Source organism: Budorcas taxicolor, chromosome 4 (assembly GCF_023091745.1).
Source record: "Budorcas taxicolor isolate Tak-1 chromosome 4, Takin1.1, whole genome shotgun sequence".
Lineage (NCBI taxonomy): Eukaryota > Metazoa > Chordata > Mammalia > Artiodactyla > Bovidae > Budorcas > Budorcas taxicolor.
The window spans coordinates 4,051,801-4,123,889 of NC_068913.1; positions in this window are offsets into that span (position 1 = coordinate 4,051,801).

Consider the following 72,089-nt stretch of genomic DNA (forward strand, 5'->3'; position numbering starts at 1 on the left):
AGCATCACTCCTTTTATTTCTCAACATGACTCTTTAGTGAACATGTTGCTGTATATAGCACAGAGATGAGATCATTGTAATTCAGATAGCACTAACTTGCAGTATGATTCTGCAAACTGTCATTTGTATTTTTATTAATTTTAGAACTCATACATTGTCCTTCTTAAAGTTATATTTGGCAAATGGGAGCATATTTGGTACAGAGGTAAGTCTTAAGTTCAGGTAAAAGTAAGATTCCTCTTACTGAGGAATCTGTGGTGAGAACTCCATTAGGTTCTGGTCTCAAATCTTATTTTCCACTGTTTCCTGGATAACGGATGATGCACCTACATGAGAGTGGATACACCAAGGTGGCAGTAGTTATGTCCATGGGATCTCTGAGCCAAGAATACTGAAGTAAATAGCCATTCCCTTCTCCAGGAGATCTTCCTGACCAAGAGATCAAACCTGGGTCTCCCTCCCTGCTGGCAGACTCCTCACTGTCTGAGCCACCAGAGAAGCCCACTTACTCATCCTTATCTTAAACACAGTGAGTCCATTTTTTTCTTCCCTCTTCTTCTGTATGTTTCCAGCTCCCCTTTCTTAATTTTAGGTTTTTAAAAAGAAAAATTATAAACATGGTTTCCCCACATAGTCTAGGTCTGGTGTGTTGAATATAAAGAAAAATTCCAACCCATAATTTATTTTAATTGTTTAGCCATTGCCAACTTCCAATAAAATTCTCTTTTCTCCGATTGTATAGCATTTTAAAAATTATGGAAAACTATGTTCTCATATTTCCAGAAAATTAGTCAATGTGTGTTTTCTGATACAATAATATTAATTTTTGATGTAAGTCTCATTTAAGAGCTATTTTAGATATAGAATAAACTTATTTCAACCCCAGACCTCCCAAGCACTACTTGCCTGAAATTAATTGATCTTTCTCTCTCTCTTGGGCTGCTAAATCTGTCCCTGTTTTCTTCTCTTCCCTGATTAATGATCACAAGTTATATACATACACTCTCACAGTGGCAATAAAATTCATAAGTATTTATAAATAGCTTACAATTCATTATAGCTCAATGTTGTGCTAACTCCATTTAGAGGCTTCTGAGTATCTAAGGTAAGAGTCCAGAGAATTGTGAGATGAAGAAAGAGCACCACACCCCTGTTTTGTCTGTTGATTATATGTTCAAATATAAGTCACAATGTCCAAAGCATCTTTTCTAAAACTCATCTCTCTCAGGCTCTAAATTGAATCCAAAACTACAGTATTTTCCTCAATGTATTTCCTCAACTCTTTCTTTTTTTAATATAAATTTATTTATTTTAATTGAAGGTTACTTACAGACAATATTTTTTTTTATTCTGAAGCCATGGATGAAAACCACTGCGTTTGCTAATTTATATTTAATTGAACTCAGATACTAGAGATCCAGAGTCCATTTGCACAGTGGCTCTTCCTTTCACTGTGCCTCTTCCACCTTGGCATGGATCTTTCACACAGTTGACCAAGAAGGAACCATCCTCATTCGATGTAGCAAATTTAAATTGTATTAACACAATGTCTACAGATACCGCACAGAAGTGTCCAACCCAAAGTATCCCTCTTACAGACATCAGCATGTGTACATGTGTGTGTGTTGAGGGGGAGGGGGGATGTGTTGTAAGAGAATTCACACTTTCCAGGACCTGGAAACTCATATATATATATATCAGTTTGAGGTATATGTAGCCAAGTAACATAAAATTATGTATTTTCTCTGACAATAGGCTTAATTTTTCTTCATGGCTTTCAATAACTCTAGCACCTCCAGGTTCCACTTAGAACAGAAAAAAAGTGGAAGAAACATCGTTTCCATCCTTATACAAACTCTAAATAAATGGTAGATAATCTAAAAAAGTACATCATTTTTCAACTTGCTAGAGGGTAACTTAGGAAAGACAGCAGCTCCAAGGAAACCCAAAAGCAAGCACGTGCTTCCCTGGAGCAAACATGAAACAATATGGGAGCTGGTGAAAAGATTTCTGCTAAAATTTATAGATACTAAAATAACAGAGAAATTCATATCTTCTTACAGTCTTTTTACACAGACCTCATCACTACTTCATGAAAGAGAGTGGAAGAAGAGTTATATATATAAGGAAAATTTCTCTGTGTTAAAGCATCAAGAAAGTGAACAACAGCACCCACGGGGAAAAAAAATCCACCTGAGGTCCTTCACTCCTGACTCTCTCATGACACAAAAGTCCAAAACTTGTTCAGGGAAGGTTTCAAACTTATTTTTTCCCAGTGAAAATCTATTATCCTATGACAAGGGGAAAGAGATGGGGAGAGGAGAGAAGGAGAGTTGAGAGAAATGAGGGAAGAAGGGAAAGAAGGAAGAAAAGAAGAAGGAAGAGAAGAAAAGAGGGAAGGGTAACTCTACCCTTGGTGAAGAACAGGAAAATATCCGGATTCTTAAGACACCCCGTGTGGCTAGAATCTCTGTGAAATCCTCTCCACTGAGAACAGAGGCACTGTATCTGCCAGAGATTATGGTTGAACTAAAATATTTATTGGATAAAAAACATATCTGATTTTATTAACAACAACAACAAAAAGTATAGGAAAGCATCCTCTGAAAAGTTGTCTGTGGTACAATTGTCATTATATAATCTCTATACGTGGTGGTTTAGTCGCTAAGTTGTGTCCAACTCTTGAAACACCACAGACTGGGACCTGCTAGGCTCCTCTGTCCATGGGTTTTCCCAGACAAGAATACAGGAGTGGAATGCCATTTCATTCTCCAGATCTTCCCAATCCAGGGATTGAATCCAGGTCTCCTGCACTGAAGGAAGTCTTCTGCATTATAGGCTGTCTGCTGTATTGCAGGCAGATTCTTTACTGACTAAGCCACCAGGGAACCACCATATGCACAATATATGATTAAATATAGGTAAATAAAATGTATTTGAAGGAATAACATCTATATTTTATAAACTGGAAAGTGTTTCTGAGAGAAAAAATATTTGCCATAAGACTCTAACAAAAGGAAGAATTATTAGTGGCAGATACAAGGGCAAGGTTTCAAGGAGAAAATAAAGGCAGTACTAACAATATGTGAAAATAACAGTTTCACTAATATATTAGGATGCCATATACTTTACTGAGAGGAAGTGCTGTTGAACATAGTTTAGTTGCACATCTGGTAGAGTCTCAGAACAGTTCAAGGATGCATACAATGAGGACACTATCTGGACCAAAGTAATTTCTCCAAACAGTCTATTTTTTTTTTTTCAGTCTTTTAATGTAATGTCGTATGTGCTCTAGACACTGAAAATAAAATAGGTGAATAAAGGTGAATGATTCTGTTTATTGCTACCACTGGATTTTAATGTATTGGGAGAGAAATATAAAAATAACAATAATGACTGAAATAATTTGATCAGTTCAGTTTAGTCGCTCAGTTGTGTCCGACTCTTTGTGACCCCATGAATCACAGCACGCCAGGCGTCCCTGTCCATCACCAACTCCTGGAGTTTACTCAACTCATGACCATAGAGTCAGCGATGCCATCCAGCCATCTCATCCTCTGTCGTTCCCTTTTCCATCTGCCCCCAATCCCTCCCAGCATCAGGGTCTTTTCCAATGAGTCAGCTCTTCACATGAGGTGGCCAAAGTACTGGAGTTTCAGATTCAGCATCAGTTCTTCCAATGAACACTCAGGACTAATCTCCATTAGGATGGACTGGTTGGATCTCCTTGCAGACCAAGGACTCTCAAGAGTCTTCTCCAAAAAAAAAAAAAAAAAAAAGAGTTTTCTCCAACAACACAGTTCAAAAGCATCAATTCTGTGGTACTCAACTTTCTTCACAGTCCAAATCTCACATCCATACATGACCACTGGAAAAATCATATCCTTGACTAGATGGACATTTATTGGCAAAGTAATGTCTCTGCATTTGAATATGCTGTCTAGGTTGGTCATAACTTTTCTTACAAGGAGTAAGCATCTTTTAATTTAATGGTTGTAATCACCATCTGCAGTGACTTTGGACCCCCCAAAAATAAAGCCTGCCACTGTTTCCACTGTTTCCCCATCTATTTCCCGTGAAATGATGGGAACAGATGCCATGATCTTCATTTTCTGAATGTTGAGCTTTAAGCCAACTTTTTCACTCTTCTCTTTCACTTTCATCAAGAGGCTTTTTAGTTCCTCTTCACTTTCTGCCATAAGGGTGGGCTCATCTGCATATCTGAGATTATTGATATTTCTCCCGGCAATCTTGATTCCAGCTTGTGCTTCTTCCAACCCAGAGTTTTTCATGATGTACTCTGCATGCCAGTTAAATAACTTGTAATACATGCTAAAGGAAAACAAAATAGCAAGAAAGTAGTGTCAGGGTTAAAAATAATGTTATGCTTAGTCTTCATGAGACAATCAGACGCTCTACCTACATTTGAAATTGACATTATGGTTCTATAGGTTACTATTGGGTTGGTTGTGATGTCTCACATACCAGTATCCGCAACATTACTTTTCAAACCTTTTTTCTTTTCAAGTTTTAGAATACGTGTCTTTCTAAGAATATTTCCTTCTGCTAAATAGGGAAACTATTGGTAAAATATGTTTAAAATGTTTTGTCTCAGTTTTAATCTATTGGACCTGTAGTGGTCTCACTGCTTTTGTTTCTCATAGTGGTAATTTGTGCTGTTACTAGTGTTTTCTCTAGTGTCTTCAAGATATGTATCAGTTCAGTTCAGTTCAGTTCAGTAGGTCAGTTCTGTCTGACTCTTTTCAACTCTATGGACTGAGGCATGCCAAGCTTCCCTGTCTATCACCAACTCCCAGAGCTTACTCAAACTCATGTCCATCAAGTAGGTGATGCCATCCAAACATCTCATTCTCTGCAGTCCCCTTCTCCTATTGCCTTCCATCTTTCCTAGCATCAGGGACTTTTCCAATGAGTCAGCTCTTCACATCAAGTGGCCAAAGTATTGGAGTTTCCACTTCATCATTAGTCCTACCAATGTATATTCAGGACTGATTTCCTTTGGGATATACTGGTTGGATGTCCTTGCTGTCCATGGGACTCGCCAGAGTCTTCTCCAACACCACAGTTCAAAAGCATCAATACTTTGGCACTCAGCTTTCTTTATAGTCCAACTCTCACATCCATAGATGACTACTGGAAAAACCATAGCTTTGGCTAGATGGACCTTTGTTAGCAAAGTAACGTCTCTGCTTTTAAATATGCTCTCCAGGTTGGTCATAGCTTTTCTTCCAAGGAGCAAGTGTCTTTTAATTTCATGGCTACAGTCACCATCTGCAGTGATTTTGAAGCCTCCCCAAAATAATGTCTGTCACTGTTTTCATTGTTTCCCCATCTATTTGCTATGAAGTGGTGGGACCAGATGCCATGATGTTAGTTTTCTCAGTGTTGAGGAAGCCAGCTTTTTCATTCTCCTCCTTCACTTTCATCAAGAGGCTCTTTAGTTCTTTTTTGCTTTCTGTCATATGTATGGTGTCATCTGAATATCTGAAGTTATTGATATTTCTCCTGGCAATTGTGAGTCCAGCTTTTGACTCATCCAGTTGAGCATTTCTCATGATGTACTCTGCATATAAATTAAATAAGCAAGGTGACAATATACAGCCTTGACATACTCCTTTCCTGATTTGGAACCAGTCTGTTGTCCCATGCCCAGTTCTCACTGTTGCTTCCTGACCTGCATACAGATTTCTCAGGAGGCAGGTCAGGTGGTCTGATATTCCTATCTCCTTCAGAATTTTCCACAATTTTTTGTGATCCACACAGTCAAAGGCTTTGACATAGTCAATAAAGCATAAGTGATATTATTCTAGAATTCTCTTGCTTTTTTGATTATCCAAAAGGTGTTGGCAATTTGATTTCTTGTTCCTCTGCATTTACTAAAACCAGATAGAAGATCTGGAAGTTCATGGTTCACATACTGTTGAAGACCAGCTTGGAGAATTTTGAGAATTACTTTGCTAACATGTAAGATGAGCACTATTCTATGGTAATTTGAGCATCCTTTGGCAATGCCTTTCCTTGGGATTGAAATGAAAACTGACCTTTTCCAGTCCTGTGGCCACTGCTGAGTTTTCCAAATTTGCTGGCATAGTGACTGCAGCACTTTCACAGCATCATCTTTTAGGATTTTAAGTAGCTCAACTGTAATTCCATCGCTGCCACTAGCTTTGTTCATAATGATGCTTCCAAAGGGTTACTTGACTTCACATTCCTGGATGTCTGGTTCTAAGTGAGTGATCACACCATCGTGGTTATCTAGGTCATGAAGATCGTTTTTGTTTAGTTCTTCTGTATACTCCTACCACCTCTTCTTAATATCTTCTGCTTCCGTTAGGTCTGTACAATTTCTGTACTTTACTGTGCCCATCTTTACATGAAATGTTCCCTTGGTATCTCCAATTTTCTTGATGAGATCTCTAGTCTTTCCCATTCTGTTGTTTTCCTCTATTCTTTTCACTGATCACTGAGGAAGACTTTCTTATCTCTCCTTGCTCTTCTTTGGAACTCTTCATTCAAATGGGTATACCTATCCTTTTCTCCTTTGCTTTTACTTCCCTTCTTTTCACAGCTATTTGTAAGTACTCCTCAGACAAGCGTTTTGCCTTTTTGCACTTCTTTTTCTTGGAGATGGTCTTGATTCCTGTCTCCTGTAAATGTCATGAACCTCCATCTATAATTTTTCAGGCATTATGTCTATCATATCTAATCACTAGCAAGAGGTAAAATTTTAATAATTTTAAAGAACGAGACTTTTCTTTCCTTAATTTTTAAGTTGTTTATCTATTTTCTATTTTGTTGTTTTCTGCTATTGTATTGTTAACTCAGTCTTTAGCTTTGATGACACTCAGACTTTTATTTTGATACATTGTAATTTGCATTGCTAATATTCTTTGGCTTTCTTTTTCTAAATAAATGTTTATGTAATAAAACTCCTGAACTCCTTGAATTGCATCTTATGAGTTTTTACACACTCTGTTTTATTTTTGTTTAGTAATGCAAATGTCTAACCTGCTTTGAAGCACAAGTTATTTAGAAGCTTGTGATTTAATTTGATAATTCTTGTACATTTAATAACAAATATTTATGTTATTGATTTATAATTTAGTTTTGTTTTCATAAGAAATCATAGTCTGCTGATTTCCGTTCTTTAATTATATTGAAGAATGTTTTATAAGAATATTATATATTGATTTGAAAAGATATATATTGTACTACTGCTGTAAGAAGCATTTTATAAATATAATTTAGTTAAGAATTTCATGCAAGATTAAGAGGGAAATGGTTCCTCCCCTGATTAGAGTTATTTCCAAGTTCCTATTTATCCTTGATACAAGCACATCATGTTCCATTTTCAGAGAATCTCTCATGCATAGAACACTATTGCCCCATGTCGTAAAACTGAGCATTATAAAACCTAACTCTTTTGATAGGAGAGTTGAATTCTTCCCCATCTCTTTTTCTTTGGGGACTATTTCATACATTTAATTATGATTCTCCCTCTTTGTTCAAGCTGGTGTTAGCAAAGGCAGAGGAACCAGAGATCAAAGTGCCCACATCCACTGGATCATCAAAAATGCAAGAGAGTTTCAGAAAAAAAAAAAAAAAAAACACAAACATCTATTTATGCTTTGTTGACTATGCCAAAGCCTTTGATTGTGTGGATCACAATAAACTGTGGAAAATTCTTCAAGAGATGGGAATACCAGACCACCTGACCTGCCTCTTGAGAAACCTATATACAGGTCAGGAAGCAACCGTTAAAACTGGACATGGAAAAACAGACTGGTTCCAAATAGGAAAAAAGAGTACGTCAAGGCTGTATATTGTCACCCTGCTTATTTAACTTATATGTGGAGTACATCATGAAAAATTCTGGAGTAGAAGAAGCACAAGCTAGAATCAGGATTGCCAGGAGAAATATCAGTAACCACAGATATGCAGATGACACCACCCTTATGGCAGAAAGTGAAGAGGAACTAAAATGCATCTTGATGAAAGTGAAAGAGGACAGTGAAAAAGTTGGCTTAAAGTTCAACATTCAGAAAACGAATATCATGGCATCTGGTCTCATCACTTCATGGTAAATAGATGGGGTAACAGTGTCAGACTTTATTTTTGGGGGCTCCAAAATCACTGCAGATGGTGACTGCAGCCATGAAATTAAAAGCCAGTTACTCCTATGGCCAACCTAGATAACATATTGAAAAACAGAGACATTGCTTTGCCAAAAAAGGTACATCTTCTCAAGGCTATGATTTTTCCAGCGGTCACGTATGGATGTGAGAGTTGGACTGTGAAGAAAGCTGAGCGCCACAGAATTGATGCCAAAAGCATCAGTTCAAAAACTGCGGTGTTGGAGAAGACTCTTGAGAGTCCCTTGGATTGCAAGGAGTTCCAACCAGTCCATTCTAAAGGAGATCAGTCCTGGGTGTTCCTTGGAAGGAATGATGCTGAAGCTGAAACTCCAGTACTTTGGCCACCTCTTGCGAAGAGTTGACTCATTGGAAGAGATTGGGGGCAGGAGCAGAAGGGGATGACAGAGGATGAAATGGCTAGATGGCATCACCGACTCTATGGACATGAATTTGGGTAAACTCCGGGTGTTGGTGATGGACAGGGACGCCTTGCGTGCTATGAAACATGGGGTCGCAAAGAGTTGGACATGACTGAGCGACTGAACTGAAGTGAATTCCCTCTTTAATTGAGATGGTTTGCCCACTCTTCCACTCAAATTCTGAGAGTTTACCTCTACAGTAATCCATATGCAAGCATTTTTTCATTTGCTGACATCTAAGAAAACAAAAGAGAGGTTTATTCTTGTGTTTGTGCATTTCCCATCCACCAATACCTAGATGCCTGAGAATCAAACCAATGCAAACAGCCTAAGAACCAACGCATTCCCCCTCATTTGACTTCCTTAGCCTTTCATCCAGAGCAAACACATGTGTTCTGTCCTTACAAATAATCCATTTGCCAGGGGTAGTTTACTAATATCTGCCACCTGGCATGTACCCAGAACATAAAGACTGGCAGACCTAATGAAATAAGATAATTTAGTTACTATAGATGAATGTAGTAACTGTGTTGTTACTATAGTCCAATATAGTCCATGGTGTGGTTACTATAGAGACCTCATACTGACGCACAAGTGATAGACGGAAAGGATTTTCACCTTGATGATATCAATGAGTGGTTGAATTTACCAAAACTACAACCGCTCTACATTCAGAGTTCTTATAGAGTGAGCGTGAAACTGCACTCCTTCTAGGATGGGACTGCAGCCCACAATTCCTGACAGGAGAGAGCTGGAATCCACTGTACTTTAAATGAAAGCCCGAGGGCTTACTAAAGAACAGGTTCTTTTGTCTGAATGCGGAAAGGATTCAGAATGAGGCCAAGGTGCAGGCTTAGGACTTGTGTGAGATTTAAATGGGCAGGCAAGTGTGTGCAATCTCCTGAGAACAAAGAGGGCTATCTTTTTATAATCAAAGAAAAAGTCTGTATGTTGGGGGGAGAAGACCGTCTTATTCCTCATTTTTAGGTGAGCATCAAGGCTTACATCATTAGATCATTTTGAACCCTACATGGTCTAACCAGGACTGTCATGGTGCTACTTAAATCATATGTATATTAGCAGAAGGGTGGCAACATATGCTATGAATCTCAAGTTTTGTTACAATGTCCCCTATCACTTAGTTTCTTTCCCTTTTCACCTATAATTCTTCTTGGCTACATGCAGAAAGACTGTTCTTCAGGGATCATTACCTCTCTGATTTCATGGAACAATAATCAGACTCCAAAACTATTGTTCTGTGTTTTATTATTAACTAGAAAGACATTTAGCTTGAATGTGCCTGGCACTGGAATGCACTGGGTCTTCTTTCAAGGTACTGTAATGTAAATTGTTGCTAGGTTACACGATTAATTTTCTTGAGTGGTCATTAGCTTACAATAGTCACCCAAACTCCATTAAAATTCCTTCTCTGCCTTTAATCCCCTATTGGGATTTCTAATGTGTGAAAGTGAAAGTTGCTCAGTCCCATCCAATTCTTTTTGACCCCATGGACTTCAGCCTGCCAGGTTCCTCTGTCCATAGAATTCTCCAGGCCAGAATACTGGAGTAGGTAGCCATTCCTTCTCCAGCGGATCTTCTCAACCCAGGAATCAAACCCAGGTCTCTCACATTACAGGTGGATTCTTTACCATCTAAGTCACCAGGGAAGACCACTGGAATTTCTAAATTAACTGTTTAATTGTCATACTCTATCCCTATCATCTTAATTCATAGTCTTACCGTTTATCAAATAATATAATTTTAGTTGGAAACTCTCTTGAGTTCAAAATATCCTATGTGACACAGAGTGGTTTTAATTCCATGCTTACAGTCTTTTTTTTTTTTTTTCTTTCTTTTTTTCCCCGACCTTGGGAACCATATAATATCCCTTAGCCAAAGGAAAGCTCTATCTTTATACCAGCCTGAATAATGATGACACAAAAATTACCACTCACTAGTGTACACACATGAATCCCCTCTCCCTTAATGGGAGCAGAAAATCTGAATAGTCAGATAGACACTCCCTTTCATAGACCATGCTATATAAGACTTTGTTGTGGTAGAATCCAAGGGTACTTTTCCTTCTTGTCTTTCAAGAAGTAAGTTTTCATACAGCAAATAGTCCAAGTGACTATGATGGGCCCATTTTTAAATAATAATTTTACAAAAATTCATGTAAAAATGCACTTATGGGATTTGTATAAATCTCAAACATTTAGACAATGAGAACTAAGTATAATCAGGAGTATTTTGGTACTAAAAACTACAACCTCATTAACATTTATTTTCTAACTTGATATTTTATTTCCTTAGCAGTTATCTCTACAGCTTTAGCTATTTTACATATGATAAGGGGTTTCTACTACTTTAAAATTCAACTCATAATGTCCTAAGACAAGCATAGAATAACAAAATCAGCACAACCTATTCTTTTGAAATTCCTGAGCAAATTTAGATGACAGGTGTAGAAATTGCATGACTAATTCAGAGGATAAGGGATTGAAAAGCTGTATACTAGTTGGCCCATAAGATATTTCCATCCCATTCAATTCAGATAGCATAGACCATAGGATCACCTTTTATTAGCAAAACATTTGAGGAGTGATACAAACTTGAATAAATGGCAAAGCAAGTTTGTCACATATCAAAATGGCTTTTCTTTTTTTCCTACATAGGCATTTAAAATCTTCTTGAATGTTTATATTTATTAACTTCACTCCATGGGCATAATATGATATGGCATTGGGGAAACAAAATAAAAATTTCAATAAATATTTTACTATGTCTATAAACTGTAAGTTTAATTGTTTGAATAAGTTTCTCAGATTAAGAATGAAAAGAAATACCACTTTTAGTTAATGCCAAAAAAACAGATAAAATAAAGTCATAGCAATATTTCTAGAACTCAGATTTTAACGTTATTAATTACTTAGACTATGTCTGTAACACATTTGAAAATAAACAATGGGTAGGTTAAAAATAAAATCATTTTGTGTGTGTGTGTGTGTGTGTTTTTTTTCTTTCTTTCTTTTTTTTTTTTAATTTTTATTTTTACTTTATTTTACTTTACAATACTGTATTGGTTTTGCCATACATCGACATGAATCCACCATGGGTGTACATGCGATCCCAAACATGAACCCCCCTCCCACCTCCCTCCCCACAACATCCCTCTGGGTCATCCCCTTGCACCAGCCCCAAGCATCCTGTATCCTGCATCAGACATAGACTGGTGATTCGATTCTTACATGATAGTGTACATGTTTCAATGTTATTCTCCCAAATCATCCCACCCTCTCCCTCTCCCTCTGAGTCCAAAAGTCCGCTATTCACATCTGTGTCTTTTTTACTGTCTTGCATACAGGGTCATCATTGCCATCTTTCTAAATTCCATATATATGTGTTAATATACTGTATTGGTGTTTTTCTTTCTTTCTTACTTCACTTTGTATAATTGGCTCCAGTTTCATCCATCTCATCAGAACTGATTCAAATGTATTCTTTTTATTGGCTGAGTAATAATCCATTGTGTATATGTACCACAGCTTTCTTATCCATTCATCTGCTGATGGACATCTAGGTTGTTTCCATGTCCTGGATATTATAAACAGTGCTGCAATGAACATTGGGGTACATGTGTCTCTTTCAATTCTGGTTTCCTTGGTGTGTATTGAGTGTTTTTGATTAATAATTAAACTGAACTTTTTATATAACATGAACATTATTCATTTTACCCTACTGCATTCGTTGCAGGAAGGGGGACCCCTTCAAGGGCCCAAAACTGGGCTTTTGCTTAACACTTGGAAATTAATTGTCTGAGGAGACACATGTGCTGACAAAGCAAAAGATTTATGGGGAAACTGTGTCCAGCAGAGAACAGTAGGGTCAGGGAATCCAGGAGAGCTGCTCTGCCATGTGGCTGGCAGTTTCCAGTTTTATGGTGATGGAATTAGTTTCTGGGCTGTCTTTAGCCAATTATTTTGACTCAAACTCTTTTCTGGTGGTACACACCTTGTTCAGCCAAGGTGGTTGCCAGTAAGAAGGATTCTGGGAAGTAGTCGGACATGTGATGTCTCCTTTTGACCTTTCCCAAACTCTTCTGGTTGGTGGTGGCTTATTAGTTCCATGCTCCTTACCAGGACCTCCTGTTGTAAAACAACTTACGCAGATGGTTACTGTAGTGCCTGGCCATGGTGGGTAGTTTCAATCAATGAGGTTCCCCTGGCACACTTATCGGCAAAAAATGTTGATACATTTTATTTCTTCTATTGCAGTATTCATTATAAAATATTTGAGTATATTTTCTATTTGTTTTGTTGTCGTTGTTGTTGTTGTTGTTGTTTTGCTTTTCATTTCTGTGTGTTTGAGATTTGACACTTAGAAGTTTAAAATATTCAAGTAAAAAGCAAATGATGCAGCATTTTTGGTTTTTATCTTTGGTTTCAGGCTTAGAAAAACCTTCTCCATCACAAAAGTATATACAACATTCTAGCAATCCTAGAAGAAAAATCAGAACTTACACATCCTTTGAAAAGCACTCAATGATCATTTAACAAGAAAATTTCATCAAAATAATTTCAAGAGGTTTCACTGAGGTCAAATGCCACAGGGTCACTAAGAAGTGGCTTGAAAACCCACATTTAATTCTTAATTAACCTCCAATTAAAATAAATAAATTTATATCTTTTAAAAATAACTTTTTAACCTTTAACTCTTTGATGAATCTGGAATTGAATGTGTTGATTTTTAAAGTAGTAAATTAAGATTTTTCCTCACAATTAAAAAAAAAAAGTCTGATTACTTCAAGAAAGATTGAATTCTAAATACCTTTTCCAGTTCAAATTTTCTAGTATCCTTGAAGGCCTAATGTGCTTATTTTCTATTTATGTTTAATGTACACTGTCGTAGGGGAACAAAATTTGTCACCCCAAAAAAGTCTCTTTGGCTTGTGGATTATTCTCAACAACCAAAGTCCAAAGGACTCAAAAATAAATGTTCACCTTCTTCCATCTGTTTGAAGAATGTAGGTAAAGAACCTGGTCCAAGAAGAGAGTTGTCACCATAGATAATTGTTAGTATAAACTGGGTGTGTGGACAAGTAGGAACTCAGCAAAGTCTCCTTTTTAAATATTCTTATCTGGTCTTATGTTTAGATCTTTAATCCATTTTGAGTCTAGAGGAGAACATAGGCAAAACACTCTCCGACATAAATCACAGCAGGATCCTCTATGATCCACCTCCCAGAATTCTGAAAATAAAACCAAAAATATACAAATGGGATCAAATTAAAATTAAAAGCTTCTGCACAACAAAGGAAAATATAAGCAAGGTGAAAAGACAGCCTTCTGAATGAGAGAAAATAATAGCAAATGAAGTAACTGACAAGTAACTAATCTCAAAAATATACAAGCAACATATGGAGCTCAATTCCAGAAAAATAAACCACCCAATCAACAAATGGGCCAAAGAACTAAATAGACATTTCTCCAAAGAAGACATATGGCTGACAAACACATGAAAAGATGCTCAACATCACTCATTATCAGAGAAATGCAAATCAAGACCACAATGAGGTACCATTTCACACCAGTCAGAATGGCTGTGATCCAAAAGTTTACAAGCAATAAATGTTGGAGAGGGTGTGGAGAAAAGGGAACCCTCTTACACTGTTGGTGGGAATGCAAACTAGTACAGCCACTATGGAGAAGAGTGTGGAGATTCCTTAAAAAATTGCAAATAGAACTGCCTTATGATCCAGCAATCCCACTGCTGGGCATACACACCGAGGAAACCAGAATAGAGAGAGACACATGTACCCCAATGTTCATTACAGCACTGTTTATAATAGCCAGGACTTGGAAACAACCTAGATGTCCATCAGCAGATGAATGGATAAGAAAGCTGTGGTACATATACACAATGGAGTATTACTCAGCCATTAAAAAGAATACATTTGAATCAGTTCTAATGAGATGGATGAAACTGGAGCTGATTATACAGAGTGAAGAAAGGCAGAAAGAAAAACACCAGTAGAGTATACTAACACATATATATGAAATTTAGAAAGATGATAAGGATGACCCTGTATGCGAGACAGCAAAAGAGACACAGATGTGTAGAGCAGACTTTGGGACTCTGAGGGAGAGGGAGAGGGTGGGATGATTTGGAAGAATGGCATTGAAACATGTATACTATCATGTAAGAAACGAATCGCCAGTCTATGTTTGATGCAGGATACAGGATGCTTGAGGCTGGTGCAGGAGGATGACCCAGAGAGATGGTATGGGGAGGGAGGTGGGAGGGGGGTTCGTGTTTTGGAACTCATGTACAGCCTTGGTGGGTTCATATCACAATGTATGGCAAAACCAATACAGTATTGTAAAGTAAAATAAAGCAAAAATAAAAATTAAAAAAAAATATATTCTTATCTATGTTCAATTGTTTCTGCCTAGTTCTGCAAATATTTGCTTACCAACTCTTCCTTTTCCATCTCCAGGTAAATAAAATTTCCCACTTTGAAGTTACAAATGACTAGCCCAATATCCTCCTTTGATTTTAGCTGAAGATCACATTTAAGGTGAGGAATTCACACTTTTGATGGGATACTCAGTTTCACCGGGGCTCTCCCATGTTATTAAATTTTTGTTTGATGTTTTCCTGTTAATCTATATAATGTCAAGTGAATTCTTAGACTAGCCATAAGAACCTGGAAACATAGAGGAAATTTTCCTCTTCCTAACACTTTCTAAATATTTTGCTTGAATTGACAATAAGTATTTGAGGGATTATTAAAACAATGTCCCAAGAAATAATTTTGTTTTAAATTAAAAGGCTGTTAGGAGGACATGTACCATCAACCACTGCCCCTACATTCTGCAGACAGGGAAGAATCTCACAGAATTGTGTTGGAATGATGCTCAGGAAAAAGGCACAGGCATTCTGAGTAATCCAGAGGTTTGCTGATGATTGCTCCATTTAAAGCAAAATTGTTCATTTTAATGTTCTTATTATAAAAAGAAAAGTGTAAGCAAATGATATAAGGAATTAAAACTCTGACAAATAGAATAAAGAAGAAACTACCATAAGTCTGAAGATAACATTGCTGAACATTGGTAGTTTTGGCAAGGCAGATAAATCAATCTCACATTATAATTTTGGAGAGTTCCAAAATATTAAGAACTATTTTTATTGTGGTCATTGTCTTTATTATTGCTCTTATTTAAAGTGTTTTTCTTTTTCTGCAACCAGATGATGAAAAAGAAAATATGTTCTTTAGTGTTCTAAAGGTTGTTTTGTTGTTTAAATTAAATGTTATAAAAAATCATGCTTGCCTTTTCTTAATTAATCCCTAACTGCTTATCTTTTTAAAAATTAATTAATATACTTATTTTGGAAGTTAATTACTTTATAATATTGTATTGGTTTTGCCATACGTTGACATGAATCTACCATGGATGTACATGTGTTCCCCATCCTGAACCCTGCTCCCACCTCCCTCACCAAGCACTGCTTTTTAAGTTATAAATTGCTTTAGAAATACTTTTAAATGAAAATATCAGATTTCAAAAATTTATGAAAGCTTCTTAATTTTACAGAATAGCCATTTGGTAAGAGACATTGAGCTGAAGGAATGGAAGGATATTCAATTTTTTAGTAAAAATGAAGCAGCACCCTTTTGAAAATATTGTAACATAAACTCACATTTTAACAGTGGTCAAACATCCATTAAACCAACTCTATAAAGATTCCTAAGCTCTGGTAGTAATATGGAAAATAAATGGAAATTCCAATTGTTCCAATTGGTCTTATACTTCATACATGCATTAGGGACAGGAAAAAAAACAGACTGGTTCCAAATAGGAAAAGGAGTACGTCAAGGCTGTATATTGTCACCCTGCTTATGTAACTTATATGCAGAATACATCATGAGAAACGCTGGGTTGGAAGAAGCACAAGCTGGAATCAAGATTGCTGGGAGAAATATCAATAACCTCAGATACGCTGATGACACCACCCTTATGGCAGAAAGTGAAGAGGAACTAAAAAGCCTTTTGAAGAAAGTGAAAGAGGAGAGTAAAAAAGTTGGCTTAAAGCTCAACATTCAGAAAATGAAGATCATGGCATCGAGTCCCATCACTTCATGGGGAATAGATGGGGGAACAGTGGAAACAGTGTCAGACTTTATTTTTTGGCGCTCCAAAATCACTGCAGATGGTGATTGAAGCCATGAAATCAAAAGACAGTTACTCCTTGGAAGGAAAGTTATATTCTAAAACAGAGACATTACTTTACCAGCAAAGGTCCACCTAGTCAAGGCTATGGTTTTTCCAGTAGTCATGTATGGATATGACATGTGTACCCCAATGTTCATTGCAGCACTGTTTATAATAGCCAGGACATGGAAACAACCTAGATGTCCATCAGTAGATGAATGGATAAGAAAGCTATGGCACATATACACAATGGAGTATTACTCAGCCAATAAAAAGAATACATTTGAATCAATTCTAATGAGGTGGATGAAACTGGAGCCGATTATACAGAGTGAAGTAAGCCAGAAAGAAAAACACCAATACAGTATACTAACACATATATATGGAATTTAGAAAGATGGTAATGATAACCCTCTATGTGAGACAGCAAAAGAGACACAGATGTATAGAATGGACTTTTAGACTCTGTGGGAGAGGGAGAGGGTGGGATGATTTGGGAGAATGGCATTGAAACATGTATACTATCAGGTCAAAAACGAATCGCCAGTCTATGTTCGATACAGGATACAGGATGCTTGGGGCTGGTGCAGGAGGATGATACAGAGAGATGATATGGGCTGGGAGGTGGGAGGGGGGTTCATGATTGGGAACTCATGTACACCCGTGACTGATTTATGCCAATGTATGGCAAAACCAATACAGTATTGTAAAGCAAAATAAAGTAAAAATTAAAAAAAAAAAATAAAAAAAACCCTATTGAATAAATGAAAAAAAAAAAGAAAGAAAGAAAGGAAAGCTGAGCAATGAAGAATTGATGCTTTTGAACTGTGTTGTTGGAGGAGACTCTTGAGAGTCCCTTGGACTTCAAGGAGATCCAACTAGTCCATTCTAAAGGAGATCAGCCCTGGGTGTTCTTTGGAAGCTATGATGCTAAAGCTGAAACTCTAGTATTTTGGCTACCTCATGCAAAGATTTTATCCATTGGAAAAGACCCTGATTCTGGGAGGGATTGGGGGCAGGAGGAGAAGGGAACAACAGAGGATGTGATGGCTGGATGGCATCACTGACTCAGTGGATGTGAGTTTCGGTGAACTCTGGGAGTTGGTGATGGACAGGGAGGCCTGGCGTGCTGTGATTCATGGGGTGAGAGTCAGACATGACTGAGTGACTTGACTGACTGACTTACCTACCTACCTATCTATCTGAAGAGAGAGAAATAGAGAAGCTGAGTGGAACCAGATTTGTGTTGGATACTGTAGCAGGGTCTGGAGACAGAACAATAAACAGAACATCTAAGAACACTCACGCCTACTGAATAAGCCAGATGAAGACAACTGGGATCCATGCTGAAATATGAAGTTTGGGAAGGACTAGAAATAACTGTGAAGGTTGGGTGTCAGAACTTTAAGAAGAGCTGTCAGGGAATGAGGTTGAAACAGCCCAGGAGGAGGAAGCATACATCCAGGTACTGGAAGTGCAGATGTCTGAGCAATCATAGAAAAGGCCATGTGACCAGAGTGGTGAGCACAGAGTAGAGAGATGGAACTGAGAGGTTCAGGGCTCTAGGTTTTGTTGGGCCTGTATAATAGACAAGATAATGTGACGAAGCTTGTTTTTTTTTTTTCCCCTCTGAATTTTTTTTTTCTGTCTTAGAAATATTACTTTTATAGTACATATGTAACCAACCAGTGGGTATTTTTCTTTACTTATATCAATATGTCCCTAATTCTTGCCCTTTGTGATATTTACCAGCTACCTGCCTCTAACTGATGATTATCTGAATAGAAAATACCTGTGTAATGTTTCAGGCATTAATTCAAAAGAGTAATATTTGAGGTAGCAGCAAGTCTGATCTGGGATTTACCGAAGTTAAAGTTTCCTTTGACAGATAAAGAAGTCTTTCCTAGGGAATGTGAAAGTGAAAGTCAAAGTTTCTCAGTCATGTCTGACTTTTTGAAACCCCATAGATTATACAGCTCATGGAATTCTCCAGGCCAGAATACTGGAGTCGGTAGCTTCTCCCTTCTCCAGAGGATCTTCCCAACCCAGGGATCAAACCCAGGTCTTCTGCATTATATGTGGATTCTTTACCAGTGAAACCACCAGGGAAGGGTGATATTGAATAACACCACCTAAATTGTTAGTATCTCAAAAGACCTATCATAATAACTTCTCATGTTAATCATTTAAAATAGGAAAATAAAAATAAAAAATAGTTTTTGGACGTCTATGGAGTACAGGGCATATTGTGTCTTGAGTATTACATACCCAGGAAAATCTTGTCATTGGCCTCTTTGTGATCTAATTCAGGGAGGCTTGAGACATAGAAAGCTAATTATCCAGGAAAGTAGATGCAATTAGTGTGATGCTATAGGTACAACGTTCCGTAGCAAGTGGAAGAATCATTGCATTGTGGGAAAATGAAGGATGTATAGGAGATAACTGAAGAATGATTTGGAATCAGAGTGAAAGCAATCAAGTAGGACAAAACAATTCAGCCTAAAGAAAATATATAAACAAAGAAAATGCTGGCTTTACATCATTATAATCTTCCCTGTAGTCAAATCGATTTTTTTTTTCCTTTTCACTGAAAGTTCCAGTTTCATCAATGTGATATCTTATAGACAGCATTATACTGATGGGCCAGGCATCCTTGTCACATATTTCACCAAATATATACCAGAGGAGTAATCCCTCTGGTGTTCAGGGATATTCTTTTCTGTCTGACCTCCAACATATCCCAAGCCACTCAGATTCTGTGTTATGAAATTCAGGAGAATGATTCCGTGCTGGGGCTTTCAATATGCTTTTTATGCTGGTTCAGAATAAAGAATATACTTGCATATGTTCTTCCTATTTTTCTAATTTGTAAAAGTGTCCTTATGCAGGCATTTTTTCATCTTGCTACCATCTAGTTTTCTATTTGTTTCTACCAGATCTAGGAGGAAGCTTGCCTGCTCATAGCCTCTTTTTTCTGGAAGCAGTCTTATCATGTTGATCTGCTTGTATTGCTTCTTGCTACACCATCTAACCTCATACCTTTCAATTACAAGGATTTTATTAGGATTTGCTCCAGTTACTACCTAGATTTTCCATAGGAAAAAAAAAATCAAGGCTTCCTATTATGCCTCATTAAATCTATTCCAATCTGTGATGTATTTACAAAAAAGTTTCTGTCTGTGGAAATTGTATCAACTGTAATAATCTGAAAATGTATTTTTTTGTAGAATCAAGAAGAGAAAATTAAAATTACTAACATACACTGGCTTTAAGAATTTTTCCTCTCTTTTATCACCTACAGTGGCGATCTCATTCCACTATCTGATGAATTTCATTACTGAGAGTAGTTAATAAAAAGAAATGCTAGTGAGGATTTGGGATTGTGGTCTTAATGGTCTTGGAAAAGGGTTTCTATCTAGTATTATGATCACTGATTGTGGTATATTAACTGGTAGGGAATGAGCTTCTGTGAAATATTAAAAGAAGTAGAAATATACAATGAAGCTTTACTGAGATTTATCCACCAGACTAAATATGCATTATTCTTACTTTAGTTTCCCCATGATGTTATATATGAGAAGTTCCTGGAAGTGTAAAATGACAGAGAGGTTGGAGGAGTTCAAGAAATCTCACTGAAGCATCTCTTGTAAGTAAAGGAATTTTGAAATGTTACAGGCTGTCTCTATTAGAAATATAAGTGCAGAGGCAAGATGTTGAAATTCCCTGAAGCTCTACATGGTAGTGGGCAGAAAAGCTGGGTACTTACTGCTGGTACCACCCACACTGCAGCTGCCAGAAGCTGTCAGGCATCTGGAGAAAAAAGAGTAAGAGCCTTGGAAACTATCATCCCAGGTGACATAACATCCTGTCTCTGGTCATTTATAGTAGAAACATAGTCTTGTGCCTCAAAGATTTTACTAGAGTGGGGGATACAGAAGAGTAAGCAAGTAGGCCAAACAGTATAGGAGGAATTTTCTGATAGGGCACATCAGGATGAATGGACTATATAATGAAGTAAGCAGATTCTTTACTACTGATGCTACCTGGGAAGCCTTCATGAAGTAAGTATCATCATGAGAAAGAGTAAAGAATTTGTAAACGTTGTTCAGACAGATGAGACTGAAGAGCATAGCATTTTGTAGGGACAAGGAAGTGAAAGAGCCACCGTGTCCTATAGCGAGTCAACATCATTAGCATTAAGAACTTCAGGCAGAGCTGATAAGTGAAGAGGGGAAGCTGAAAAGTAACCAGTGCCTTGTGAGTCAAGGTAAGATATTTGGCCATTATCCAGAAAATAAAAAAAAGAAAGTATTACCATATATTAGCAAATATTCTTCTGTGGTGCTCTAACAACAACAACAAAAAAAAAAGTGGAGGGGTATTGGATGTTATTAGATTTTCAATATCTAAACCTCACCAAATATTTACATAAAAGGATACTCATCAGCAGAAATATGCATATCCCTTCCTCCTGACCAAGTCAGAATTTTTATAAGATTTACTTCAAATCTTAGGGCTTCCAGGAGCTTTACCTTATTTCATCAAATAGCTATTACCTATTTTTGTAAATCCTTTAAAACTAATTTTTATTGTACCTTGTGTTACAATACTTTATATTCTTATCCACTGAGAACTTTATCTTTTAGCATTTCACTGTTTATCCCAATAACATGCCTTACAATATTTTGTAAATAATAGCCTTCCAAATAATATTGAACTAATAGAGAAAATGTGGAAAGGAATAAGGGGGTCCAAGGGTGGGGACAGATGAGAAAGTAAAAGGACTAAGGGGGAAAGCAACACATTTACCAGATAACCTGAATTGTACAACACATGAACAGAATTTCACTCAGTTACTGAAATTGAATAGATATTATTTGGGACAAAATGTATAATTCATTATATTAATATTAAAAAAAACTACATTGTCCTTGTTGCTTCATGGGTGCAACAATTCTTACAATTATTTCTATGTCTGACTTTTAAGCATATGCATTTTCTATCTTAAAAGCCATCATTAATTTAACTTTCATCGTGCATTAGAGTTAATTATCTATTTTCTCTATACTCAATTTATTATTATAGCAAATATCTTGTTTTGTTTACAAATTTGGTGTATTTCTGTCATTTTTTTTTCAGGGCTCTGATTTACATTTCTATATTTCATGTATATATTTTATATCCAGCTAGACAAAGGAGTACACTAAGGAGTGCGTGTCAAGGCTGTATATTGTCACCCTACTTATTTAACTTATATGCAGAGTACATCAGGAGAAATTCTGGACTCGATGAAGCCCAAGCTGGAATCAAGATTGCCAAGGGAAATATCAATAACTTCAAATATGCAGATGACACCACCCTTATGGCAGAAAGCAAAGAAGCACTAAAGAGCTTCGTGATGAAAGTGAAAGAACAATGAAAAATTTGGCTTAAAACTCAACATTCAGAAAACTAAGATTATGACATCTGGTCCCGTGACTTCATGGCAAATACATGGAGGAAACAGTGGAAACAGTGAGATACTTTATTTTGGGGGGCTCCAAAGTCACTGCAGATGGTGACTGTAACCATGAAATAAAAAAGCACTTGCTTCTTGGAAGAAAAGCTATGACCAACCTAGACAGCATATTAAAGAGCAGAGTCATTACTTTGCCAACAAAAGTCCATCTAGTCAAAGCTCTATTTCTTCCAGTAGTCATGTATGGATGTGAGAGTTGGAGTATAAAGAAAGCTGAGTGCCAATGAATTGATGGCTTTGAACTGTGGTGTTGAAGACTATTGAGAGTCCCTTGGACTGCAAGGAGATCCAACTAGTTGATCATAAAGGAAATCAGTCATGAATATTCATTTGAAAGACTGATGCTGAACCTGAAACTCTAATACTTTGGCCACTTGATTTGAAAAGACCCTATTCATTTGAAAAGACCCTGATGCTGGGAAAGATTGAAGGTAGGAAGAGAAGGGGATGACAAAGGATGAGACGGTTGGATGGCATCACTGACTCAAAGGATATGAGTTTAAGTAAACTCCAGGATTTGGCAATGGACAGGGAGGCCTGGCGTGCTGTGGTTCATTGGGGTTGCAAAGAGTCAGACATGACTGAAAGATTAAATTGTACTGAAGACGAATTTTGGTTAGATTTTTCTCTAGCTAAGTTAGCCTAGACTGGCCCAAGCTAGTCAAGTTCTTATTATCTCTTTTAAAGTCTAATTCCTTTCTGTTTTTTTTTTTTTTAATACAAGTATTTTATCATTTAAATTTAATGACATGTAAAACAGAATCTAACTACAAAATCTTTGTCACATAGTATGTAGTTTCTTCTTCTGATAAGGTCATTCATTTACTATGACAAAGTCTGCAATTCACAATTCTGGCCATTAGCAGCTTTCCACAAAACACCGTTGTCCTAAATTTAGTAAATCAGCTTTTGAAAAGTTTTCATTAATATTTAATGCCTAACAGGATTAAATATGAAGAAAATATGTGAAATCCCAGTTTGATTATGATATAAAATATTCGAAAGTTAGCTCTGACACAGCATATCACTAATTTATTTTTATATAATCTATGAAAATATTTGTTATCACTGAAAAATAATTCATATTTGTAATGTTTCTGAAAATTCAACATATTTTACAAATGAACTTGACTTCTTTTCATTTTTCATCCAAGTTTAAGATTAGACTTCCAAGGTGCAACTCAAACCACTCAGTTTTTCCATACAATGATGTTTTATGATAGCTGATAAATGTTGAAATTACACTTTTGGATCATTAAAATATATTTCTGATATATGCCATGATTTCATTAACATAAGCAGGAGTCAATAAATTTCTATTACCAGTGATAATTCAAGGCCTCTTTTTTTTTTTTTTCCCTCAGTTTCTGTCTGTACTTGTTCATCCAAGGAATGAAGAGAATCAAAGCAATAACACACGAAGTTTTCAAGCCTAAGTTTAGTTGAGGTGCATACTACTTCTGCCCATGTTTTACCAGCTACAACCCATGGTCACCAGCAAACAGAGGACACTGTGAGTTGTCTTCAAAGTAAGATCTAGGAGGTGGAGAAGAAATATTTCTTTCAAGTGAGGCTCAGAGAAGTCCCAGTTATTGGGGAGTAGTGCTTCTCTGCCAAGATTCTAGATATTTATTTCTTTATTAAAATGGCAACTGTTGCCATTCCTTAAAAATACATTTTGTTTTTATATTGTAGTAAAGTTTACAGTCTAGAATAGTTTTAGATTTGCAGAAATGTTGCAAAGATAGTATAGGAAGTTCCTGTATGTCTTATACCCAGATTTCCCTCTAATTAACATCTTTGAATATTTTGCCACATACATCAAAATTTATAAATATGATTAATTATTATCAACAATTATCCCTATTTTACACAGAGTTCTTTAGTTTTTTATGTAAATTTAATTATTTTCTTTCTTTATTATTATTATTTTACTTTACAATATTGTATTGTTTTTGCCATATATCAACATGAATCTCCCACGGGTGTACATGTGTTCCCAATCCCGAACCCCCCTCCACCTCCCCCCCAACACCATCCCTCCAGGTCATCCCAGTGCACCAGCCCAAAGCATCCTGCACCCTGTATCGAACCTAGACTGACGATTTGTTTCTTATATGATATTATACATGTTTCAATGCCATTCTCCCAAATCATTCCACCCTCTCACTCTCTCATAGAGTCCAAAAGACTGTTCTATACATCTGTGTCTCTTTTGCTGTCTCACATATAGGGTTATCATTAACATCTTTCTAAATTGAATGGAACTGAACGGAGTCTTGTGTTGGATCTTAAAAAATAAATTTATATACAGTATACTAACGCATATATATAAATTTATTTTTTAAGATCCAACACAAGACTCCGTTCAGTTCCATTCAGTCGCTCAGACGTGTCCAGCTCTTTGTGACTCCATGAACGGCAGCACGCCAGGGCTCCATGTCCATCATCAACGCCTGGAGTTTACCCAAACTCATGTCCATTGAGTCAGTGATACCATCCAACCATCTCATGCTCTGTAGTCCCCTTCTTCACCTGCCATCAATCATTTCCAGCATCAGGATCTTTTCAAATGAGTCAGCCTTTGCATCAGGTGACTAAAGTATTGGAGTTTCAGCTTCAGCATCAATCTTTCCAATGAACACCCAGGACTGTTCTCCATTAGGATGAACTGGTTGGATCTCCATTCAGTCCAAGGGACTCTCAAATCTTGTCCATCACCACAGTTCAAAAGCATAAATTCTTTGATGCTCAGGTTTCTTTATAGTCCAACTCACACATCCATACATGACTACTGGAAAAACCACAGCCTTGACTAGAAGGACCTTTGTTGAAAAAGTAATGTCTCTGCTTTTTAATATGATGTCTAGGTTCGTCATAAATTTCCTTCCAAGAAGTAAGTGTCTTTTAATTTCATGGCTGCAATCACCATCTGCAGTGATATTAGAGACCCCAAAAATAAAGTCTGACACTGTTTCCACTGTTTCCCCATCTATTTGCCATGAAATGATGGGACTGTATGCCATCATCTCAGTTTTCTGAATGTTGAGCTTTAAGCCAACCTTTTCACTCTCCTGTTTCACTTTCATCAAGAGGCTCTTTTTAGTTCTTCTTCACACCTGCCAAGGGTGGTGTCATCTACATATGTGAGGTTATTGACATTTATCCTGGCATACTTGATTCCAGCTTGTGTTTTTTCCACTCAGTATTTCTCTACTTATGTATGCTGCATAAAAATTAAATAAGCAGAGTGAAAATATACGGCTTTGAAGTATTCCTTTTCCTATTTGGAGCCAATCTCTCGTTCCGTGTCCAATTCTAACTGTTGCTTCCTGACCTGCATACAGGTTTCTCAAGAGGCAGGTCAGGTGGTCTGGTATTCACATCTCTTGAAGAATTTTCCACAGTATATTGTGATCCACACAGTCAAAGTCTTTGGCATAGTCAGGAAAGCAGAAATAGATGTGTTTCTGGAACTCTCTTGCTTTTTCCATGATCCAGTGGATATTGGCAATTTGATCTCTGGCTCCTCTGCCTTTTCTAAAACCAGCTTGAATGAACATCTTGAAGTTCAATGTTCATGTATTGCTGAAGCCAGGCTTGAAGAATTTTGAGCATTACTTTAATAGTGTGTTCAGTTCAGTTAAGTTCAGTTCAGTCGCTCAGTCGTATCTGACTCTTTGCGACCCCAAGAATCGCAGAACACCAGGCCTCCCTGTCCATCACCAACTTTCAGAGTTCACTCAGTCTCATGTCCATCAAGTCAGTGATGCCACACAGCCATCTCATCCTCTGTCGTCCCCTTCTCCTCCTGCCCCTTATCCCTCCCAGCATCAGAGTCTTTTCCAATGAGTCAACTCTTCACATGAAGTGGCCAGAGTACTGGAGTTTCAGTTTTAGCATCATTCCTTCCAAAGAAATCCCAGGGCTGATCTCCTTCAGAATGGATTGGTTGGACCTCCTTGCAGTCCAAGGGACTCTCAAGAGTCTTCTCCAACACCACAGTTCAAACGCATCAATTCTTCGGCGCTCAGCCTTCTTCACAGACCAACTCTCACATCCATACATGACTACTGGAAAAACCATAGCCTTGACTAGATGGACCTTAGTCGGCAAAGTAATGTCTCTGCTTTTGAATATGCTATCTAGGTTAATCATAACTTTTCTTCCAAGGAGTAAGCGTCTTTTAATTTCATGGCTGTAGTCACCATCTGCAGTGATTTTGCAGCCCCCCAAAATAAATTCTGACACTGTTTACCCATCTATTTCCCATGAAGTGATGGGACCGGATGCCATGATTTTAATTTTCTGAATGTTGAGCTTTAAGCCAACTTTTTCACTCTCCTCTTTCAGTTTCATCAAGAGGCTTTTTAGTTCCTCTTTACGTTCTGCCATAACACATAATACATAACACATAACACATAATGCAAAATAGTGTGTTAGATGAGTGCAATTGTGCGGTAGCTTGAACATTCTTTGGCATTGCCTTTCTTTGGGATTAGAATGAAAACTGACCATTTCCAGTTCTGTGGCCACTGCTGAGTTTTCCAACTTTGCTGGCATATTTAGTACAGCACTTTCACAGAACCATCTTCTAAGATTTTAAATAGCTCAACTGGAATTCCATCACCTCTACTAGCTTTGTTTGTAGTGATGCTTCCAAAGGTCCACTTGACTTCACATTCCAGAATGTCTGGTTCTAGGTGAGTGATCACACCATCTTGATTATCTAGGACATGAAGATCTTTTTTGTACAGTTCTTCTGTGTATTCTTGTCACCTCTTCTAATATCTTCACTTCTGTTAGGTCCATACCATTTCTGTCTTTTTTTGAGCCCATTTTGCAGGAAATTATTCCCTTTGTATCTCTAATTTTCTTGAAGAGATCTCTAGTCTTTCCCATTCTATTGTTTTCATCTATTTCTTTGCATTGATCACTGAGGAAGGCTTTCTTATCTCTTCTTGCTATTATTTGGAACTCTGCATTCAAATGGTATATCTTTCCTCTCCTCCTTTGCTTTTCACTTCTTTTCTTTTCACAGCTATTTGTAAGGCCTCCCCAGACAGCCATTTTGCTTTTTTACATTTATTTTTCTTGGGGATAGTCTTGATCCCTGTCTGCTGTACAATGTCACGAACCTCAGTCTATAGTTCATCAGGCATTCTGACTATCAGATCTAGTCCCTTAAATCTATTTCTCACTTCCACTGTATAATTATAAGGGATTTTATTTAGGTCATACCTGACTGGTCTAGTGGTTTTCCCCACTTTCTTCAATTTAAATCTGAATTTGGCAATAAGGAGTTCATGATCTGAGCCACAGTCAGCTTCCAGTCTTGTTTTTGCTGACTGTATAGTGTGTCTCCATCTTTGGCTGCAAAGAATATAATCAATCTGATTTTGGTTTGACCATCTGGTGATGTCCATGTGTTGTCTTTTCTTGTGTTCTTGGAACAGGGTATTTCCTACAATCAGTGTGTTCTCTTGGCAGAACTCTATTAGCCTTTGCCCTGCTTCATTCTGTTCTCCAAGGCCAAATTTGCCTGTTACTCCAGGTGATTCTTGACTTCCTACTTTTGCATTCCTGTCCCCTATAATGAAAAAGACATTTTTTTATGTGTTATTTCTAAAAGGCCTTGTAGGTCTTCATAGAATCATTCAGTTTCAGCTTCCTCAGCATTACTGATCAGGGCATAGACTTGGATTACTGTGATAGCTAATGATTTGCCTTGGAAACCAACAGAGATCATTCTGTTGTTTTTGAGATTGCATCCAAGTACTGCACTTCAGACTTTTTTTTTTCTGGTTATGATGACTTCATTTCTCTTAAGGGATCCCTGCCCACAGTAGTAGATATAATGGTTATCTGAATTATAGTCACCCTTTCCGGTCTATCTTAGTTCGCTTATTGCTAAAATGTTGCCATTCACTCTTGCCAATTCCTGTTTGACCACTTCCAATTTGCCTTGATTTGTGAACCTAACCTTCCAGGTTCCTATGTAATGTTGCTCTTTATAGCATCAGACCTTGTTTCTATCACCAGTCACATCCACAACTGGGTGCTGTTTTTGCTTTGGCTCCATCCCTTCATTCTTTCTGGTTTTATTTGTGTACTGACCCCCAGTAGCATATTGGGTGCCCACCGAGCTGGGGAGTTCATCTTTCAGGGTCCTAACTTTTTGTTTTTTCATACTGTTCATGGGATTCTCAAGGCCAGAATATTGAAGTGGGTTGCCATTCCCTTCTACAGTGGACCATATTCTGCTAGAACTCTCCCATGACCCAACTGTCTTGGGTGGCCCCACACGGCATGGCTTAGATACCAAATTCCATTTAGTCATTGTGTCATCTTTAGCATCTCTTAACTGCAAGTTTCGGACTTCAATTTTGGATGACCATTTTGGTATACAACAAAGTCGTGTATTTTATAAAAATGTCTATCAACTCGGAATTTTCTGATTGTTTTCTCATGATTAGACCAAAGTTACAGATTTTGAGAAATAAGACCACAGATGTTGGCTTCAAGGGGACATATTGTTAGTAGGAAATCACTATTGATTTTAATGTTCATTTTCTAGCAGAAGTAGTATTTGTTATGCTTCTCCACCATAACGCAATTCATTTCCCCTTCCCACACAGTGTTCTTTAGAAGGGAAATTGGTAAGAGTGGAAAGTTATCTTAACCTCTTATATGGGGATACACACATTACTTAGAATTCTTCCCCAGGGGATATTTTTCTCTTCTCCCCTACTTATTTAGTTGTCCAGAACATATTTCAATATGGACTCATGGATATTTGTTTATTTGCTATCAACAGTATTGCTTTATTAATTTTGTTTTTCAAATGTTTTGAGCCCTGATCATTGGGAGCCCTTTCAATTGTCTCCATCTGACCTTGACGTATATTCATCATTGTTTATTTTACATTTTGAACCTTTCGTTGCTTTCTGACACTATTAGATATTCCAACATCATTCTGTACAATGCATTTTCACTCCTAGAATTATCCATGTCTCTAAGAAGTCTGATTCCACTTATGGGAGAAGGGTTTTAGAAGAGAAGATCTGGGTGCTGGTGGGCTTTTGTTCCTGGAGTGATGCTAAACTCTTAGGTCATCTGAATTGATAGAGCAAGGACATATATGTGTGTGTCCTTAACACTGTATATACACATATCTAAAATTATTTGTACAGATATATCTATTGGTGTGTGCATTAAATTCATATGAATGTCTCCAAATTTGCATAATCATTCTGTCCTCATGCTTATCTGTAACCTTTCCCTCCATCAATAAAAAATCAGGTTTCCACCATACATTGTCCATTTTCTTAGCTGTACAGTTCCATTGTGCCGAGAGCCAGCGTGAGGAACTCCGCCCATGGCAAAGGTCATGAGGAAGGAGGCTTCAGCATACGCAAAGACAGATTGAGCCTCAGGAAACCCCCTGTTCCCAAGCATCTACCTCCAAAACCAGAGTCTACCTACTTTACTGTTTCATGCTCTCACCTATACGTCTGGCTTTACGGGGGGCTGACCCCCATTACCTCTCTCGGAGAAGGAGCTAACTTACAGCTACAAGTCAATAAAAATTCCTGGGCGTGACAAGAGTGTTTCAACTTATGAACTCCTCTGAAGGTTATCTAGCCTGCCTGTACAGGTCCATCCGGCCACATGTGATTGTATACAGCCTTCAAATCGTGAGAGGCACAAGATGTTTTAGACTTACTAAAGCCAGATTCTTTTGGTAAGTTAGAAATTATTGGTATAGTGGGTTGGTTAGGAATTATATTGGTAAAGGGTTTTTCATTTGCTGTGTCAATAATTGCTGCTAATTCTCTGCCCTGAATGTGAGAAGGGTGTCTCAGGTCAAACCTGTCTGCTGGCAGACTAGTTTGTGTGACAGGATTATCCATACTGCTGCCACTACGCACATGATTGCTTACTACCTCTCAACCACAAACAGCACACAGTTTGGAGTATTTTGAAAATCTTAATTACCATAGGGCTTTTTCTCATTGTTGAGTCAATGACTCCCACCAGGCCTCCATATCCTTAGGCACCTGGGAATATATTAATCATTGTATTTGGAATATAGAAAAGGAAATATAGTAGTTTTTGATGTTAGCAATACTAGACTTTTTGAGTTAATGAATTTTCTCTTTTGTAATAGATCACTGTACTTTGTTATAAATCATTGTGTCCTTGCTACACAAAAATGTAACTTTATCACTATCTTATGACTAAATAGATCTTAAGGAGACCATTGGTGAAGGGTTTTCATTTGTTGGGTTGATGTTTGCTGCTAAATCTCCATATTCCCTGCCCTTATAATGAATATAACTAGCATATAGGAGAAATAAGTATTAACCTTTAAGATTAATCATGTTAACCTTAGGTTAAATAGATTCCTTTCTTAGTTGTAACCCACTACAGCCTCACCCTATAGGAATGCAACTTTATCTGGTAACTTCAGAGGGTGGCGTCTGGTTTAAGAAAAAACACTCTTGGAAAAAATAAGTTTTTTGTTTATCAGAAAGAAAGGATCATAAAATGTCAGCAGGCCTCATGGCCATAAGATGATGTAAAACCCCTAAGACTTTTTTTATATATTTATGTGAAGAACCTGATTTTGATAAAGGTCAGGACTGTTGACCACTGCGTGACTCTGTATTCATCCCTATGTATAACAAATGGTATATAAGAAAACCTAAAAATAAAGAAATGGGATCAGTTTCTGGAAAGACTGATTCCCCCATGTCGCTTCTTTCTTGATCTCCGTTTTTCTGGCTGAATTCCCATCTGGTATGTGGGTACTCACCAAGCCTGCTAATTTTGCCTGGGCTGCTAAGATCAGACCAGGGAGGCCTCAGTGCCTCCTCTTCTTCAGGAGAATGGAAAGATGTCTGTGGCCTACATAGGTGGTGATTGGTATTCCACGTAAACCAAGTTATTCAGCCTCTTTTTCTCCACTAATTTTCTAACCTCTCTCTATCTGCAATTAAATAAGTTTTTTTCTAGGACGCTGATTCCATCCCCACCTTCGAATTACCCTGGATCCAACGGGGCTGGACCCTATCACCATTGTACGTGTGTCTGGATTTCAAAATTGTTAACCTATAAATTTACAGAAACTGATATCACCAAATCAATGCATATTTGTTTGCAATTCCTTTTCTTTTCAGTTTTTCAGACTCTATTCATTTTCAAAGTTGCTTAGATCCACATTTTTGCCCTCACTTACTTCAGTGAAGTTACTTCATCCATTTGACTTCAATTAGACTGTCTTGTTACAGTGAATATTTAGATCACTGTAAGCACCTGAGATCCCATAAGCACTTACATGACAATACAAAGTTGCTTTTTTATACACATTAATGTTAAATCTTTATTCTGTAAAGATTTTAGCCATGCAAATTTTCACCTACCCAACATTACTGAATTGTAAGGAATGATTTCACTATTTAAAATAATCTTCCTGTATTCCATCTATTCAACTGTTCTCCCTATTCTTAACAAAAATGCCCTGAACAAGCAGGACATTTTGATATTATTATTGCCTTTAAAATCTTGTTGTTTTGTAATAAGTTATCTAGAAGGAATTATACAAAAATGCATGTTTTTCCACTTAGAAATATGATTAATCCATGTCTTTTCTGAGCATAATTTTTTAATCATTGAATAGTTTTGATTATATAAATATACACTAGTTTTGTTAAACATTTATCTATCAAACGACCACTTGTTTGCTTCCAGTTTTTTGTTAATTATGAAAAAAGTGGCCATAACTTCATAAGCAAGGTTTTGTGGATTCAGTTTTTGAAACAGTTATGTAAATGCTTAAAAGAGCAATTGCTGGATGGTATAATATGAATATTATGTTTAGCTTTGTGAGAAACTAAAAATCTTCCAGTGTGATGGTACCATTTTGCATGTTCACCAGCAGTAAATGAAAGATCTTTTTCCATAACCTTGGCAGAATTTGATAAGTATTAGGTTGATTCAAAAGTAACTGTAGTTTTGCATTGTTGAACTTTGCTGTTTGATATTGGAATACATTCTTAAATAAATATGGTTATGTTATATGTATTTCAATGTTTTTTTAATAAGCATATATATATATATATTTGCTAATGACATCACTTGCTGGTTATTTTATATTATTTTAAACTATAGAAATGATGTTAGACAAAAAGCAAATCCAAGTGATTTTCTTATTTAAGTTCAAAATGTGTCATAAAACAGCAGAGACACCTCAGAACATCAGCACCACATTTGGTCCAGGAACTGCTAATGAACATACAGTGCAGTGCTGGTTCAAAAAGCTTTGCAAGGGAGACAAAAACTTTTAAGATGAGGAGTGTAGTGGCCGGCCATCAGAAGTTGACAGAAACCAATTGAAAGTTGGTTAATCAGCTTGGTAAACCATTACATTAGATCCTCTTACTACATGAGAAGTTGATGAAGAAATCAACCTAAACTGTTCTATGGCTATTCAGCATTTGAAGCAAATTGGAAAGGTGAAAAAGCTCAGTAAGTGTGTGCCTCAAGAACTGACACCAAATCAAAAAAATCATCATTTTGAAGTGTTGTCTTTTATTCTATGCAATAGCAAAGAACCATTTCTTGATGAATTGTGACATGCAATGAAAAGTGAATTTTATATGACAACTGGAGATGACCAGCTCAATGATTGGACTGAAGAAGAAACTACAAAGTACCTCCCAAAGCCAAAGTTGCACCAAAAAAAAAAAAAAAAAGTAACAGTCACTGTTTGGTGGACTACTGCTCGTCAGATCCACTATAGGTTTTTGAATCCCAGCAAAACTGTTACACCTGAGACGTATACTCAGCAAATTGATGGGATGCACAGAAAACTGGAGGTGCCATTGGTCAACAGAATGGGCCCAATCCTTCTCTACAACAATGCCTAACCACATGTCAAAAAATAAATTCTTCAAAAGTTGAACAAATTGGATGATGAAGTTTTGCTTCATCCATCATGTTCATCTGACCTCACACTAACTAACTACCATGTCAAGCACTTTGAGAGCTTTTTGTAGGGAAAATGCTTCCACAACTAGCAGGAGGCAGAAAATATTTTCCAAGTTTTCTAATCCTGAAGCACAGATTTTTACACTATAGGAAATAGCAAACTTATTTTGCATTGGCAAAATGTGTTGATTGTAATGATTCTTGTTTTGATTAATAAAAATCTGTTGATTAATAAAGATCTGTTTATTTTCTTGATGTAGAAACATAATGCTTTTTCTCTCTGGATTTAGATAAACTCAAAAGTTTCTATTGGTTATACTTAGGATTTATATTTCAAGGAACTCATAATTTTAAAATAAATATGTATAGAAAAATGCTTTCTGCTCTATAAAAAGGTATATGAAAGTATTGAAATATCTATGTAACTATATATGTATATATATGTTGAAATATATGTAAATATACATGTAAATATATAATAGTTATATATATAAATATATTTAAAAGATATATAATACATATAAAAAATATGAATATATATAGAGAAAAATATACTATAGAAATATAGAAAAATGCTTTCTGCTCTATAAAAAGGTATATGAAATTATTGAAATATCTGTGTAACTATATATGTCAATATATACTTAAATTAATATATACAAATTCAAGTTTAAAATACATTTAATCTGCTGAAAATTCACCAGGGATTATAGTGTTGTTATGAAAGTTGTTTCATTCACCACCATGTTTCTAACATCTATTACTTAGGATTAATATTGAATATTAATAATGAATTCAGGAAACAGTCTTTCCAATCAATAAAATTTAATTGAAATTGCAAAGTTTGTATGAGGGTTCAAGGATACAAGTAAATCAAAGCATTTATATTTATTAAATATTTTCATTTATCAACATATTTTTTCTGGATTATTTTTGCATAATGTTTTCATTTATACATGCAACACAAAGTAAGCGGGGCAAGGAACAAATTGCTTCCATATGAAATTATTATAAATATAATAATGTGAATACTTATAATTGTTAATCACAAATTGGTACTTGCCGTGAGTGGTTTCCATCTACTTCTTCATGGAATAAATTATATGCCGCTGCAGCTGCTGACCACCAACAACCCTTGAAGGAGTTCAGAGTGGAGTCCAGAAATGAGGCACTCTGTGCTCTTTGAAACTGGAAGTACAGGTCATCTAAAAATTAGATATGCTAAAAAGTTGACTTTATGAGCCCAATTCTTGTATCTCCTCACATCTAGAAAACACTAAAATTTTTCACAGTGATGATTGCTTCTTGCGACTAGCAGAAGCTTCACAAGATCAGGAGAAACCTTCTGAAAAAGTAAATGTGCTTGACTGCATGTATTCTACTTTTACCAAAATCACATATATACTGACCTTCCCCTCTACCCATTTGGAAGAGTTTCTCAGAGCTGTCTGAGATACTGTATCCCTGGCTACAGTCCTCATATTGCTCCAAATAAGGCTTAACTCCCAGCTCTCATGTTGTACAGTACTTTTTTTTTTATTGACATAATTCTTTCTTACCTTTGTCTTAGCTCCTCAAAAACCAAAACAATGATGATAAAATTATTTAAATTACATTGAGAAAATCAATATAAATATTATGTATGAATAAACACATTACAGTTTTGATTGTTTTGGTTTATATGGAGATTAAAAACATAAGCACAAGCCATAATGTACTAGAAACATTTTTATTATATTATATTTATAGAGAAAAATTATGTATGAAAATCTTCAATTTCACAGTGCCTGGTAGCTAGTAGGGATTTCAGAGCTATAATTGATAATATCTTCTGTTATAAATTAAAGCAGTATTTCACACATCTTTCATAGGAGAATTAAGTCCAACAGTAAGTGAGAAATTATTATAGATCATTTTTTGCATATATTTCCAACCCAAAGACTTCAATTTATTCTTTCTTTCCTTCTTCCTTCCTTTCTTCCTTCTTTGCTTTCTCTGTTTTGGGATAATGGTTGTTATTTGCTTAATTAGAGCTAGTAATAATGGCTAAGTCAATTTACCTAATTGAATCTTCTTCCCCGCCCCCCCCCCCCCCCCCCCCGTTTTTGGTCAATGAGGTAAAATAGAAACTTGGTAATATTCTACACTGTATTTCAACACAAACAAACCACACATTAGCTGTTTGCTGTCATAAGTTCTTGGGGTTGAGGTTGAGTTAAGTAAGCACCCCAAAAAAATCTATAAATACTATAATGTTTTTCATCTGATCAAAGTTCATGTCAAGTGCAGGTGGCTTTTGAGTAGGTAATGAACAACAGAGTAACACAGATAGTGAATATATATTCTTCAGTTGTTCAGACATGAACTACATTTTATTAGTAGAACATCAGCCTTCCCTGATGGTGCAGATGGTAAAGAATCCACCTGCAATTCTGGAGACCTGGATATGATGACTGTATTGGGAAGATACCCTGGAAGAAGGCATGGCAACCCACTCCAGTGTTCTTGCTTCGATAATTCCATGGATAAAGGGGCCTGGCAGGCTACAGTCCATAGGGTCACAAAAAGTCAGGCACTGCTGAGTGACTAAGCATGCAGCAGACACACAGTAGACTATCAGCCCTTCTAAAGACCAATTTAAAGCTCAGTGTTACTTACCCTCTATTTGAGAATTGTCTCAAAGAAGGAAAGATTTAACAATCCCCTCCCCAATTCTCAATGCCACAATATAGCTATTTGTAATAGGTACAGCCAGGTTTGTCTAATGGTTAAATTAGCTGAAGGACAATTAAATAACCTGGAATTTGCCATTTTACCATTCATTTTTAGAAATCAAGGAATTACCAGATTCAATTTTAAAGCAGTTGTTAACTTGTTACAAATAAACACATATCTATATAATAACCATTGTCCAAAACAGTTTGATATAGGAATGAGGTTGTGGAAAATAAGCTAAGCTATTCCAGGAATATTTGAGTTGGAAGAAATTAATATTGAATTATGTTTCAGAGAAAAAAATAACTTTTTTTGTTAGAGAAAATGTGACAAGGCTTTCAACATAAAGAGGAATGTTGAGTGTGATTAATGGGATGTAATATTATGTAACTATGGAAGAATATGAAGAAATTTTATTAAGGTAGATAATATGGATTGAAGTAGTGTCCAAAATTGTTGCCAAATTAATCTAATGGTAGTGGGCAAGATAGTTTAAGCCTGTGATTAATCTTTTTTTTTTTTTTCAGCTATATATAATGAAATATATTTTAAAATTAAGCAAAAATCTATGAATTGATTTCAATTATTTATTCAAATAAGTTGAGGATAAATAGTATTGTAGAGAATATCTTACTGTTTTTTCATATAATGGCTTAAAGAAGATCGTAAAACACAAGTCAAAAAGTAAAATAAGAAAAAAGAAATACTATGCTCACTCAGACAAGTGGACTACGTGTGGTCCAAAGATGGATATAGGTTAAGGAAACATGAGGTCATTGAAATAAGACATATGTAATTACATAGACTTGACAGTGGTGCTAGGGGTAAAGAATCTGCCTTCCAACTGAGGAGGCGTGAGATGCAGGTTCCCTGGTTCTGGAAGATCCCGTGGAGTAGGGCATGGCAACCCACTTCAGTATTCTTTCCTAGAGAATCCAATGGACAGAGGAGCCTGGCGAGCTACAGTTCGTTTAGTTGCAAAGAGTAGGATAGGACTGAAGCAACTTAGCACATACTAACATTTATGTTTTTACCTGACAAAACAATTTAATTTATTCTATATAAATTAAATTTATATATATTCTATATATATTTCTCCAGGGCCTAACAAAATGGAAAATGTTCATTAATTATATTAGTATTTTACTTTTTTAAAAAAGGCAAAAATTGAAAAATATAATCTTCACAATTTTACCCAAAACCCAATGATGCAATGTTTATAGCTAACTGAAAAAAAATTCTAAATCTATGAATTCATACATATCATCATCCACATTTGCTACCCATCTTCCCAAGTCAACTCCAAACAGTCATGATGTTTAAAACACTCACTGGCCCCTATCTATCTCCTAAAATAATACAGTTTGTATATTTTCATTTCCACATTTTTCTTCATGCTTTTATCTGATATATAACTGCCTCATATTTCATATCTTGTCTAATATTGCACTTCACTTGCATTCCAGCTGATAACTCAACCATCCATGGAAGCTCCTCTGATCCTGAAAAGGATTGATTCCACCAGTGTGGAATGCTCATTAATAGTTTCAAATTGAAGTTTTGGGGCAGGAATTAAAAAAAAAAAAGAAAGAAAGTGAAAGTTGCTCAGTTTTGTCCGACTCTATGCAACCCCATGGACTATACAGTCTATCGAATTCTGCAGGCCAGTATACTGGAGTGAGTAGCCTTTTTCTCTTCTCCTGGTGCTCTTCGCAACTCAAGGATCAAACCCAGGTCTCCCAGGTCTCCTGCATTGCAGGTGGATTCCTTACCAGCTGAGCCACAGGGGAAGCCAGGAATAAAGAATCATTACACAATTTCACAAAAATGTTATATGGATTGATGGAAATTTTGCTCTCTCATAACTTTTTTTCTTTCCTGTGTTCTACAATTACAAAACCAAGTTTAATTATTTTTTAAGAGTCCTTCAAAAATTGGGATTGTTACTATAAATATCTCAGGTTGCTTTTTTCCAGACTAAACACATTAATTTTTCTTTGAGACATGATTTATAGACTTTTCAATACCTGGTCACCTTCTTCTTAATGTATTTTAATTATGTTCATCTGGTGTGATAAAGTAGTATGGACCTTTCTGATGATGTGATTAAATGGAGAAATATATCAAATTCATTAATGAGAAACTTAACATTATTATTAAAATGTCAAATCCATCTACATTCATGTAATATTTTAGGAAAATTATACTTCAATATGTGATTTTAAAATTGAAATGGAAGTATAAATACCTAACAGAGAAACCAGTAACATTTTTAAAGGCAATGCTAATGTATAGGAGCTATATATAATCAAATCTCAAATTAATTTGTTAGAGCTCAGAATATACAAAAAGTGAAAGTGTATATATACATATTTATCTGTATTAACTTGATAAACTTCGTTTCAAATAGCAACAAAAGAAAATATTTCTTCTTAAATAGTGTTACAATATTAACTATGTGAAAAATACATGGAATTTTATTTGGAATTCATCCTACTAAATAAATTTCAGAGTATATAAAAACCTAAATACTAAAAAGACACTCCTCAAGAAAGTATGATTATACTAAGTCAGTCCTTGTACTTATTTCTTTGCTCTTCTGTCTTCTAAAGTTTTCATGGCATTCGTCACTGAATGAGCATCTTATATACCAGATTATTACTTTCACTATAAAAGCAAGCCTCATGTCCTATATATTTAATATTCTCCCTTGAGTCTTAAATTACTCCATTATTTTCTATTTCTTTTCTTTGGAGCACAATATTTCTAAAAACTTTCTGTAACCCCACATTCAACTTCTCAGCATCCATTTTCTTTTTAACTCTTTTCAAACTGCACTTCATCCCATTTTCTGCTTTAAAATTGTTCTCTGTGCATAGCTCATTATTGCCTATTACTTGTGAAGAATTTTGGTCAGGATTCTATCCTAATTGTGCTCAGTGTTTCAGCAACAATAGGTAAAGTTGACCATTCCAAACTTGATCATTCCTTTGTCCCATTTCTCATGGCCCACACTCACCTAGATTTTCTCCTGAAATTTTTGCTGTCTTGACCTTTCTTAGAAATTTAAATTTGGCATGCTTTAAAACTTTATTCTTTTTTTTTTTTCTCCATGTGCATTCACTTTCTAGGGGATCTCATTTTGTTTCGTGATCTTTAAATATCACTTATACACCTCAGAATTTCCACTTGAATCTTGTATGTAACTATCCCTTCAGTTCAGTTCAGTTCAGTCGCTCAGTCGTGTCTGACTCTTTGCAACCCCATGAATCACAGCACTCCAGGGCTCCCTGTCCATCACCAACTCCCAGAGTTCACTCACACTCACGTCCATCGAGTCAGTGATGCCATCCAGCCATCTCATCCTCTGTCATGCCCTTTTCCTCTTGCCCCCAATCCTTCCCAGTTTCCATCTCCAAATTAACAACACTCTCCATTCCAATTTACAAAGTTTGCTTAGTGTTTCCTTTCCCTATAATGGGATCCTCCATCCATTTATCATCATGCCCCACATTTAATAATCATGCAGGATATTTTTATTCACATATATCCAAATATGACAGGAAATTATATTTACTATGATACACAAAATAATCCTCAAACCTAGCTCTTCTTGAAAGATCTAGAACTAAAATCTAGTCTCAGCAACATTCTCCTCATTGCAAAAATAGATTTCCAGAAAAATATCTACTTCTACTTCATTAATTACCCTAAAGTCTTTAACTGTGTGGATCACAACAAGTTATGGAAAATTCTTATAGGGATGGGAATACCAGACCACCTTACTTTTTTTTCCTGAGAAACCTGTGTGCAGGTCAAGAAGCAAGTGTTAGAACCAGACCTGAAAAAAAAGACTAGTTCAAAACTGGGAAAGGAGTATGAAAAAGCTGTATATTGTCACCTTGCTTATTTAAATTATATGCGAGGTACATCATGTGAAATGTCAGGCTAGATGAATCACAATCTGGATTCTAGATTGCCAGGAGAAATATCAAAACCCTCAGATATGCAGATGATACCACTCTAACGGCAAAAAGTGAAGAGGAAAACAAAGGGTCTTTTGATGAAGGTAAGAGAGGAGAGTGAAAAGCCTGACTTTAAACTCAACATGGGCTTCCCTGATAGTTCAGTTGATAAATAATTCCCCTGCAATGAAGGCAATCCTGTTTCTATTACTGGGTGGGGAGGATTCGCTGGAGAAGGGATATGATACCCATTCCAGTATTCTTTGACTTCCCTTGTGGCTCAGCTGGCAAAGAATCTCCCTGCAATACGGGAGATCTGGGTTCAATCCCTGCATTGGGAAGATCTCCTAGGGAAGGAAAAAGCTACCCGCTCTAGTATTCTGGCCTGAGAATTCCATGGACTGTGTAGCCCCACGGGGTTGCAAAGAGTCAGACACAACTGAGTGACTTTCATTCAAAATCAATATTAAAACAAAACCAACAACTAAGATCAATTCTTCTAGTCCCAACACTTCATAGCAAATAGAACGTGGAAGAAGTGACAGTTTTTATTTTCTTGGACTCCAAAATCACTGCAGATGATGACTGCAGCCATGAAATTAAAAGACACTTCTCCTTGGAACAAAAGCTATGACAAACTGACAATGTATTAAAAAGCAGAGACATTGCTTTACTGACGAAAGTTAATATAGTCAAACCTATGATTTATCCAGTAGTCATGTATGGGTGTGAGAGCTGAAGCATAAAGAAGTCTGAACATTGAAGAATTCAATATTTCCAACTGTGGTGCTGGAGAGGACTCTTGAGAGTCCCTTGGACTCCAAGTGGATCAAATAAATAAACCCTAAAAGAAATCAACCTTGAACAATCATTGTAAGGACTGATACTCCAATATTTGACCGCCTGACACAAAGAGACAACTCATTGGAAAAGAACCTGATGCTAGGGAAGACTGAAGGCAAATAGAAAGAGGAGGCAGGGGATGAGATGAGATGGTTAGTTAGCAATACTGACTCAATGGGCATGAATTTGAGCAAATCCCAAGAAGTAGTGGAAGACAGAGGAACCTAGTGTTGCAGTCGATGTGGTCAAAAAGAGTTAGACATGATTTAGAAGCTGAACAATAACAATAAAACTGTCTCCTCAAGTACTGCAAGATTAAAAAAAAAAAAAAATCTCTGAAAATAGACATACCATCTAAAAGCACCAATGCTGAAGTCAGATTTCTGTATTCAAATACAGACTTTGCCAGTCACAAACTGTGTTAGGTGACTAGCATTCATGTTTTTTTTTCCTTTGTGTCTGTGCCTTTGTGCTTCTGTTTATTCATCCATAATATGAAGACAGTGATAAGGCCTGCCTCATTAGCTAATTTGAGATTTTAAATGTATTAGTACATATGTATATGCATTGTTGTTATTCAGTCATCCAGTTGTGTCTGACTCTTTGTGACTCCATGGACTGCAACACACTAGGCTGCCCTGTCCCTCACCATCTCCAAAGTTTGCCCAGTTCATGCCCATTGCATTGGTGATGCCATCCAGCCATCTCATCCTCTGATGCCTCTACTTTTTCTGCCCTCAATCTTTCTCAGCATCAGGGACTTTTCCAATGAGTCAGCTGTTCTCATCAGATGACCACAATACTGGAGTTTCACCTTCAGCATCAGTCCTTCCAATGAGTATTCGGGATTGATTTCCCTTAAGAATGACTGGTTTGACCTCCTTGATGTCCAAGGGACTTTCAGGAGTCTTCTCTGGCCCAACAGTCTGAAGGCATCAATTCTTTCGTGCTCCACTTTCTTTCCAATCCAGTTCTCACAACTGTAGAAGACCACTTGGAAGACCATAGCCTTGACTATGTAGGCTTTTGTTGGCAAAGTAATCTCTCTGCTTGTCAACACATTGCGTATGTATATGTATATGTATAAATTATATAGAACAGTATATATGTAGTACTTGATTTTGTGCTATGCAAATACTTTTAGAGAATCTTCTAAATGCCGTCATTTCTTGTATCATAAAATATCTAGTAACCTAGCTAAAGACAAGTTAATATGAATAAAATAATAAGATAACAATAGCTAAAAATAAGGATATAGTATTTAAGTGAGTGTCACATTGGAGCAACAGTAAAATAATCCAAATCTAGTCCAGATTTACATACATATAAATGCCTGATTTACAAAAAAAAAAAAAAAAGAAAAAAGCAAAAATGCATTCCTTTTATTAAATGCATTTACCTTTGGAAGACTAAGCAATACAGAAAAAAAAAAGAAAGAAAGAAATAAACCTTTGATAAAAGGCATTTACTTTTTCCCAAGAACAGCAAAAAAAAATAGACAATCTTTTAAATAAATTATACTAAATCATTTGAATATTTATGTAGAAAAAAGTGTTTAATTACTTACTCTCAATATATAAAAAAATCAATCCCAGATGGGTTGTTATAAAAATTAAATTAAAGATAATTTTTAGGATATAATGTTAAGGAATATATTAATGCCAGTAAGGAGATAAAGATTTCTAAGTCTAGCTGAAAAAGTACTAACCATAAAGGAGAATAATTTACTAATGTCAAAAAATTATGCTGATTGTGAAAATCATAAATTTAAGCAAGCAACAGTGAGCTGAAAGTGACTATTTGCATATATGAAATTGACAAAGAGCTCATATCCATAATATATAAAGAATTCAAACAAATCAAGAAAAAAAAGGAAGTGAATGAAATACTTGAAAATGTACTTGAGTAAAGAAGACAACTAAATTGACAATAATACATGAAAAAGGTTTTCAACATCATTAGATATCAAAGGGATTCAATCACAATTTAATATACACTTTGTAGACATCTTCCAGAGAGAGTAAAATGAAAGAAGCCAAAAATATGAACTGATTGGTAAATATGATAATATGTATTAAAGTTCAATATATGTCTTCCTATAGCCTAGTATTTCCTTTCTTTGTATATACATATGCACTAAAACTCATGCATAAAAATGTTCAGAACAGCATTATTTGTAGTAGTCAAACAAACACTGAAAGAATAAAAGAATAATGCTGCTTAGTGACAGAGCAGATATGTTAAATGTATACTTCTTATAATGAACCAGTGTAGTTCAGTCACTCAATCGTGCCCGACTCTGCGACTCCATGAATCGCAGCACACCAGCCTCCCTGTCTACCACCAACTCCTGGAGTTCACTCAGACTCACGTCCATTGCCTCAGTGATGCCATCCAGCCATCTCATCCTCTGTCGTCCCCTTCTCCTCCTGCCCCCAATCCCTCCCAGCATCAGGGTCTTTTTTCCAATGAGTCAACTCTTCACATGAGGTGGCCAAAAAGTACTGGAGTTTCAGCTTTAGCATCATTTCTTCCAAAGAAATTCCAGGGCTGATCTTCTTCAGAATGGACTGGTTGGATCTCCTTTCAGTCCAAGGGACTCTCAAGAGTCTTCTCCAACATCACAGTTCAAAAGCCTCAATTCTTCAGTGCTCAGCCTTCTTCACAGTCCAACTCTCATCCATACATGACCACAGGAAAAACCATAGCCTTGACTACAGGGACCTTAGTCAGCAAAGTAATGTCTCTGCTTTTGAATATGCTATCTAGGTTGATCATAACTTTTCTTCCAAGGAATAAGCATCTTTTAATTTCATGGCTGCAATCACCATCTCCAGTAATTTTGCAGCCCCCCAAAATAAAGTCTGACACTGTTTCCCCATCTATTTCCCATGAAGTGATGGGACCGCATGCCATGATCTTCGTTTTCTGAATGTTGAGCTTTAAGCCAACTTTTTCACTTTTCACTTTCACTTTCATCAAGAGGCTTTTTATTTCCTCTTCATTTTCTGCCATAAGAGTGGTGTCATCTGCATATCTGAGGTTATTAATGTTTCTCCTGGCAATGTTAATTCCAGCTTGTGATTCTTCCAGCCCAGCGTTTCTCATGATGTACTCTGCATATAAGTTAAATAAGCAGGGTGACAATATACAACCTTGACGTACTCCTTTTCCTATTTGAAATGAGTCGGTTTACAGCAATAAAAAGTATTTTAAATACTTCCCAGTTTTCATTTTTTGATCAAAACGGCAAAGAAAAATATCAAATCAAAAAGTACACATGAATATTTATATTTGTAGAACTATGTATCTATTTATATAACTTATACATGTAAACCAGAAAACCTCAAAGTCAGATGGTTACCATTGAAAAAATCAGCGATTATTAACTTTATAGTGAATTTGAAGATGTTGATAATGTAATATTTCTTTTGGAGGGAATTGTATACATGCTAATTTCTTAGTGGAAACCAGCAGTTATACACTTAGTAACATCTCTAGTCTAGGTTCGATACAGGATACAGGATGCTTGGGGCTGGTGCACTGGGATGACCCAGAGAGATGATATGGGGAGGGTGGTGGGAGGGTGGTTCAGGGTTGGGAACTCATGTACACCTGTGGTGGATTCATGTCAATGTATGGCAAAACCAATACAGTATCGTAAAGTAAAAAAATAAAATTTAAAAAAAAAAGGGAGTAAAAGGGAATAATATGAAATGGAAGACAGTATGGGTGGGTGGAAAATTTCTGAATGCTTGGCCCCAAAAGTAAGCAAATAAATGAATGTGGGATCTGAGAAATGTTTTATATTTAGTTGAGATTTATTTTGTTGATCATATTTAAAAAAATCTTTATATGTAAAGCAAATCACTCTACTGAAAATGATAATGGTCTGAAGAAAAAGAGAGTAACATTCCCATCCAAGTTTTACAGATTCAAGAGGGTATAGTATCCAGAGACTGGCCACTGAAAGAAGAAAGAGCATTTTATTCACTGAATAAAGAAAGAAGAGAACACGTATAATTTATATAAATTAACATAAATTTTGCATATTAATAGAGCTTTTTAATTTAAAACAGTTTAGCAAGTAGAAAGACTTCAATATAAATTAACCCTGTCCTGAAACTCATTTAAATTAAGTCATTCCCTGAGGTTTACAAGTGTGTTTCATTAAGTTAATTTCACACAAGAGATGATTTTAAATGCAATGGCCTTCAAGAAGATTACAAAACTAATCCACTCATGTGAATAAATTATTTATTCATATATGGCATCCCTTAACTAGAGTACACACTCACTTGTTGCAGGTCAAGAAGCAACAGTTAGAACTGGACATGGAACAACAGGCTGGTTCCAAATAGGGAAAGGAGTACAGTCAAGTGTAGAGTCCAGCTCAGCAGCACAGGTTGCCAAAAGCGCAGTCCAGCAAAAAAAAATGTGAAACACTCAAGAAAGTTACAGCAGGGATCAGGGGACCTACACCCTTACTGGGTAAAGGTGTCCAAACTGATCTCATGTCTTCTTTATTATACTTTTTGAGACTTGCTTGTACGTGTTTACATGAGCATAGCAGGCCAGATGCCCTTCAGTGAAAATCCTGTGCCATTAAGTTTTAACATTTTTGAATCCCTGTTTTTCTGGCTCAAGGACAAAGACTTAGTTAATTTTTATGTGTCTCCCAGGTGTCAAAGATTGGAACAGTCTGTTGATAGCTTTCTACCCCAAGGTGTACATCCTGCTTTCAAAATGTTTCTTGTTCCTTCTTGGATTCCTTCAGGAGTCACATGCTGAGTCAGGTCCTCTCAGCAATATTTGTTAATTCTTTTGCCAGGCTTTTTAGTAGGCCTGTCTCCTACTGTCAAGGCTGTATATTGTCACCCTGCTTATTTAACTTACACAGAGAACATCATAAGAAATTTTGGGCAGGATGAAGCACAAGCTTGAATCAAGATTGCTGGGAAAATATCAATAACCTCAGATATACACATGAGTCCACCCATATGGTAGAAAGCAAACAAGAACTAAAGAGATTCTTGATGAACATGAAAGAGGAAGGTAAAAAATTTGGCTTAAAACCCAACATTCAGAAAACTAAGGTCATGGCACCTGGTCTCATTGCTTCATGGCAAATAGATGGGGGAACAGTGGAAACAGTGATGGGCTTTATTTTGGGGGGCTCCAAAATCACTGAAGGTGATGACTGCAGCCATGAAATTAAAAGATGCTTGTTCCTTGGAAGAAAAGTTGTGACCAACCTAGACAGTATATTAAAAAGCAGAGACATTACTCTGCCAACAAAAAGTCCATCTAGTCAAAGCTATGGTTTTTACAGTGGTCATGTATGGATGTGAGAATTGGACTGTGAAGAAAGATGAGCACTGAAGAATTGATGCTTTTGAACTGTGGTGTTGGAGAAGACTCTTGAGAGTCCCTTGGACTGCAAGGAGATCCAACCAGTCCATTCTGAAGGAGATCAGTCCTGAGTTTTCATTGGAAGGAATGATGCTGAAGCTGAAACTCCAGTACTTTGGCCACCTCATGCGAAGAGTTGACTCATTGGAAAAGACCCTGATGCTGGGAGGGATTGGGGACAGGAGGAGAGGGGACGACAGAGGATGAGATGGCTGGATGGAATCACCGACTCTATGGACATGAGTTTGAGTGAACTCGGGGAGTTGGTGCTGAACAGGGAGGCATGGTGTGCTGCAGTCAATGGGATCACAAAAGTCGGACACAACTGAGCAATTGAACTGAACTGAACTGAGCTCACTTGTACGTTTTTCCTTCTTATTTACAGGGTAATATTAAGACAATGGGATTTTCTTTAAATATATCCTGCGCTTCACTTATGTCCAGAGTTCTCACTTCTTTTTCTAAATTTCAACTTGAAAGAATTATGACTTTCTCTGAAATACTTAACTCAGTTGTCAGTTACCTAATTTGATGGACAGATTATTTTGTCATCCTCTATTTCATGAATACACTGATAAATTCCCTTCTTACCATTCCAGACACTTTTTTATTACTCCAAATCATTATCTCATCTATAGTCATCACTTTTATGCCAAAGTAATTTTTTTACCTGAAGTTCACACCAAAACTCCTGTTATGTCAACCAATTGAAGTTTTAGATTGAAGGCACTTTTAAGCTTTGTGAAGTTTTATTTTAAACATTATCTTATCACTTTTGTAAAAATTCCATAATATGAGTATCTAATGCCTAATCAATAAAGCTAGAATTTTCTCCCTAATTAATTTCTTGTATTTTGAAAGCATTATTTGTATTTTGAAAGAAAATCCTTTAGAAAATTTTATTTGTGAACATCAGTTTGAGCATGAACAGACGTTATTCTTTCTTCCTTTTTTCTTCCTTTTTCTTCCTTCTTTCTTTCTTTTTTTTTTTTTTAATACATAGCCAGTGATTTGGAAATTCTCCGGAAATTTGGCCTGTTTTCTGCATCTGTACTATGGATCATCCTATAAAACCATCCCATATTTCAGACTTCATATGTCATAAACTAGGACTTTCTCTTATTTACAAAATAGCCTAAAAGCAGTGCATTTCTATCATTTGTTATTGAAATTTAGCCTGGCCACCCATAAGTGCATCAAAATGAACAGCCTAATAAGGGGAAATTAAATCTCTGTATTGCAAAGAAGACAAAGACTCCACTCATATGAATTTATAAAGAATCTGAAAACAGAAAAATATGCAAATATTTGAGGGGTAATGGTAGATCTAGGTGATTTGAGATATAACAGGACAGCCCTTCTTTTCATAGATGATAGAAGTGAAGTGAAGTGAAAGTCGCTCAGTCATGTCTTTGCGACCCCATGGACTATACAGTCCATAGAATTCTTCAAGCCAGAATACTGGAGTGGATAGCCATTCCATTCTCCCAATGCATTGGGGATTTTCCCAATGCAGGGATCAAATCCAGGACTCCTGCATTGCAGGCAGTTTCTTTACCATCTGAGCTACCATTTAAGAAGAATACTGGAGTGGGCCACCTATCCCTTCTCCAGGGGAACATCCCAACCCACGAATTGAACCTGGGTCTCCTGCATTGCAGGCAGATTATTTACCAGCTGAGCTACCAAGGACACCTTAGATGACAGATGTGCTCCCCAAATTGAGAAGCCCAGATTTGGACAGTTGCAGGAGAATGAACAGAAGACATGATTCTTGGTCACGTTACAACACCTTTAGAACTCATGACTGCTTGTCCTCCGTCCCTTACTCTCCTCATTTGCCCTTCATATCTCCAGTTTCAAATCTGGATAGTGCAAAGTACTTTACCACATAGTTGCACATTTCTCTCTTGTTTTCCTGAAAATCAACAAGAATAATAATCAACCACAAATAGATTATGTGTGAACATTTACACCAACAAAATATACCATTAAAAAAAAAAAAGCTTGCTTAAAACATTGATCTAAGAGTGATACTGATTTGAAAAAAAAGAAGTTATATAATTTGGGCTTAAAGTACAGTTAGGTTAAATAATTTAATCTAAAACAGTAAGCGTATCCAGGGTATTCATACATTTTAAGGATTACTGTCAAATTCTCATGAACAGGATTTCGTGTCATTTTAGTGACAGATGATTTAAAATATTTTTATTATTGATGTTGTTGCTATTCTAAGTGGAGAAATGTAAAATGAATGTGACTAATTAATGTTAAATATGTGGACTCCTGAAGAGCTCATGTTAGCCATAAAATATTATTTCATAATGATGGAAAATTATCACTAGCTTTCCAATTCCATGACACTGAGGACTAGGTTGCAAGGAGACAAGGCTGTTAGTTTGAAAATGAGCAGTTTCTGACTGATGAGAATTTTGCCAAAAGTTTTACTTTCATTTTAGGTTCGGAAGATTCATTAACAAAGAAACCACTCATAATACATAATAAACAATTTCAATATTTAATAGAGGATTTTTTAACTTAATTTTTATACACAGTTACAAAAGAAGAGAAATAGTTCAGTTCAGTTCAGTTGCTAAGTCGTGTCTGACTCTTAGCGACCTCATGAATTGCAGCACTCCAGGCCTCCCTGTCCATCACCATCTCCCAGAGTTCACTTAAACTTACGTCCATCGAGTCATTGATGCCGTCCAGCCATCTCATCCTCTGGCGTCCCCTTTTCTGCCTGCCCCCAATCCCTCCCAGCATCAGAGTCTTTTCCAATGAGTAAGCTCTTCGCATGAAGTGGCCAAAGTACTAGAGTTTCAGCTTTAGCATCAGTCCTTCCAAAGAACACCCAGAACTGATCTCCTTTAGAATGGACTGATTGGATCTCCTTGCAGTCCAAGGGACTCTTGAGCGTCTTCTCCCACACTACAGTTCAAAAGAATCAATTCTTTGGTGCTCAGCTTTCTTCATAGTCCAACTCTCACATCCATACATGACCACTGGAAAAACCATAGCCTTGACTAGACAGACCTTTGTTGGCAAAGTAATGTCTCTGCTTTTCAATATGCTATCCAGGTTGGTCACAAGTTTCCTTCCAAGCAGTAAGCGTCTTTTAATTTCATGGCTGCAGTCACCATCTGCAGTGATTTTGGAGCCCCCCAAAATAAAGTCAGTTTCCCATCTATTTCCCATGAAGTGATGGGATCAGAAGCCATGATCTTTGTTTTCTGAATGTTGAGCTTTAAGCCAGCCTTTTCACTCTCCTCTTTCACTTTCATCAAGAGGCTTTTGAATTTCCTCTTCACTTTCTGCCATAAGGGTGGTGTCATCTGCATATCTGAGGTTATTGATATTTCTCCCAGCAATCTTGATTCCAGCTTGTGATTCTTCCAGCCCAGCGTTTCTCATGATGTACTCTATATATACGTTAAATAAGCAGGGTGACAATATACAGCCTTGACATACTCCTTTTCCTATTTTGAACAAGTCTGCTGTTCCAGGTCCAGTTCTAACTGTTGCTTCCTGCCCTGCATATAGGTTTCTCAAGAGGCAGGTCAGGTTGTCTGGTATTCCCATCTCTTTCAGAATTTTCCACAGTTTATTGTGATCTACACAGTCAAAGGCTTTGACATAGTCAATAAAGCAGAAATGGATTTTTTTTCTGGAACTCTCTTGCTTTTTCCATGATTCAGCGAATGTTGGGAATTTGATCTCTGATTCCTCTCCCTTTTCTAAAACCAACTTAAACATCTGTAAATAGAACAGCAAATACAGCACCAAATTGTGCTGATCAACATCCATATAAAACAGTGCTGGGAAGCTCCTAACAGCAATCTAAAGATTGCTAAGGGCTATTTCAAATAATTTAGATTGTTAAGAGCAATCTAAAGTATCCATTGGGAAAATGTCCCAGGCAGTTTGTCCACTCCATGAATGAGACTTCAAATTGCAGTTTTGGTCATTCCTGCTTATAATCTCAGGGCACAAACTGATATAGGCATGGTTTCAGGTGAAAATGCAGCTCTGGTTTTATTTTAATCTTTTTATAATGCTGTTTGTTTTATCTTATGATTCAAATAATTTAGTTAGACCCCAGGTGGTTGGCCAGACCTACAGGGGGCTTAAGAATTCCAATACTCACTCCTTTTCTTATCTAAACTGCCACACGACTTGCTGTACTTACATAAAAGCACAGAATCTAGGCAGTGTCCAGGCAGGTTAGAGGCAGATTGGAGGCCTGCTCTCCGGCTTCTGAAGCCTGAGTAAGAGTTCTTCCATTTTAGTATCCTTAACAATGAGTGAGCCAGAAATATATATAGTGTTTTATATTTTACTTGAAATATTAATCTAACATATTATGATATGATATACTCTGATGTCCATAAAATACATACTTTAATTACTCTTTAATGCATATTTAAATCTTTAAATCTTCACAGCAATATATATGAGCACAAAGCAGTCAGTATTTTTTAAATTTCTATATAATTTTGAAATGAGAAATTACTGATTGAAAACATATATAATTAATTTTGACACTTGTGATTAAAAATATGTGACTCAATGGGAAGTGAACTTAGCTAAATATGTTAATTAAGTTAGATTATTAAGCAAATTAAAATAAATCCAGACTTCAAAATGTTTTGACATGAAAGCATTTTTCGGGGATTTTAAAATGTAATTAAAGTTCAAACTCTTCTGATTAATTACTTAAAAAGTTTTATTAAATTTTGGGGGGAAAAGGTGATCACATTTTTTGATTTTTATGCACACACATACCAGTATACACAAATTATACATATAGAACATAAAAATTTATAAGTATATACAACTATATGTTTATAAACAAATATTATTTATGTTGCCACACACACACCCATATATATATATATATGAACAAAATGGCACTTTTTCAACCTAATAGCTACAGATGGTTATATTTGTAAGGTTTCTAATATGTAAATGTGAACAAATAAACAAAATACTGAAAATATTTATCAACAATTAAATTTTAGGTTAGAAATCATTTTTTCAAATGCAAAACAGTTTGTGGACTAGAGTGAAAAAGAATGTTTGTTGCAGGCAAAATTTCTTTTTTAAAAATAAAGATTTATTTATTTTAATTGAATGGTAATTACTTTATAATATTGTATTGGTTTTGCCATACATAAACATGAATCTGCCACTTGTGTACACGTGTTCCTCATCCTAAAACCCCTTCCCACCTGCTTCCCCATACCATCCTTCTGGGTCATCCCAGTGCACCAGCCCCAAGCATCCTGTATCATGCATCAAACCTGGACTGGAGATTCATTTCATATATGATATTATACATGTGTCAATGCAATTCTCCCAAATCTTCCCACCCTCTCCCTCTCCCACAGAGTCCAAAAGACTGTTCTATACATCTGTGTCTCTTCTGCTGTCTCACATACAGGGTTATCATTACCATCTTTCTAAATTCCATATATATGTATCAGTATACTGTATTGGTGTTTTTCTTTCTGGCTTATTTCACTCTGTATAATCGGCTCCAGTTTCATCCATCTCTTTAGAACTGATTCAAATGTATTCTTTTTAATGGCTGAGTAATACTCCATTGTGTACATGTACCACAACTTTCTTATCCATTCGTCTGCTGATGGACATCTAGGTTGCTTCCATGTCCTGGCTATTGTAAACAGTGCTGTGATGAATATTGGGATGCATGTGTTTCTTTCCATTCTGGTCTCCTCGGTGTGTATGCCCAGCAGTGAGGTTGCTGGGTTACAAGGCAGTGCTATTTCCAGTTTTTTAAGGAATCTCCACACTGTTCTCCATAGTAGTTGTACTAGTTTGCATTCCCACCAACAGTGTAAGAGGGTTCCGTTTTCTCCACACCCTCTCCAGCATTTATTGCTTGTAGACTTTTGGATCACAGCCATTCTGACTGGTGTGAAATGGTACCTCGTTGTGGTTTTGATTTGCATTTCTCTGATAATGAGTGATGTTGAGCATCTTTTCATGTGTTTGTTAGCCATCTGTATGACTTCTTTTGGGGGAAAATCTACTGTGTTCTTTGGTCTATTTTTTGACTGGGTCGTTTATTTTTCTGGAATTGAGCTGTAGGAGGTGCTTGTATGTTTTTGATATTAGTTCTTTGTCAGTAGTTTCATTTGCTATTATTTTCTCCCATTCTGAAGGCTGTCTTTTCACCTTGCTTAGAGTTTCCTTTGTTGTACAGAAGCTTTTAATTTTAATTAGATCTCATTTGTTTATTTTGGCTTTTATTTCCAGTATTCTGGGAGGTGCGTCATAGAGGATCCTGCTGTGATTTATGTTGGAGAGTGTTTCGCCTATGTCTCCTCTAGGAGCTTTACAGTTTCTGGTCTTACGTTTAGATCATTAATCCATTTTGAGTTTATTTTTGTGTATGATGTTAGAAAGTGTTCTAGTTTCATTATTTTACATGTGTTTAACCAGTTTTCCCAGCACCACTTGTTAAATAAATTGTCTTTTCTCCCTTGTATATTCTTGCCTCCTTTGTCAAAGATAAGGTGTTCATAGGTGTGTGGATTTATCTCTGGCCTTTCCGTTTTTTTTTTTTTTTTTTTTCCATTGATCTATATTTCTGTCTTTGTGCCAGTACCATACTGTCTTGATGACTTTAGTTTGGTAGTAGAGCCTGAAGTCAGGCAGGTTGATTCTTCCAGTTTCATTCTTCTTTCTCAAGATTGCTTTGGCTATCAAGGTTTTTTGTATTTCCATACAAATTGTGAAATTATTTGCTCTAGCTCTGTGAAAAATACCATTGGTAGTTTGATAGGGATTATCACTGATGAACTTGGATGCAAAAATCCTTAACAAAATTCTAGCAATCAGAATCCAACAACATATTAAAAAGATCACACAGCATTTTCAAGTGAGCTTTATCCCAGGGATGCAAGGATTCTTCAATATCTGCAAATCAATCAATGTAATACTCCACATTAACAAATTGAAAAATAAAAGTTATATGATTAACTCAGTAGATGCAGAGAAAGCTTTTGACAAAATTCAACATCCATTTATGATTAGAACTCTCCAGAAAGAAGGAATAGAAGAAACATACCTCAACATAATAAAAGCTATATATGACAAACCCACAGCAAACATTATCCTCAATGGTGAAAAATTGAAAGTATTTCCCCTAAAGTCAAGAAAAAGACAAGGGTGCCCACTTTCACTGCTACTATTCAACATAATTCTGGAAGTTTTGACCACAGCAATCAGAGTGGAAAAAGAAATAAAAGGAATCCAAATTGGAAAAGAAGAAGTAAAACTCTCACTGTTTGAAGAGGACATGATCCTCTACATAGAAAATCCTAAAGACTCCACCAGAAAATTACTAGAGCTAATCAATGAATATAGAAAGTTGCAGGATATAAAATTAACACACATAAATCACTTGCATTCCTGTACATAAATAATGAGAAAATAGAAAGAGAAATTAAGCAATCAATTCCATTCACCATTGCAACGAAAAGAATAAAATACTTAGGAATATATCTACCTAAAAAAACTAAAGGCCTATATATAGAAAACTATAAAACACTGATGAAAGAAATCAAAGAGGACACTAATAGATGGAGAAATGTACCATGTTCATGGATCAGAAGAATCAATATAGTGAAAATGAGTATACTACCCAAAGTAATCTATAGATTCAATGCAGTCCCTATCAAACAACCAATGGTATTTTTCACAGAGCAAAATTCCATTTTGAAAAATCTGCAGGGTATTCTGATGGTTGACTCATTTTCTGGAAATTTTATAAACTCCCAATTTCCTTTCGTTTTGTTGCTTTTTAAATTTTTTAGGTTAATTTTTCTTATATGTAATTTTCTTCATTTCTCATGCTATCTCCTTTCCTTAACTCAGTGAACTAATTGCTATGACTATTGAATACTTTACCACTGCCAACTCTAAAGAATGGCAATGCCAAAGTATGTTCAAACTACTGCACAACTGCACACATCTCACACACTAGCAAAGTAATGTTCAAAATTCTCCAAGCCAGGCTTCAACAGTACATTAACAATGAACTTCCAGATACTCAAGCTGGTTTAGAAAAGGCAGAGGAACCAGAAATCAAATTGCCAACATCAGCTGGATCATTGAGAAAGAAAGAGAGTTCCAGGAAAATATGTATTTCTGCTTTAGCTTTATTGACTACACTAAAGTCTTTGACTGTGTGGATCACAACAAACTGTGGAAAATTCTTCAAGAGATGGGAATACCGGACCACTTGACCTGCCTCTTGAGAAATCTGTATATAGGTCAAGAAGCAAGCATTAGAACATGGAACAACAGACTGGTTCCAAATAGGAAAAATAATACGTCAAGGCTGTATATTGTTACCCTGATTATTTAACTTATATGCAGAGTACATCATGAGAAACGCTGGGCTGGAAAAATCACAAGCTGGAATCAAGATTGCTGGGAGAAATATCAATAACCTCAGATATGCAGATGACAGGACCCTTACGGCAGGAAGAGAAGAAGAACTATAGAGCCTCTTGATGAAAGAGAAAGCAGAGAGTGAATAAGTTGGCTTAAAACTCAATATTCAGATAACTAAGATCATGGGATCCAGTCCCATACCTTCATGGCAAATAGATGGGGAAACAGTGGAAATAGTGAGAAACTTTATTTTTGGGAGCTCCAAAATCACTGTACATGGTGATTGCAGCCATGAAACTTAATGACGCTTTTTCTTTGGAAGAAAAGCTATGACCAACCTAGACAGCATATTAAAAAGCAGAGACATTACTTTGCCAACAAAGGTGTGTCTAGTCAAAGATTTGCTTTTTCCAGTAGTCATGTATGGATGTAGGAGTTGGACTGTAAAGAAAGCTGAGCACCAAAGAATTGATGCTTTTGAATTCTGGTGTTGGACACAACTCTTGAGAGTCCCTTGGGCTGCAAAGAGATCCAACCAGTCGATCCTAAAGGAAATCAGTCCTGAATATTCATTGGAAGGACTGATGTTGAAGCTGAAGCTCCTATGCTTTGGCCACCTGATGCAAATAGCTGATTCATTTGAAAAGACTCTGATGGAAGATTGAAGGCAGGAGGAGAAGGGGACGACAGAGGATGAGACGGTTGGATGGCATCACCGACTTGATGGACATGAGTTTGAGCAAGCTTTCGGTGTTGATGATAGACAGTGAGGCCTGGTGGGCTGCAGTCTATGTGGTCCAAAGGGTCGGACACAACTGAGGGATTGAAATGAATTGATTCAGTACTTTTTTAGCTTAGTGAAAACAGTCTACTTATAGAATGAAGCTCACACAGTATAAAATACAAAGAAAATATAATTGTTTGCAAATTTCTGATATTATTTTGTTGATTTTGATTTGTTGGGTTAATCAAATATCAATTACTTTAAACCCAATGGAAGAGATAGTTTTTGCCTTATTTTTGTCCAACTGGTTTGGAAAATCTGGTGAGGTTTAAAAATGAACCTTTTGTGTTTACGGAATAACCTTTATGCCACTTTCCTTTTTGTGACCAATTTTCAGTTTCAGAAAAGCCATTAGTTGTTTGATCTTTCCTTATAGAGACTGAACAATGCAGAAGAAAAGTCTTGACAAGAGAGCATGTTCCTTCCTTGGATACTCATCATTGCATGCCTTCAGGCATGACCATCAGCATTCTTCCACCACAACCCCTACTTCAACACACACAGGTTAGACTAACTAACCCTCCAGGAACATCTGTGCAGAATAGCATTTCCTTTTTTTGGGGCATAGACAAGGAGCACTTTGTTTTCTTTGAGCTCATCACATCAGTCCAAGACCATCACAGCTCAAGGGGTTGTAAGACTCCAAATGAGAGATTACATCCATTTTACTGGTAAGTGAGAGGCTCTTTTTGCTCTTGATTTTCTTGTAACAATTACTCTGGCTTCAGTGAATCCTGCCTTCACAATTGTCCAGTGAATTCTAGTCCTTAGTGGATATTGATATTCAAGTCCTCTTTTGGATCTTTTAATTTTCTTATCTGGTTTGTACCTGCATCATGTGCTGCTGACCTATTGTTACATAGAGGTAAGGTGTGACAATTCTGGTCATGGAATTAAATATATAGGAGCGTAGATATAAGCATATTGGAGGAAAGTACAGGAACACTCTCCTAAAATCTCAGGGCGCAAATAAGAAATTTCTAACTTTCTGACTCAGGTTTTAGGAGTTCGACTGATTCTCTTTGTATTCTACATTGCTTTGAACTACTTTCTGGCTATCTCCTCATCACAGAATGTGTAACATCAGCTTGCCAATGAAAACTGACTGCACATCTACTATTGCTACTGTCCCTCAGAAGGTAGGGAACGAGGAGTATGTGGGGGAGAGAAGCAGGAAGGAGAAATAGAAATTTACTTCATTAAATCATGTTTATTTCTCTCTCTCTCTCTCTCTCTCTCTTTTTTTTTTTTTTTTCAATAGCCACAGAAAACCTGCCTTTAAATTTCATTCAACTTAAATCCATTAAATCACATGAACATTTTAGTTATATTTTTCATGACACTATCTGGAATATATCATATACTTACTGAGTGTTTCTTTAATATTCTGCAAGCTATTATCATAACTCAATCTCAAAAATGACAGAATGAACTCTGTTCATTTCCAAGCCAAACAATTCAATATCACAGTAATCCAAGTCTATGCCCCAACCAGTAACGCTGAAGAAGCTGAAGTTCAACAGTTCTAAGAAGACTTTCTGCCCCAACCAGTAACGCTGAAGAAGCTGAAGTTCAACAGTTCTAAGAAGACTTTCAAGACCTTTTAGAACTAACACTCAAAAAAGATGTCCTTTTCATTATAGGGGACTGGAATGCAAAAGTAGGAAGCCAAAAAACACCTGGAGTAACAGGCAAATTTGGCCTTGGAATGCAGAATGAAGCAGGGCAAAGACTAATAGAGTTTTGCCAAGAAAATGCAGTGGTCATAGCAAACACCCCCTTCCAACAGCATAAGAGAAGACTCTACACATGGACATCACCAGATGGTCAACACTGAAATCAGATTGATTATATTCTTTGCAGCCAAAGATGGAGAAGCTCTATACAGTCAACAAAAACAAGACCAGGAGCTGAATGTGGCCCAGATCATGAATTCTTATTGCCAAATTCAGACTAATTTGAAGAAAGTAGCAAAAATCACTAAACCATTCAGTTATGACCTAAATCAAATCCCTTATGATTATACAGTGGAAGTGAGAAATAGATTTAAGGGCCTAGATCTGATAGAGAGAGTGCCTGATGAACTATGGAATGAGGTTCGTGACATTATACAGGAGACAGGGATCAAGAACATCCCCATGGAAAATAAAGGCAATAAAGCAAAATGGCTCTCTGGGGAGGCCTTACAAATAGCTGTGAAGAGAAGAGAGGCAAAAAGCAAAGGAGAAAAGGAAACATATAAGCATCTGAATGCAGAGTTGCAAAGGATAGCAAGAAGAGATAAGAAAGCCTTCCTCAGCAATCAATGCAAAGAAATAGAGGAAAACAACAGAATGGTAAAGACTAGAGATCTCTTCAAGAAAATTAGAGATAGAAGGGAATATTTCATGCAAAGATGGGCTTGATAAAGGACATAAATGGTATGGACTTAACAGAAAGAGAAGATATAAAGAAAAGGTGGAAGGAATACACAGAAGAACTGTACAAAAAAGATCTTCACGATCAAGACAATGACGATGGTGTGATCACTCACCTAGAGCCAGACATCATGGAATGTGAAGTCAACTGCGCCTTGGAAAGCATCACTACGAGCAAAGCTAGTGGAGGTGATGGCATTCCAGTTGAGCTATTTCAAATACTGAAAATGATGCCGTGAAAGTGCTTCACTCAATATGCCAGCAAATTTGGAAAATTCAGCCATGGCCACAGGACTGGAAAAGGTCAGTTTTCATTCCAATCCCAAAGAATCCCTACTGCACCTTTGCACTCATCTCAGATGCTAGTAAAATAATGCTCAAAATTCTCCAAGTCAAGCTTCAGCAATATGTGAACCATAAAATTCCAGTTGTTCAAGCTGGTTTTAGAAAAGGCAGAGGAACCAGAGATCAAACTGCCAACATCTGCTGGATCAAGGAAAAAGCAAGAGAGTTCCAGAGAGACATCTATTCCTGCTTTACTGACTATGCCAAAGCCTTTGACTGTGTGGATCACAATCAACTGTGGAAAATTCTGAAACAGATGAGCATACCAGACCACCTGACGTGCCCCTTGAGAAACTTATATGCAGGTCAGGAGGCAACAGTTAGAACTGGACATGAAACAATAGACTGCTTCCAAACAGGAAAAGGAGTACCTCAAGACTGTATATTATCACCCTAATTATTTAACTTATATGCAGAGTACATCATGAGAAACTCTGGACTGGAAGAAACACAAGCTGGAATCAAGATTGCTGGGAGAAATATCAATAACCTCCGATATGCAGATGACACCACCCTTATGACAGAAAGTGAACAAGAACTAAAAAGCCTCCTGATGAAAGTGAACGAGGAGAGTGAAAAAGTTGGCTTAAAGCTCAACATTCAGAAAACAAAGATCATGGCATCCGGCCCCATCACTTCATGGGAAATAGATGGGGAAACAGTGGAAACAGTGTCAGACTTTATTTTTGGGGGCTCCAGAATCACTGCAGATGGTGACTACAGCCATGAAGTTAAAAGATGCTTTCTCCTTGGAAGAAAAGTTATGACAAACCTAGACAGTATAGTCAAAAGCCTAGACATTACTTTGCAGACTAAGATCCCTTTAGTCAAGGCTATGTTTTTTTCAGTAGTCATGTATGGATGTGAGAGTTGGACTGTGAAGAAGGCTGAGTGCTGAAGTATTGATGCGTGTGAACTGTGGTATTGGAGAAGACTCTTGAGAGTCCCTTGGACTGCAAGGAGATCCAACCAGTCCATTCTGAAGGAGATCAGCCCTGGGATTTGTTTGGAAGGAATGATGCTAAAGCTGAAGCTCCAGTACTTTGGCCACCTCATGCGAAGCGTAGACTCATTGGAAAAGACTCTGATGCTGGGAGGGATTGGGGGCAGGAGGAGAAGGGGACGACAGAGTGTGAGATGGCTGGATGGCATCACCAACTCGATGGACGTGAGTTTGAGTGAACCCCGGCAGACGGTGTCAGACAGGGAGGCCTGGAGAGCTGCAATTCATGAGGTCGTAAAGAGTCAGACACGACTGATTGACTGAACCGAACTGAAGACTGGCACAGCCACTATGGAGAACAATCTGGAGAACTTCAAAAATTAAAAATAATAGTAGTATAGAATTGAACAACAACAAAATAGGCATAAATGCTATGGGGTCATCCCAGAGACAAAACCCTCATGTCCTCAATCCACTTCTTGTTTATAGAAAAGCTTTAGCCTCATGGTCTTCATTAAAATGCAGGAAAAAAAAAAAGAAGAAGAAGAAAGAAAGCAATCAAACACAACCAAATAATGATAATTTAGGCATAAAACAATTTTAAGGTTCCTATTACCTCTCAAAGTCTATAGATAATATTCAGTGCAAGTTCCTTGAATTCTTTTGCAGACGCTGAAACACCCAGAAGATAGAAGTCAACGTCAACTGACCACAGATACACAGACCCCACATTAGTTGGAGCCAGAAAGTTAACGATGCTGACTTCCTTGACCTACAGTTCAGTTCAGTTCAGTCGCTCAGTTGTGTCCGACCCTTGACCTTACTACAGACCAATTAAAGAATGTGTGTCCTTTAGCTGATCAGGCACCATGCAACCTTCTCCCTCACTTTGCCTTTAAAGATGCTGCCCACTGAGAACCATCAGGGAGTTCAATTCTCTTAAGCATGAGCTTTTCATTCTCCTTGCTTGGTCCCAGGTTGAGTTTCTTACAAAAAAAAAAAAAAAAAAAAAAAAAGCTGTATTATTCTTTACCACAGCCTGGTGTCAGTAGGTTGACTTCAACCACCTTGAGTAAGCAGACCTAAATTTGGTTCCATAACAGCATCTTAATGTATGTGAAATGATGTATCACTGCACTTTTGATTTTTATTTCCATAGTGATTAATAAGGGCTTCTCTGATAGCTCAGATGGGAAAGAATTCACCTGAAATGCGGGAGACCTGGGCTTGATTCCTGGATTGGGAAGATCCACTGGAAGAAGGCATGGCAACCCACTCCAGTATTCTTGCCTGGAGAATCCCCATGGACAGAGGACCCTGGAGGACTATAGTCCATGGGGTCACAAAGAGTCAGACACAACAGAGAATAAGCACAGTGATTAGTAGTGTTTAATAATGTTGAGTATCTTTACACATACTTTTTTCCCATCTGTATATCATCTTCGGATAGATGTCTATTTAATTCTTTAGCTCATTTTTGAACTGAGTTTCTGATGTTGTTGAGTTAAATGGTGTTTATATATTCTGGATATCTATGCATTATATCTAATTTGCAAATGCTTTCTCAAATTTTGTACATTGTCTTTCCTATTTCCTCAGAGTCCCTTAATGCACAGAATATATATATATATATATATATATATATATATATATATATATAAATTTGGATAAAATATGACTTATATATTTCTTCTTATGTTGCCTATGCTGTTGGTGTCACATTTGAGAAATTAACATTAAATATTATGCTATAAATATTAAGATTTCCTCTAAGAGTGTTATAATAAATTTTATAGCTTTAACTCTCTTGTTTAGGTTGATCCATTTTGAGCTACTTTTTTGTATGTTGTAGAAGGTAATATTCTAACTTCACTCTTGCATATGGATATGTAGTTTCCCAATACCATTTGCTGAAAGAGAAAAAAATAAAATAAAATCCTCTCTCTCTACCATCTCATGGTCTAGGCAGTCTTGTCAAAATCACTTGAAAATATATGTGAAGGTTCACTTCAGGTTTTTCTACTCTATTTCATTGGTTTATGTACTTGCCTTTATGCCATTAGCACAACATTCTGATTACTATAACTTTAGAGTAAGTTTTAAAATCAGGAAATGTGATGCCTCCAACTTTGTATATCATTTTCAAGATTACTTTTTGATATTTGGGTGTCCATTGAAATCTCCTACAAATTTTAAAGTAAGCTTTTTCCTCTCTGTATTAAAATTTGAGATGTTTTAGAAGCTTTTCATTGAATCAGCACTTAACTTTGGGTAACATTTACATCTAAAAATATTAAGTCTTCTAATCATGACTAAGCAATGTATTTCCATTCTTTTTACATTGCACTCAATTCCCTTCAGCAATGTGCTGTATTTTTTAATGTAAATTCTTTGCTTTCTAGATTGCATTTACTCCTATATATATTTTTCTATTTATTATGCCTTGAATTATTACTTAACTTCCTTTTCAGACTGCTCATTGTTAGCATACAGAAACAGAATTGCTTTTAATACATTGAATTTGTCCTGAAATCTTGCTAAATATATTTAGTCATTCTAGAAATTTTTTGTGAAAGGAGGGATCCAGAGGGCTTTCTACTTACAGAATCATGTCATCTGCAAATAGAAATAATTTTATTTCTTCGTTTTTGCATGGATGACTTTTATTTTTCTTGTCAAATTGTTCAAGCTACAATTTTGAGCATATTCTGCTGAAAAATGATGTTAGTGGAAAACCATTTTTTTCTCTGTTGAGTATTATTAGATGCAGACTATTATGTTGCAGAAGTTTACTCCTAGTTTGTTTAGTCGTTTTTATCATGAAAGGATGTTGAATTTTATAAAATGATTTTTTTTTATCAACTGAAATGATCATGCTTTCCCCCCCGTTCATTCCATTAATGTGGTGTATTACACTGATTAATTTTTATGTTAAATCATACTTTCATTTCCAGAAATGAATCCCACTTGTTCATCGTGTATAATCCTTTTAACATACAGCTGATTTTCGTTCACTGGGATTTTGTTGAGGAGCTATGTATTAATATTGATAAAAGCTATTGGTTTATAGTTGTTGTTGTTGTTGTTGTTTTAATAGCTTTGGAACCAAGGTAACATAAATCATTGCAAAGAGAAGCATACCCTTATCTTATTTTTTTAATGACAAAAAATTATAGTTTTAACATTTCTTTTTAAATTTAATTTACTTATTTAATTGGAGACTAATTATATTACAATATTGTAGTGGTTTTGCCATACATTAACATGAATCAGCCATTGGTGTACACGTGTTCCCCATCCCGAAACCCCCTCCTACTCCCTCCTCATCCCATCCCTCAGGGTCATTCCAGTGCACTGGCCATGAGCTTTCACTGTCTCACATATAGGGTTATCATTACCATCTTTCTAAATTCCATATATATGTGTTAGAATACTGTATTAGTGTTTTTCTTTCTGGCTTACTTCACTCTGTATAACAGGCTCCAGTTTCATCCACCTCATTAGAACTGATTCAAATGAGTTCTTTTTAATGACTGAGGTACCACAGCTTTCTTATCCATTCGTCTGCTGATGGACATCTAGATTGCTTCCATGTCCTGGCTACTGTAAGCAGTGCTGCAATTAACATTGGGGTACATGTGTCTCCTTCAATTCTGGTTTCCTCAGTGTGTATGCCCAGCAGTGGGATCTCTGGGTCATATGGCAGTTTTATTTCCAGTTTTTTAAGGAATCTCCACACTGTTCTCCATAATGGCTGTACTAGTTTCCATTCCCACCAACAGTGCAAGAGGGTTCTCTTTTCTCCACACCCTCTCCAGCATTTATTGCTTGTAGACTTTTGGATAGCAGCCATTCTGACCAGTGTGAGATGGTAACTCATTGTGGTTTTGATTTACATTTCTCTGATAATGAGTGATGTTGAGCATCTTTTCATGTATTTCTTAGTCATCTGTATGTCTTCTTTGGAGAAATGTCTGCTTAATTCTTTGGTCCATTTTTGATTGGGTCTTTTTTTTTTTTTTTTCCCTTGGAATTGAGCTGCTTGAACTGCTTGTATATTTTTTAGATTAATTCTTTGTCAGTGGCATAATTTTCTGTTATTTTCTTCCATTCTGAAGGCTGTCTTTTCACCTTACTTATAGTTTCCTTCATTGTGCAAAAGCTTTTAAGTTTAATTAGGTCTCAATTGTTTGTTTTTGCTTCTATTTCCATTACTATGGGAGGTGGTTCATAGACGATCCTGTTGTGATTTATGTCGGAGAGTGTTTTGCCTATATTTTCCTCTAGGAGCTTTATAGTTTCTGATCTTACATTTAGATCTTTAATCCATTTTGAGACTATTTTTGGGTATGGTGTTAGAAAGTGTTCTAGTTTCATTCTTTTCAAGTGATTGACCAGTTTTCCCAGCACCACTTGTTAAAGAGATTATCTTTTCTCCTTTGTATATTCTTGCCTCCTTTGTCAAAGATAAGGTGTCCATAGGTGTGTGGGTTTATCTCTGGGCTTTCTGTTTTGTTCCATTGATCTATATTTCTGTCTTTGTGCCAGTACCATACTGTCTTGATGACTGTGGCTTTGTAGTAGAGCCTGAAGTTAGGCAGGTTGATTCCTCCAGTTCCATTCTTCTTTCTCAAGATTGCTCTGGCTATTCAAGGTGTTTTGTATTTCCATACAAATAGTGAAATTATTTGTTCTAGTTCTGTGAAAAATACCATTGGTAACACTTGCCTATTTCTTTTTTTAATGCTTTGTGATTTAGGGTTCAAAATTGGAATTTTGAAAAACTGAGAAAATTTTTGAGTCTTTGCAAACTGCCTTGGTGCTTTTGAAGTCTTTCACTAATTAACTGGGCCCATCCTGAACCTAAGGATAAATCCTATGTAATAGTACATGGTTAGTCTCAGTTATTTTCTGAGTATGCATCTAATTTGGATTTTGTGTAGCTGTTTCATTCCCCATATATGAATGCTTTTGAATATTTTAACAAAATTTCACCCCAGCTTTTCTTCAGGCCTTGGATGGTATATTAATTGCATCAACCCATAATTTCATGCTGCAAATGATTACAGGTTAGAGTCCTCACATAGCCTTTATGAAATGCTTCATTTACCACCTGAATTCTGAGTTAGAAGACATAGAGACCTGCCTTTCAGGCAAACTCATGACAGTTCGGATTATTGCAAATAGGGTAAATTTTTTCTCCTTCTGGTTTAAGGAGGAAATTGAGAACTTGCCTGCTGCCACCTCCAGGCCGAGATCATATTATGCCTGGGAGGAAATAGGGCAAAAGTGAGTTAAAATGATACAAAAGTTCTTAAAATTTTAATTGAATTTTTTTCCATTGGGGATTACCACTGGGGATTACCTTAGAACTTTGATGATGTTTCAAAGATCCTATAAATTTATTTTAGCAAGAGTTTTTGATATTTTCATAGGGGAATGAAGGTTTGGCATTTCCTAATCTGCCAATAGTTGACATACACTCCAACACATTTCTTTCTATTACTATTTTAGTAATGTAGCATAGTTTGTTTTTCCATTTATCTATTGGATATCTTGGTTTCTTCCAAGTTTGGCAATTTTGAATAACACAGCTTTAAATATTTACAGATGTTTACAGATTTTTGTGTGAACATAAATTTCAACTGTTTTGGTGGACAATATGGTGAGAGCTGGGAAGATGGAAGAGTAGAAAGATGTGTGCTCATCTCCTGCAAGAACACCGGAATAACAACTAGCTGCTAAACAGAAGGATGTTGGAACCCATTTAAAAAAAAAAAAAAAAAAAGAGGTACACCACTTCCAAGAACAAAGGAGAAGCCACAGTTAGATGGTAGGAGGGGCGTAATCACTTTAAAATCAAACCTCATACCCGCCAGAGACTCTTGAGGGCACAAATAAAACCTTATGTGAACAAGGACCAAGAGGAAAGGGGCAGTGACCTCCACAAAAGACTGAACAAGACTTGCCTGGGAGTGTTTGAAGGTCTCTTGCTGGAGTGTGGGTCAGCAGTGGCCTGCAATAGGGACAGAGGCACTGTCAGCAGCAATCCTGGGAGGGGCAGCTTGTTGGCCTAAGTTCTCTTGGAGGAGGTGGCCATTAGCCCTATCACAAATCCACCAGGTGGGCAACCCACAAACTGGAAGACAGTTATACCAAAGAAGTTTTCATACTGCTATGAAGGTTGTAGGTCTCACATCAGATTTCCCAACCTGGGAACAAAGTGAAGGGGCTGGGAATCCCCAGAGAATCTGACATTGAAGATTAGGATATTTGATTGCAGAAGTTCCACAGGACTAGGGGAAACAGAGACTCTTGGAGGGCACAAACAAAGTCTTGTGTGCACTGGAACTCAGGGGAAAGGACAATGGCCCCACAAGAGACTGAGTCAGAATTGACTGTGAGTGTGTAGGAGTCTCCTGTTGAGATGTAAATTGACAGTAGCTTTCTTTGTGTCAGGGGCACTGACAGCAGCAGTCCTGGGAGTTGTGGCATGTTGACATAAGTCCTCTTGAAGAAGATTGCTATGAGCCCTACCATAGAGACTATAGTCCTGTCATAGAAATTGCAGACTCCAGGACTGGGCCACCTCAGGCCATACTACAGAGAAAGAGCACAGTCCCACCCATTAGCAGAAAAACTGATTAAAGATTTACTAAGCATAGCCTGGTGGCTCAGATGGTAAAGCATCTGCCTACAATGCGGGAGACTTGGGCTCGATCCCTGGGTCAGGAAGATTCCCTGGAGAAAGAAATGACAACCCATTCCAGTACTCTTGCCTGGAAAATCCCATGGACGGAGGGGCTTGGTGCAGGGTACTGTCCATGGGGCTGTAAAGAGTCGGGCACGACTGAGCGACTTCACTTTCACTTTCACTTTCAAGCATGGCCCTGCCCACCAAAGCAATACCCATATTTCCCCATAGCCAGCCCTACCCATCAGAAAGCTAGCACAAGTCTCTTATCCTCATCTATTAGTGAGAAGACAGAAGAAGCAAGAACTACAACCCCCATGGCTCCAGAATAAAAACCACAGTAACAAATAGGTAACCAAACTGATCACATGGATCACAGCCTTGTGTAACTCAAAGCAGGGCCACCCAAATAGATCATAGTGGAGAATTTTAACAAAACGTGGACCATTGGAGAAGGGAATGTAAAACCACTTCAGTATTCTTGCCTTCAGAACAGTCTGAAAATGAAAAATCAACTATGACATTGGAAGATGAGCCCCCCAAGTCAGTAGGTGACCAATATGCCAGCTTGGAAAGAACAGAGAAATAGCTCCAGAAAGAATGAAGAGACTGAACCAAAGCAGAAATGATACCCAGTTGTGGACATCTATGGTGGTGAAGGTAAATTTCAATGCTGTAAAAAACTATATTGCATCAGAACCTTAAATGTTAGGTGCATGAATCAAAAGTGTATGTGGTCAAATAGGAGATGGCAAGAGTGAACACTGACATTTTAGGAATTAGTGAACTAAAATGGATTGGAATTGAGAATTTAACTCAGATGGTCATTATATCTACTATGGTGGGCAAAAATCATTTAGAAGAAATGGAGTAGTCCTCATAGTCAACAAAAGAGTCCAAAATGCAGTACTTGTGTTCAGTCTCAAAAATGACAGAATGATCTCTGTTCATTTCCAAGGTAAACCATTCAATATCACAATAATCCAAGTATATACCCCAAACAGTAATGTTGAAGAAGCTGAAGTTGAACGGTTCTATGAAGACCTACAAGATCTTCTAGAACTAATACCCCCCCCCCCCCAATGTCATTTTCATCACAGGGGACTGGTTGCAAAAACAGGATGACAAGAAATACAGGCAAATTTGGCTTTGGAGCATAAAATGATATAATTTTTCAGTAACACACGAGACAACTCTACACATGGACATCACCAGATAGTCAATATCAAAATCAGATTGATTATATTATTTGCAGCCAAAGCTGGAGATGCTCTATACAGTCAGCAAAAACAAATAAGACCTGGAATTGACTGTGGCTCAGATCATCAGCTCCTTATTATAAGATTCATACTGAAATTGAACAAGGTATGGAAAACCACTAGACCATTCAGGTATGACCTAAATAAAATATCTTATGATTATACAGTGGAAGTTATTAATAGATACAAGGGATTACATCTGGTAGGTAGAGTGCCTGAATAATTATGGATGGATATTTGTAACATTGTACAGGAGTTGGTGACCAAAACCACCCAAAAGAAAAGGAAGTTCAAGAAGGCAAAATGATTGTCTGAAGAGGCCTTACAAATAACTGAAAAAGAAGAGGAGTGAAAGGAAAAGGAGAAAGGGAATATATACCCAACTGGACACAGAGTTTCAAAGAATAGCAGGGAGAGATACAAAAACCTTAAATGAACAATGGGAAGAAATAGAAGAAAACTACACAATCAGAAAAAATAATGATTTCTTTAATAGAATAAAAAAATAATGCAAATATGGGCACAATAAGGTACAAAAATAGTATGTACTTAACTGAAGCAGAAGAGATTAAGAAGAAGTAGCAGGTGCTGTTTCAAGATGACAGAGTAGAAGGATGTGCATTCATCTCCTCCTGTGAGAGCACAGAAATTGCAGCTAGCTGTTGAACAGGTAGAAGATGCTGGAACCCACACACAAAAAAGATACCCCACATCCAGAGACAAGGAAGAAGCTTCAGTGAAACAGTAGGAGGGGAGCAATCATGATAAAAATCAAATCCCATATTCACCCAGTTGGTGATGCATAGACTGGAGAACAATAATACCAAAGAAGTCCTTGCATTATTGTGAAAGTTCTGAACCACAGGGGAGATTTCCTAGCATGGGGATTCAACAAAAGGACTGAGATGATCCAGGATCTTGGGAAAAGAATGGAGGCAAAGACTGAGAAGATGCAGGAAATATTTACCAAAGACCTACAAGAACTAAAGAATAAACAGAAATGAAAAATACACTAGAAAGTAGCAATAGCAGAGTAACTGAGGCAGAACAGATAAATGATCTGGAGGACAGAATGGTAGAAATCACTGCCACAGAACAGAATATAGATAACAGAATGAAAAGAAATGAAAACACCCTGAAAGACCTCTGGGACAACATTAAGTGCACCAACATTCGCATTACAGGGGCCCCTGAAGGAGAATAGAGAGAGTGAGGACCTAAGAAAATATTTGCAGAGGTAGTAGCTGACAAATTCCTGAAGAGGGGAATGGAAATAATCAACCAGTCCTGGAAGCACAGAAAATCCCAGAGGGGATAAACCCAAGAAGGAGCGCACTGAAGCATATATTAATCAAGCTGACAAGAATTAAAGGCAGAGATAAAATATTAAAAGCACCAAAGGTAAAACAACAAATAACATACAAGGGAGCTCCCATCAAGCTATCAGCTTATTTCTCAAGAGAAACTCTATGAATCACAATGGAAAGGCATGATATATTTAAACTGATGAAAGGGAAGAACCTACAAATAATAATGCTCTACTCAGAACGACTCTCTTTCAGATTTGATGGAGAAATCAAAAACTTTCCAGACAAGGAAAAGTTAAGAGAAGTGAGCACAACTAAACCAGCATTACAACAAATGCTAAAGGAAGTTCTCTAGGCAGGAAACACAAGAAAAGGAAAAGACATACACAAAATAAACCCAAAGCAATTAAAAAAAATGGTAATAGGTTCATACATGCCAACAATTACCTTAAATATAAATTGATTGAATGCAGCAACCAAAGGACTGGCAAGGTAGGTGAAGCCATGTGCACTTACACTCATTACATCATTTTTCTTGAAAGCGGAAGTCGGTCAGTTATGTCCAACTTTTTTCAACACCGTGGACTGTAGTCCATGGAATTTTCCAGGACAGAATACTGGAGGCCTTTCCCTTTTCCAGGGGATCTTCCCAACCCACGGAATGAACCCAGGTCTCCCACATTGCAGGTGGATTCTTTATCAACTGAGCTGTCAGGGAAGCTTAATTTCCCTCCCCCCAGCAAACTGTATGTAATTATTTCGTATTAAGTTAATGATGTTCCCATTATGGTTTGCAATTGCAATTACCTTTTCTTTTTTAACTGGCTATTGTTTTTAAAACTGATAAACCTCTTTTACTTTTGTGATTATGTAACTATTACTCAATACAATTGTGGATGGATCAACAGAAAATTAATAGAATTCTGTATCACCAAATCTAGGATCTAACAGAAAACCCTGTAATCACGTTTTAAAATTCAGATCCATATCAGAATTATCTTGAAATTTTTTGAAAAGTATAAATGCTCAGGTGTTGCTTTTTATTTTTATCCAGAGCACCAGATATGTTTCTAATGAGCAGTCATGTTTTGAAACAACTAGCCTATATGATGATTTTTTTAATTTTTTTTTTAAATTTTTACTTTATTTTAATTTACAATACTTTATTGGTTTTGCCATACATCAACATGAATCCTCCACAGGTGTACACGTGTTCTCAATCCTGAACCCCCCTCCCACCTCCCTCCCCATACCATTCTATATCAAAGGAATTAATCAAAGGCCTTCTATTTATTCATACATTTTATGCTTTATCAAAAGAGTTGAAATTGCTAAAGGAGAAAAATAATATCTAAATCAACATAGATAAGATATTAAATGTATAATAGGTAATACAACCTAAAATATATTTTAATCACAATAGATTATGATAATTTCCTGGAATCATTTGATAATTGGATAATTGTATTTTGTATGTAATCATCCTTAAGTGTGTAATGTAAGGGATGACAAAAACTACCTTGTCATCCAGATTTGGGTTGAATCCTATCTCTGACACTTATTGCATTTATGATTTATTTTATTTTATTTTCTTATTATTTTTAATTTAAATGTATTTATTTTAATTGGAGGCTAATTACTTTACAATATTGTACTGATTTGCCATACATCAATATGAATCTGCCATGGGTGTACACATGTTCCCCATTCTGAACCCCAGTCACACATCCTTCCCCATACCATCCCTCCAGGTTATCCCAGTGCACCAGCCCCAATCATTCTATACCATGCATCAAACCTGGACTGGTGATTAGTTTCTTATATGCCATTATACATGTTTCAATGTCATTCTCGCAAATCATCCCACCCTCTTCTTCTCTGACAGAGTCCAAAGACTGTTCTATACATCTGTGTCTCTTTTTCTGTCTCACATACAGGGTTATCATTACCATCTTTCGAAATTCCATATATATGTGTTAGTACACTGTATTGGTGTTTTTCTTTCTGGCTTACTTCACTCTGTATAATCAGCTCCAGTTTCATCTACCTCGTTAGAACTGATTCAAATGTCTTCTTTTTAATGGCTGAGTAATACTCCATTGTGTATATGTACCACAGCTTTCTTATCCATTCATCTGCTGATGGACATCTAGGTTGTTTCCATGTCCTGGCTATTATAAACAGTGCTGCGATGAACATTGGAGTACATGTGTCTCTTTCTATTCTGGTTTCCTTGGTGTGTATGCCCAGCAGTGGGATTGCTGGATCATAAAGCAGTTCTATTTCCAGTTTTTTAAGAAATCTCCACACTGTTCTCCATAGTGGCTGTACTAGTTTGCATTCCCACCAATAGTGTTAAGAGGGAGTATATCTACTCCCTCTCCAGCGTTTATTGCTTGTAGACTTTTGGAACACAGCCATTCTGACTGGCATGAAATGGCACCTCATTGTGGTTTTGATTTGCATTTCTCTGATAATGAGTGATGTTGAGCATCTTTTCATGTGTTTGTTAGCCATCCGTTTGTCTTCTTTGGAGAAATGTCTGTTTAGTTCTTTGGCCCATTTTTTGATTGGTTCGTTTATTTTTCTGGATTTGAGCTGCATAAGTTGCTTGTACATTTTTGAGATTAATTGTTTGTCAGTTGATTCATTTGCTATTATTTTCTCCCATTCCAAAGGCTGTCTTTTCACCTTGCTTATAGTTTCATTTGTTGTGCAGAAGCTTTTAATTTTAATTAGATCTCATTTGTTTATTTTTGCTTTTATTTCCAGTATTCTGGGAGGTGGGTCATAGAGGATACTGCTGTGATTTATGTCAGAGAGTGTTTTGCCTATGTTCTCTAAGAGTTTTATAGTTTCCGGTCTTATGTTTAGATCATTAATCCATTTTGGGTTTATTTTTGTGATTAGTGTTAGAAACTTATCTAGTTTCATTCTTTTACAAGTGGTTGACCAGTTTTCCCAGCATCACTTGTTAAAGAGATTGTCTTTATTCCATTGTATATTCTTGCCTCCTTTGTCAAAGATAAGGTGTCCATAGGTGTGTGGATTTATCTCTGGGCTTTCTATTTTGTTCCATTGATTTATATTTCTTTCTTTGTGCCAGTACCATACTGTCCTGATGACTGTGGCTTTGTAGTAGAGCCTGAAGTCAGGCAAGTTGATTCCTCCAGTTCCATTCTTCTTTCTCAAGATTGATTTCGCTATTCGAGTTTTTTTGTATTTCCATACAAATTGTGAAATTATGTGTTCTAACTCTGTGAAAAATACTGCTGGTAACTTGATAGGATTGCATTGAATCTGTAGATTGCTTTGGGTAGTAGACTCATTTTCACTTTATTGATTCTTCCAATCCATGAACATGGTATATTTCTCCATCTATTAGTGTCCTCTTTGATTTCTTTCATCAGTGTTTTATAGTTTTCTATATGTAGGTCTTTAGTTCCTTAGGTAGATATATTCCTAAGTATTTTATTCTTTTCGTTGCAATGGTGAATGGAATTGTTTCCTTAATTTCTTTTTCTACTTTCTCATTATTAGTGTATAGGAATGCAAGGGATTTCTGTATGTTGATTTTATATCCTGCAACTTTACTTTATTCATTGATTAGCTCTAGTAATTTTCTGGTGAAGTCTTTAGGGTTTTCTATGTAGAGGATCATATCATCTGCAAACAGTGAG